The sequence below is a fragment of the Dipteris shenzhenensis genome, chromosome 21 (assembly GCF_047967505.1).
Source record: "Dipteris shenzhenensis isolate YYH24624 ecotype China chromosome 21, Dip_SZ_1.0, whole genome shotgun sequence".
Classification (NCBI taxonomy): domain Eukaryota; kingdom Viridiplantae; phylum Streptophyta; class Polypodiopsida; order Gleicheniales; family Dipteridaceae; genus Dipteris; species Dipteris shenzhenensis.
In genome coordinates this window covers 43,027,946-43,100,034 of record NC_141616.1, presented here as the reverse complement: position 1 = coordinate 43,100,034, position 72,089 = coordinate 43,027,946, and the positions used below count along the sequence as shown (strand labels likewise).

General features: G+C 39.9%; 1 protein-coding gene and 2 pseudogenes across 1 annotated transcript; 2 read left to right on the top strand and 1 right to left on the bottom strand.

Moving 5' to 3' along the window:
- Nucleotides 1–39,137: 39,137 nt before the first annotated feature.
- LOC147888886 (EID1-like F-box protein 2 pseudogene) lies at nt 39,138–40,399 on the top strand (annotated as a pseudogene).
- Nucleotides 40,400–44,246: 3,847 nt separating this feature from the next.
- On the bottom strand, nt 44,247–45,656 carry LOC147888885 (uncharacterized; annotated as a pseudogene).
- A 10,810-nt stretch (nt 45,657–56,466) lies between these two features.
- Nucleotides 56,467–57,583, top strand: LOC147888884 (StAR lipid transfer-like protein). The gene is made up of 2 exons (XM_087392911.1): nt 56,467–57,016; nt 57,191–57,583. Exons 1-2 carry the CDS (start codon nt 56,765–56,767, stop codon nt 57,257–57,259), a joined length of 321 nt encoding a protein of 106 aa, XP_087249037.1. The 5' UTR covers nt 56,467–56,764; the 3' UTR covers nt 57,260–57,583.
- The last annotated feature ends 14,506 nt before the right edge of the window (nt 57,584–72,089 follow it).

Here is a 72,089-nt window from a genome sequence, read left to right as displayed (position 1 = left end):
AGAGGCTAAGGACAAGGGAAGATGGTTATACTATAAAAATATCAAAACGTATTTGCTAAGGTAGATGGGACTTTTCTAATAAGCAAAGGAAGAACCTCAAATTGTGTTCTAGAGATTTTGGTTATCTAGATGTGGTTTAATTGGGAGTGTTAAATGGTCGTTGGATGTATAAGTTGTAAAATTGCATGTTGCATTGAGCCATTCAAGTTGTTTTTTAAATTATGCCAATGTCAAGATATGTAATTGTGATTGTGTTTGTATTATTATGCAAATGTGTGAGAATGTTGACAATGGAAATAATGAAGATTTTATAATATAATATTAATGATCTATATGTGCAGTAATTGTGTATCTTATGCTATTGTGGAAATTTGGGCAATAACTATTTCAATGCCTTAGTGTTGGTGAGTTATGCGGTATATATACTATTTTTTATTTTTGTGTACCAAGCAACACTTGAATGATTGCTAGTGAGTTATGCCTTAGTGTTGGTGAGTTATGCGGTATATATACTATTTTTTATTTTTGTGTACCAAGCAACACTTGAATGATTGCTGATAGTGACAAAATAGAATGGCCATATTGAATTTATTTGTTTTGTTTGTTTCTTGCAAGCAAATGATGTTTGATGCCATGAGATTTGCACTTGCTTTTATGTCTAAATCGTACTTTGGTAACGATCGTATATGCATGCATTTCTAGTCACAAAGTGAGACATTTTAATGTTAATTGTGCTTGATGTCATAATCTTATCATCTCTTTATGTACATCATTATTGATTGTGAAGTTTTCATTTGATAGTGGTTTTAACAAAGATAGATTTTCAGTCATTTTAAACTCTTGATAACGTCATGTATGTAAGGCCATGCATCTCTACTCCCTTTGCTCAAAATGTGAGTCTTTCCCTTATCAGTCATTATGATTTATGTATAGCTTTAGTAGTAAGTATTTGAATAATAATTGTTTTCTTGTGTGTTTGTTGTGATGTTTCAATTCATATTTCTTTGGTGGTTCAAAAGATAGATCTTCATAATAGATTTATTTTGCATGTTAAGATGTGTTTGTTTAGTATCTTTGTTTCTCTTCCTACGATTTATAAGTAAATTGAGTCCATACGATACCATAATTGTTGCAAGTCAAAATTTCTCTAAGGATTCTATCATGTCTATCTAATTGGCCTATGTTTCCATTAGCATTCCTTCTTTCACAACTTGATTAATATATGTAGACCATTAGTTATCTTTAAATTTTTTTAAAAAAAATTTGAATGGATTTGGAGTAGTTTTGAAGTGGTCTATTGAAATAATGTTATATTCTAATCTTGGTACCAATAGCAAGGAAAAGATGTTATGTTTGTTTGAAGAGGTCATGGAAAGTGTGAGCACAATTTGTTAATGTATTCTATTTCTTTCTATGTATGTGAACATACTCTAAATGCATTGAGTCCTTTTATAAAGTCATGATTTTTTGGCGAGATTAGTTACCTTGGGGTAGGTGCTAGTTAGGATTTTATAAGCCTTAGTATTGGACCTTGGCCCTATCATTTTTAACACTATCCATGCTTTCTTGTTGTGGAGTTACCCACTTACCTTGGCTACTTTTGTATTGGTCAACTATTCTTGTCTTTTTCTTCCCTTTAATTCGTTTATTAAATTTTTTTTTCAAGGCCTCTCTTTTATACCAAGTCAATTTAAAGCTACACGTAGCACTTAGCCACTTCCCCTTCTTTTGTTTTAATCAATACATGAACATGCACTAGTACCCTACCCTTTTCCTTAGCCACAAACTTCCCCTTCTTTTGTTTTAATCAATACATGAACATGCACTAGTACCCTACCCTTTTCCTTACCCACAAACTCTTTAAATGGTTGCCTTTGTTTTTATATGAATTAACCTTGAATTACGTGATTTTTGTGCCAAGGTTTGGAGCAAGGGATGTAGGTGGCGAGTTGAAGTTGTGGCTATAGTGTCCTAGTGCCCTTCACTACATGGTAGCTGCTTAAGTGCCATGTTTTCCATTCCTCCCTTGGTTCACCTCCTTCTACCCATTAGATTTCAAGGACATATGAGCCATTCCACACCACTTCTAAGAGAAAAATATTGGTGATAATTTGGCTTTTGGCCCATATCTATCATGCTTATGCTTATCCAAGCTGAGTCTCTTTGTGCTTGTATATTGGTAGTAGACCTCAAAGCTCATATCTTGCCTAGCCCCCTTAGTTGATGGTTTGCTACACCATCCATGGCTAACTAGTATCAAACACCATCTTTAATTCCTCTTCCTATTCATTGTATTCTATAGAAGAGCATGATATTATGCATAAAACTTTTGGATGTATAAACTACAAGGATTGTGTGTACAATGTATGTTGTCACTAGCTAGCTTTTGCTAAGTTCAAATGTAGACTACAAAGAAATAATTGGAATAACTCTTTTATGTGAACAAACTTTTGGACTCAATCGGTTTCTTGTCTAAATTCATTTTTAAGTTACTAACACTCCACTCATCACCCTGTTTTTACATATCTACATGCCTATTAGGGTGAACATATAGCATTCATAAACCAATTTTGATGCTTGCCTACCCTTTGGAAATGTTTAAGTACTAACGTCCTTTTCTCTTGGGAGATGGAAAGTGAGTCAATGTATTTCTCAACTTAAGGTATTTTGAAGATGAAGGTGACCCTTTCTCGAGCCCGATTTTTGAAAACTTGACTTTACTTATACACCTTTTATATTACCACAATAAAGGTTTAGCAATGTTTCTTTTTGGCTATTAAGAATAGTATCATTTATCTCCATGATTAGGAATTTTTAGCCTCTTTTTTTTGGATAAATATTCTTATAAGCTTGTCTTGTGTAGATGAAGCAATTTTAATTAATTGCAACTTATGCTTACTAAATTAATGAGATAATTTATCTATATCATGGTAGCATTTTCATTCTTTGTAAACAAAAGGAAGCTAATTACTTTATGATAAGTTTGGGTACTCATTGTGTTAATCACATTGGTTAACAAAGGTGCCATTTTGGCATCATGACATTTTTGTGGATCTAATAGGATCATGGAGTAGAATGTATAGGTGATTATGACTTGGAGGCAGATAGACCCAAGTGACTTGTAAAAAGAGAGAAGAGAAAGAGTGGAAGTAAGAGAACAGGGTTGGCCCTCCTATGTCAAGAATAGGTCTTCAAGGGTTTTGATAAGAGAGTCGATATGACTGTTGTACCTTACTAGTTTTCTTTGGGGATCCTCTGGTAAAATAGATAGTCTAGGCCCCTAGAAGCTTACAACCTCTCCAAAAAAAGTCAAAATATGTTAGAAATGTTCAGGCTCCCATTGAAAAACTGCATGGAACAGAGCTGTTACATTAGCATTAACATGATGCCCCAACTAGCATTTAATGTACATTTATTGCTGTCAGTCACATACCCTTGTTGCAATAAAAAGTCAACCCCATTTTATTAACCTTAATGTAGCATCGGTGCATTAGTGGTAATGCAGCACCCAATGCATTATCCATAACACAACTTCTAGGCATTAACATTAATGTGCGACGAACATAGCGATAATCATAACGCATTGACTTGCATGCAACCCGTAGCATTATTCACATTACAATGCCATGGGGCATTATAATGTAATGTCATTGCATTAGCCGTAGCACAACGTCCTCCATAGGCTACTTATAGTGGCTATAGTAAATTATATGTACTACTCATTGATGTGATATACATGCACTTGAGACTAGCATGATTCTTGGAATAGAACTTCAATCTAAAGATAGTGCTTTCAATAACATTTCTATCTAGTTATCTACCTAGCTTTGCTTTCGTCCATTTTGGAGCTTTAGTCCATAGCACCTATTCTGTGCACATACACCCCAAGAGGACGCTCAGTGAGAGTATACGAAGACTTGGGTGAGCCATCCAATTTGAGAGCCTTAGAGGTCCCAAACTCTAGCTCAATACCACCTCACTCCCCTACTCCCTCTGCAATAGCTTGATTAAGGGGTACCTTCACCAATATGATGGGAAGGTTTGGACTATCAGAGTCCTCAAACAAGATAAATCTATTTTCTTAGTAGAGTAGGGATTAGGAAGAGCCTCAATAACCCCTAGTTTCTAGCCTAGCTGTGGCGATAGAATTCGGATTCACAGAACCAGATCCCATCAGGTTCATGGGCAATCAACCCTTGGTGTACCTAGTTTTTGATGATAGTCAGTCATTTAGAAGTGAATTTGGTTCACGAACACCCCAAGACTTCCAAGTGCCAAATCCAAGTGAGTAGTGTATTTTCCAAGAGGCCCATCTGTGAGACCCTCTACTACCAAAGCACAAAAATTCTCAGCTTAGACCCAATACATGAGAGGTATGCACTACCCAATGACCACCCCATATAGACCTATGTTGGGGTGAATATGCCAACCTTGAAAGGATCACCAATCTAACTGACTAGGCCTACCTAGCCCCATGCCACCATCCCAATGTTCAATGGATTATGATCTTCAAATCCTACCTTGATTCCATTGAATTAGTGAGCACCTCCAACAAGGCCACCTACGTATGGTGGTAGAGCCACATTCTTGCAACCCCTTCTTGTACCACAACAAGCAGCCCTAATGGATAAGGCAAGGAGGATCCTAGTGCAAGGAAGGGATGCTACCATGCCTTCAATGTTTCTTGAAGGGATATAAATCCCTCAAGAAGAAAACTTGTTACAATCTCAAAATTAATCACCATGTTCCTATGTGAGGGAGATCTAGTCTTCCATGTGGAATGCTTTGAGTAGATTTGTGCGACATTTGGTGATGTCAAAGATTTGAAGAAGGTCAATTCTTTTGGCTCAAGTTTGTATGGTAAGGCTAGACAATGGTTTGGAGCCTTAAATCCCAAGGAGAAAATATTCTAATTTTACTGGGTTTTCTCTCTTCGTCCTTATCTCCTAAGTTTCTATTTCCTTTATTTATTTTTCTTAAATTACCTTAGTACTTTTTCTTTTCTTGTTTGTTATCCCAATTTTCCCCTTATATTTTCTTGCTTATTTCTTTTCTTCTAAATATCTTCTTTTCGTTTGTCTTGATTCTACTTAAAAATTTTCCCTACTTCCCATTAATTTTATTTTCTACTGTTATTTGCCAAATATTTCCCTTTTTATGTTTCATGCTAACCCCTCGCCCCCATCCTTTTTTCCAATTTTCCCTTGTCTTGCTAATTATTTTTTCTAAATTATTTTTCATTTTTCTACTCCCTTTAAAATATATTTCCTATTTACCCTCCCTCTTTAGAATGTGTGTGTTATAATTTAAAAGCTCTCTAACTAAAACTACAAACACTCTACTCTAACCAACCCTCTTCTTCTCTTAAGGTATTTCTTCTTCATATTTTTCTCTGTAACTTTTCCTCAATATCCCTGACTTCTCCTAATTCCTCTCTATGCTCTCTCTCTCTCTCTCTCTCCCCTAATCTTTCCTATTTTTCCCTAATCTTTCCTAATTATTCGTAATCTTTCCTATTTCCCCCTAAATTTTATTAATTCTCTCTCTAACCCCCCCTCCCTGATCCCCCACCTGACCCCTTGGTTTATATTTAAAACCATCTAAACCTATCCTTTAGTATTTAAGTTTTATCTATCCTATCGGTAAGACAGACCCCCTCCCCGCACTTTCTACCCACCCACCAACACGCATTTTTATGCTCCTAGCCGACCTACCTCCCTAAAACTATCTACATCCACCATTGATCCAAATCTACCTTGGGCCTCAACCCCCTATCCTACCCGACCCTCCTATAAAAACCCTTCTACTAAGTACTACTCTAAGCTCTCCACTCAATGCCTACTGTTGTCGCTGCTCAAGTTTGCCCCTGCTAAGTTTGTGCTACTCACCGCCATCTGTGCTGCCATCCATGGGCTTTAATGCCTTGTACTACCCCTCAAGGCCATGCCTTATTTTGGTTGCCCGTTTTATACATGGGAAAAAAAACCCAACCTTCTTGACCAGAATTGTCAAGGAGGGGTGTGTGTGTGTGTGTGTGTGTGACTTGACAAGACCCCTTTCCATAGTGAAAGGAAAACATGTAGCTAAAACGAGAGAGCAATTGTCATTAATAAAAAGTATTGAACGCTAATGTTTTGTCAAAAGGTCAATGGGAGGCGGGTGTTTTTAAAAAAAATTTGTAGAATGCAATGGATAATGTTTGTCTTGAAATTGCAAACACAAACACACACACACACACACACACACACACACACACCTCTTTCACCTCTTTTCTCTCCTCTCTTTCACTCATCTACCTAGATAAATTTCCTATGGAGGCTCAAAAGGACACAACATGACAAGATAGAAGGTGAAACACAAGCAATACCATTCCATTAGAGGGTGCCTTCTTAAATAGGCAAGTACAAGATCAACATCATCTTTTCCTAGTACACATGTCATCGCTCAATTGATGCAATCTACTCTATCAATCACATGATTTCTCTCCATATCACTCTTCTCACATCATCTAGTACTCTATGGCACCCCTTTTTATCAAGCTACTTTACACTTACACTACTTATAATGAAATTCCAAAAGGCAAGGCCTTAGTGGGATACCCTCCTTGTTTCCTCCTCTCATGAGCAACAACACTAGAATCCTCATAATCCTCTACATCACTTTCCTTCAAATCTTCTTGTTTGGCTTCCATTAGCTTCCCCATCCTATAGAGTGGATGCTTTGAACTTTTACAACTAGACAAAGGCCTCTATCTATTTAAAACCCTTTGACTCTTTCTTCACACATCCTTTGATAAATGAGAAAATCAATTGTCTGGGTATTTCATTAATTTTGGATGGTGTGCTCTCCAAATTTGATTTTATAGTTACTTTTGAATAAAAATTAAAAAAAAGAACTATCTAAAAAATATGCTATTTTGGTAAAATTTTAAAGCAAATAAAAGTAAAATTATGAAATTCAATGTAATATCTTTTAGAGACTTATCAATCAAGACAATTTGTGATAAGATAACCTCTACAAAGAAAGTTTATGAAAAAATCATGTAATTTTGCTCAATTATAAATACCGAATGATAGTGAAGGAGCTCCACTCACCTGCATCCATCCACAACAAGGATAAGTTAGAACAAGAATCCTTATTTGTGGGACTACAGGCTTCAAAGCACAGCTCCACTTATTATCGATGTCACATCATAAGCCATTTACAATGGTAAATCATATCGACCTTGGATGGTGGTGCATCATGTGGCACCTCAACATTTGAGTCACAAGTATCTAGATGCTCCATGTGTGTGGTGTATGTAGTTTACTCTCTTAAAACTGCCAATTTTCAAAAATGCCTATGTAAGGGGTCATAAGAGGCTTCACATCATATTTTATGGAGTAACCTCTCCCAAGTGAATTGGCTAACTTTCCAATATATTGAAAAAGAAAATTATGATCATCACCATATGGGATTATATTCCTACATGTAAATTGTAGTTGTCTTTCCTCACATGCCTCCTTTGCTAAGGTAGTTGGTCCCTTAACTTTATATACAACAAACTCAACACGACAAGGACTTGTCCAATTCATTCATACCTCATATCACACACATATACCATTTGACATTAAAACTATGATAGTAAAAGTTTCCTCTATCCATGGTGTTCCATAGTCCATCCTTTAATTGTGTTTCCAAGGCATTAGCGAGCTTTAGAGAGCTATGTATAGCTTCAAAATACAATGAAGAATTAGTATTTTGATTACCTCTTATGGAAACTTGTTGTGTTGACCCGCATGTATACTGTTTATCCTTGTTTGATAATATGTGGTAGGTCGTGTGCCCACTCTCACTTGATCACCTATAGTCCGTTAGGTTGAATGTCAATACGAGCACCCTGCTATGGCTATAGATATCATCCTAGTATTAATGAGTATTCTCAGTGTGGGTAGTATAGCTACGTATATCCATAAGCTACCATGAAAAATGAGCCTTGTGTATTATAGTCATGCAAAATGTGAATGCTAACGGTTCTTCTCATTTTGCTTGTGTTTTGGGGCCTAAGCCAACAGAAGACATAAAGAGTTTCATACGTAAATAAGGTACAGAATATAAACCACCAAAGGTTTTTGTTTACCTATTGCGGTTTCTCATTGCAACAACCAGCACGTATGCAGATTACCTCGGTCCTAGTAGCAACTGGCCGACTACATCTAACACCTCTTTTCATCTATTTGTAGCCCACTAAATTGATAGCCAGTATGTAAACCTGGAGTTGGTCGTGAAAAATCTTCGATCTTGATTTGATAGTCACATGAGCTGGCAACAACTCTCAATGCTTTATAGTAGATGTGGCATTCTCTTTTGAGATATTTCATAGAAGCTAATAGTTGAAAAGAAGAGATGAAGACAGTCTGACTATGATATAGTAGATCTCTTACCCGCTTGTAGTGAGCGATCCCAATGGAAGACCAATGTCTGCAAACTTTGCAAGTAGTAGTTGGCAAGGTGATCGTAGCTTGGAGGTTGATCGACAGCCGATCCTTGTCTTTCATGCCTTTTTTTAGGCTTGCTTATGTGCAATACTAGCTTGTGAAGCAAAGATAATGGCAATAGCTATGGTGCAATATCCCACGAAGGAGCGAAGGATGAGATCTAGTAGTGGTTACGAGCTTTATCCTTGGAAGAGGAAGCTGTAGTGGTGCGTAGGATAGGCTTAAATAGTTATTCAGGTGCTCAGGCCAACCTAGTTGATTAGTCTTCATACGTTGCTATGCATCTAGGTGAGCGTTATCATGCAAAGTCCATTATAGTATACATTATAAAATTTATGCATTTTGTCCATGGTTGAACCTACCCAGTCGGTTCATCTTCTAGTGCACATATAGATTCATGCGAGTATATTAGCATAAAATCATGTACACCCCATGAGTCATCCTATGACTCTCATGCAATTTTAGATGAAAATTATGTATCCCAATGAGTGTTCTCATAGCCATTATGTTTTCAAGAAATAGCATACGTACCATGAGGCTCCATCTGTTGCTGTCAGTGTTTATTATAAACACTTCATGCTATACGAGTTCGACCTTTATCACAAGTTCTTACGAGTGACCAATAGTTTGAAAACAATGTTTGACAAGGTCCAATCATAGGTTTGTCTTTGTCTATATAGTTGCAAATGCAAGTCCAATATGGTCCATAAAATTTGTTTTAATCAATATAACTTATTAGCGATATATACCCATGCTTAGCTAGGAACAGACTTGGAATCAATTCTCTATCAGATGTATATCATGAGGAAAAAGCATCGTGGTCTAGCAAAGATAAGCTTGCCAACCCAAATCATGTATACATCGGCATAAGTGTGTATGTGTGTAGAATTACCACAAAAAAAGAAAAATGTGTGTGTGTGTGTGTGTGTGTGTGGTGGATGGACCATTAAATAAAAGTGGGGACATGGATATTTTGGCAAGAGTGGCGTTATATAAGAGAGAAAGAGAGCCTCCATCTCTGGAGAGAAATACCCAACAAAAGACATAAGCATGTAGGATCTCCACAAGAGGACAAAAACTTGACCCTAACAACACATTGGGAGCACATTAGAAAGCCTTAAACAACCACTAAACCAAAACTTAAAGTGGTCAAATTGACCAAATGAACTAAAAGAAGTGGGATGGACCTGATTAGCAAAAAAGTGACATGTCCATCCCTTAGACCCTTGCAAGGCAGATTGTCACTTTTGAGTTGAGCATCAAAAGTGGGTATGTCTTGTGGGGTGATGAGAATACATACTTTCCCCTAGCTTAGGGTCTTAAAACTCATAAATTGCAAGAACAATCATACATGTTTTTGTCCAAATGTCCTCATATATATTTGCTTTGTGTAATAAAATTGGGTAAAGGAGTATAAGCATTCACAACTTCATCACATGAGGCATATACTACTTTGAGAGGTAACAATCTCTCTTCTTTATTTAAACACTACTAGTAAGACCGTATTAGGAAAAATGGGAAAATCCCAAGTCCCACTTTTTTCCGCACTAACAATTTTGGAGTCTAAAAAAGAGGAATTTTGAACCAAACATGCATGGCATGAATTTGTGAAAAACATGATTTAAAAAAAAAACATAAAAGCATGAATTCTGAAACAAACATGCATGGCCTTAATTTTGAAATAGGCATTCATGATTAAAGTTAGTATAATCATTAGGTACAACATATCACCAAAAGTCAATGGAATATTTGGCTCCAAATCTTTTTTTTAGTGTGCAAATTGCATTGTAGATATTGCCTACATGCTTGAAGATTTGTCTTCAAATCCTTTATCATTGCATTTATTTCAAATTTTTAATACTAAAATTCACTTACATTTGCATGTTTTTTGTACATGTTGCATTTTGGATATTATGCAGATGCTTTTAATGTTTTTTTTTTGGGTAACAAAAAAGGAGAAATGTTTTTTTTAATGCTCTTTCTTGCCTCTCGCTTTGCTTTACTCTCAGTAATCCAAATTATTATAATAATTATATTTTCATCACCACATTTAATATTTCTAAAGAGCCGCATCATTAGGCATCCATATAATTATATAATACACATGGAATAAATTTACATAGTGAGTAAATGTCCCTCATGCTCTAAGACATTGAACATAATTAACAAAAACAACATAATGACTCAATTCAAATTGCTTTTGTTACAATAAATTTGGACTACTTTAAAATAATGTCATTTACATTCTTCACAATGGAGACAATGGAGTTTATAGACTCTTGTGATGCTTCCTCTCAAGGCTATGATGCTTTAGATTCCTCTACAAGCTATCATTCCTTTAATAGGGACTCAATCTCTTCTTTTCCTCCAAGTTGGGATGCTTTTGGTGTAGATGCTTTGGCTGTAGACTGTATCTCCAACTCTGATGGAAGTTGTGATGCTTTTGGAGACAATTGCCTACTGCGTTGCTTTGGGTGTACACTAAATCTCGCCTACTTCAATTGCATGTTGTATCCCAATTGTCGCAATTAGATCTTGAATGGTCTCAGCCATAAATGCATGTAGATCGATCTCTGTATATGCTTCCATTGAGAGATGTGAATTCTGTTCAAAAATTTCATTGAGGATGAACATGCAGTTGTAGCCCACTCTCCATCCATAAGTGTGTGCATCCTTTTGCAACACCGCTAAGTGTTTTTTGAAATGTTTTTTGTCTACTAAGTTACCTTGGTGCTACTTGATTTTCCCAATAGCAGATACCAGCCTTTTTGCTGACCTACCCCCATCATAACATATAAAAGAAATGAGTGTATGTATTGCATAAGATACATAACATGGAAGTGATGCATATTAAGAGAACACTTACATTAACACCGAGCCATGAAAGCCTAGAATTGAATTGACAAACCAAAATTCTTCTTCTTTAAGGTCCCAAACCATCAAACTCCAATGTGAGCTACATAATTAATTAAGAATAATTATTATTTGGCACGATCTCATCAATAAAAGAGTAAACATAATTTTGGAATTTTACTTACGCCTCATGATATGCCATAAAGATGACTCACATGCCATCCAAATGTAGAGGTTCCAACCAAGTACAAACATCATCTATGGTCTTTGTCTTATCGCTAAGTATAGAAGAAAGAAGACAATGCAGCATATATACACGATTTTGTGCCGATCTAGGAAGCAGTGATATAACCATACTATACCCACAAATAAACGAAAGTTAGCTCATTAGATTCAACCAAAATACTAAAGTATGAATGTATGTTAGTAAAGCATTAGAGTTAGTACAATTCTTTGAAGCTTATAAACATTGTGCTATTTTCATTGCCACACTAATTTAAAACAAAACTTGATGCTAATTCTTTTGAGTAATAGGAAAAAAATAAAAGTAGCATCACTTATAGAGAAACTAGATATGTAATTGAGTTTTTCAAATGGGGTCATTTCGTACTTGTTCTCTTACTGCCATGTTGTCTTTTCCAATCTCCCAAAGGTCGAAGATAAATTCTCGCAATTCTGCTTGTAATATATCGACCCAAGAATCAACATTTGATGGTTTCTTCTCCTTGTCTGAGGAAGAGTAACTTTCTTCCCAAAATATTTTCGGAGGAGGAATACAACTCCATAAGTTCTGAAATTGCTTGATAACACTCTTGAAGTATCCATACAAGGGATGACCTAGTATCACTGGAGACTGACCAAAGGGATTTGCTATGATCATTGATCGGACATCTGAAACATGTCTTAATCCAAGGAGATAAGGCAATTATTTTTCTATGAGTTCAGCATTCCCTGGACTATGAAGGGTAAATGGCTTTGGAAACAAACAAGTTCCAAGAGGATTTACACAACACTTGTATGGACTATCATCGATTAAGATAGTGTTTGTTCGATCATATTGTCCTTTCCATGATTCCCACATACTATAAAGTGGCTTGAATAATGCTTCTACATTCTTCTTGTCCGTTCTAAACAATGGAGTATTTTGCCTTTTATAACAATCCTCTTGTCCCCATACCATGAAGAAAGGCAACTTTTTATTTGCTACCTGTTCTAGTAGTTCAATTCTCTGCTTCATATTCCGCCTCAAGGCACAAGACCATATGCCCACATTAAAGTATTCTAGAAGAATGTGGAGAAACTCTATGCATCCATTCTATAGCAATATCTTCTCTCTCCCAATGTTATAACATCTATTATCAGAGAAGTTCTTATCAACCTTGCATAGCAATAATCCATTTAAGTCTAGAATGATGGCTCGTTTATGAATTCTATGAGTCTCCTTTGTATGCGATGAACCCTGCATGGATTCTTGCATTGAATAATTTGTTTTGGAGGACCATTCTATATTTTCTCTTGAATCCTCTTTAGAAATGTCCATCTTAATGTCCTCTTATACTAGTAAAGTATTTGCATCATCCACATCATGGTTAAATGACTCATGTGAGCAAGCTCTAAATATATGCATAGATTCCCTTTCACTTAATGTGCAATGTCCAACCCTATGGGATTCTTCTAATGTGGAATAAGCCACAATCCTATGGGGATTGTTAATATCTAAGTTTTCATGCACACGAACACTTCTATAAGGATCTTGTATATCTTTATCTTCTTGAACATTTTTCTTGATAGTTATTATTAATTGAGAAGCGCCTGTCAAGTACCCATATGAAAAACAATATAAGTTGTGTCATTTATATATTAAACAAACTTTCAAATAAATTGTGTTAATTAAAATAAAGCAATCTAGGGGTGCAAGGATTATGTGTCTTCCTTAGTGCTCTTCATATAATTGCAAATTGCATTTGCATATATTTTGAACACATAAGAAAAGTTTAACATTTGATATAAAAAGACTATGCTAACAATAACAACTAATATCAAACTAATAAAGAGAAAATATAAATCATCAGATGTACCAAAAATAAATGTCAAATATTTCATATATCATCACTATCTTGTATCATTACCTCTAGTATGCTCTTCATCATCTGAACTCCTTGGAGATGTTGGATGAGGTTTCTTTGCTTTGTTGTATATTTGTTTTAGAAGCTCAACACTTGCTATTGGAGTTGCCTCGATGGATGCCTTGCCTTTAGGAGTGTCTATTTCCATCCACACCTTCAGAAACTCATCAACCTTAATAAGCTGTGCACACATTGCCTCCAAATCTCCAATATCACCTTCTGATTTTGTGAGGGCTAGACATTTTCTTTTCTTCAAGAGAGTTGCTTGAGTGACAACCCCACCTGTGAATACATCTACAACATGGTGTTCCTGATGACAGTATGAATCAATTAAATGATCAACATATTTCGAATTCCATCTTTCTTCTACATTCTCTGTTTCTATCCAAGAGAGATTAGGTTCACAGTCTGATGGCATGAGTTGGCCACGATTATAATCATCTCCTTTATAAAAGTAGACACGAAGCACCATGTATTGGTGTGATGTTCAACTGGCACTTGTATCATAGGAACCCCATTCTAAGACGGTTTTCCAATTTTGCTACTTTGCACATTCAATTAACTTCCCAATGACTTCTAAGTCCTTGACAAATGCAATAAGGACAAACTGATCATGCTTATTGATAGAATCCAAGAGTGTGAATAAGCGAGAAAAATCCTCTTGACTCCACCGATGTGATTCTTCTTTAGACACTGTGTTGAGGACAACAAGGCCCATAAAATTTATCACATGGAAACTTATTTAAAACATCTGTGCTTTCAAAATGTGCTCCTATTGCAAATACTATCCATGGCATTTTTTAATATAATGGTCCTTGCAATCCAATATGTGGCCTATAGCGAGAGGTGATCATACCAGTCATTAGAACAGGCAATGGTGTAGGTCTCTTTGTATTGCTTAATGCATTTTTAATCCACTCTTCAGACCATCTACTTATTTTGTTATATTCATCATCTATAATTGGACAAGCAGATACGACAACATCCCAACTTTGCTTCTTATTACCTCCAGCAAGTGTACTGAAATGTACTGTAATTGCTCCTTGGAGAACATGGTCTGATTTCATCTTCCTTGTAGCATCTTCCATATCTATCAATTGCTCTGCCTTCTTTGACTTTCTTAAGACAACAGTATGCTTCATTATCTTATCTTGTAATTCTCGAATGTTGTCCTCAGATAGTCCATCCAAACACTGAAACAAGGTTCCACAAACCGGAGCTGTATGTGGTGCTTGCCTGAGCTTTGCAAAGTCCTCTCCCTCTTTGATCACGAGAAATGAAAACATAGGGTGGTGAACAAAATGGCTAAGCTTTACAAATTGACCTAAGGTCGATTTGATGACACACACTGTTCAAATGCACCTTGCGATGATTTGATGGTCCGTTAAAGATGCATAATATATTGAAGACATGGTTGGAGTTTTTAAACCAACCTAGGGTCGATTTTGAATGTCGCTTAAAGATGCATAATATATTCAAGAGTAACACACTCTCACACACTTCAAATCAACCTTGGGTTGATTTCATGGTTACTTACAGATATATTCATAGATTCAAAACATGCTTGGAGTTTTCAAATTGAGCTAGGGTCAATTTACACTTCATGAATGTTTGTTATCATTCACATATACATGAAAATGCATTGTAACAGAAGTATCATAATCACACACTCTTCAAATGCACCTTGAGATGATTTGATGGTCCCTTAAAGATGCACAATATATTGAAGACATGCTTGGAGTTTTTAAATCGACCTAGGGCCGATTTTGAATGTCACTTAAAGATGCATAATATATTCAAGAGTAACACACTCTTACACACTTCAAATCGACCTTGGGTCGATTTGATGGTTACTTACAGATATATTCATAGATTCAAAACATGCTTGGAGTTTTCAAATTGATACACCTACACATACTTCAAATTGACCTTGGTTCGATTTGCAAAGTGTTTTCTTTGTGAGAGAGAGAGAGAGAGAGAGAGAGAGAGAGAGAGAGAGAGAGAGAGATGTGTGTGAGTGTTATGATACTTCTGTTTGCATATTTGAGTGATTCTCATCTTTCAAGTGTGTTTGAGTATGCTACTTCATTTTTCATGTGGCAGTGATCAGCAAAATCGACCCTAGGTCGATTTCAAAACTCTAAGCATGTCTCGAATATGTTGTGTATCTTTAAGCGACCATCAAGCCATTAGAAGGTGGATTTGAAGAGTGCGTGATCGTGATACTTCTGTTTGCACATGTGAGAGAACACATCAAATCAACCCAAGATTGATTTGAAAAGATCAGCTAGTTGAGTGATCATCAAGTCAAGCCAAGGTTGATTTCAAAATCTTGGCCATTTGAGTGATTATCAAATTGACCTCAAGTCAATTTGCATAGCCTAGTCATTGTGTTTAACACCCTATGCTTGCAATTCTAAAATTGATGCAAGGTCGATTTCAAGTGTGTTTTAATTTGTTGTAGAACATATCTATATGTTGATTTGGAGTGTGTATGGGAGTGTGATCATGTGGAGTGCAAATTAACCTTTGGTCGATTTACAAACCCTGTCCATTGTGTTCATCAAAGATTAGCACTTCTTAAGTAGACTTAGTGTGGAGTGATATGAAATCGACCCAAGGTCAATTTCTCAAAGCTTTCATATTCTCTTACAATATATGTATGTGTTTTTCTTGCATTCTTAAATCGACCCAAGTCGATTTGCAAGTTTTAGTTTTTGAAATTATGGAACTAGATTTCAAACATCAATTTTAAATTAAAGTTTTCATTTTTAAAATTTACTTTCATGTTTCAAACTTTACTTTTACATCCTTAAATTGACCTAAGGTCGATTTACAAGTTTTAGATTTTGAAATTTGAATTTGGATTTCAAACTTTAATTTAAATTTAAATATTTATTTTCAAATTTCATTTTCATATTTCAAACCTAACTTTCAAATTTCAAACTTCTCTTTCATATCCCATATTTCAAATTTGTGAGTGAGAGAGAGGTTCATACTTCAAACTTCACTTTCACAATTTGAATTTCAAATTTGTCTTTGACATCTCGAGAGGAACACAGAGCTTACTTGGAGGACATTGGAACACTGCTAAAACTTTAGTTTCAAGTTGTCTGCAAGGTAAGCTTGCAAACCTTCTCTTTGTTATAGATCTTGGTAGGTTCTGCAGTTCTGATATTTGAATCATAGATGTTTAATCAATGCACAGTGAGAGTTGAAGAAGAGAATGGAAAGATCGTAAAAGAAGGAGAGAGATCGCACAAGATGAACTCAAGTAATCCTTGCTTTCTAATCTATCTTCATAATGAAAGTAAAACCTTATGTAGCAATCTATTTTTTGCTTTCCGTTTGTAGATCCTTTTCGTAAACACCTTTACGTTGTCCCTGCTCATGTAGTTCCGTCTGCTGTATCATTTTTTCGTCTTCAGCTTCCCTCTTCAGCTTCTCACCAGTTGGCTTAGGATCTCGCTGATAGATATTTCTCTTGCTTTTCTTGGATATCAATGCTCCACTCTCGTGTAACTATGCGGGAACCAGCTAACTCTACTTGTAATCCCCCCATATGAGGAGAAGGCATTTGAGTAGCTCAGTTATCCGGTAGGTCCTGGTTTAGACACCAAATGGGGGCCATGTGTGGCCTGATGGTTGGAGGGCTTCAGATAGAGTTGGCACACCGCCAACTAGGCTACATGCAAGTGTGGGAAGGCATCCTTTAACTGACTGCACTGAGGGTAGATGGAGCATTTCCCGAGGTAGCCCACTCTCGAGTTGCGGGACACGTTTGGAGCCTCAAATGATCTCGGATGGCTCTGGGCCGAACGGTGACCATAGGCTAGTTGCTCTGTTTTGCGCACCGGTTCTATCGTATGCTCAGTGGCCTATTTCGAGACCGACCCCCAGTCGACCGTTTTGGGTAGACTGGGTCGGTCACCCAATTGGGCCTAACCGACTACGACTGGTGGCTATATAAGAGCGGTGAAGACAATAATGGAACCAAAGATTGCAAATCAACCTTGGGTCAATTTCAAAACTTTGACCATATGACTTCACACATACATATGTGCACGCACACATACACATATAAAACTGAGAGTACGTAGTGATGACAACAATGGGAAGCAAATCGACGGAAGAGATATAAGGAAGGCACGCAGAACTGAGAATATGTGGTGAAGACAATAATGGAACCAAAGATTGCAAATCGACCTGGGGTCCATTTCAAAACTTTGACCATGTGATCTTCACACCGCACACATACACATATAAAATTGAGAATACGTAGTGATGACAACAATGGGACTGAAGATTGCAAATCGACCTTGGGTCAATTTTGAAAATGAGAGTGTGTAATCTTCTTAGATAATGCACTGGTGCACACTCAATTTTCATTGGCTGGAGTTTGGATTGTTGTATTTATTCAAATTAACCTAAGGTCAATTTCCAATTATGTGAAGAGCAATTGGAAAGGCACATAGCCCCCACACTCCAACCTAGACACACACATAGCGAGGGATTGCAAATCAACCTTGGGTCATTTTTAAATCAAGAAGGATGTGGTAATGAGAAAGCACTTCTCAAATCGACCCAAGGTCCATTTGCAATACATCATAGAATGTAAAGCCTAGCCATTATGTTCAACGCCCTGTGCTTTCATTTCTCAAATCGACCTGAGGTCGATTTTTGGTGTGTGTGGAGGTGTCTTGGAGTGTGTTTGTGTAAAATCCATGAAGCGCAAATCAGCGCAAGGTCGATTTCAAATTAATGTGTTTGTGTGTGCATGAGTGAACACCAAACCGACCGAGGGTCAATTTGCAAAACATGACCATTGTGTTCAACACCCTACTTATCATATTGACCCCAGGTCAATTTTATAGTTAGTATGGGTGTGTCTTAGGATGCATGTGTGTGTGTCTAGGTGATGGTCAGGAATGTGTTTGTGTATGTGTGTGTGTCTGTGTGTGTGTGTACTGTGTGAGTAATCATCAAATCAAACTCAGGTTGATTTGCAAAGGTTTGCACCTGTGTGAGAGACAAAGTTCACCAACATCCATGAAGCGCAAATTGACCTAATGTCCATTTGGAAACTTAAAACATCTTCAAAAGGTGTTAGTGTGTGTGAGTGATCATCAAAATCGACCTAAGGTCAATTTGCAAAGCTTTCCAATTATGTTTGAAACCCTGCTTATCATTTTTGTGTTTGAATTAAGGTCCATTTTTGTGTTGTACTTGAGCAAGTGACACCACCTTAAGGCTTGTGGCCATGCACATACTAAGGTCCATTTTTGTATCTTAGAATGAATGTGTGTGTGTGTGTTTGAGAGAGAGAGAGAGAGAGAGAGAGAGAGAGAGAGAGAGAGAGAGAGAGAGAGAGAGAGAGAGAGAGAAAGTCTATTAACGTCCACTGGAGACCAAAAGGTCTATGGGATAGCAAGAAACCCTCTAGTACATCTGCTTTAGGGAGGGCACATGCCAGTGCCCACAGAGTGCAAAAAGCAACCCAAATTATTTAGAGTACCTACATGTTGTTATGGAAGAGTAAATAGCCATACATCAATCTAAGACTGAGAGTCTTTTGGTTTTGATTTAAACTCTCTAATTAGTGCTATGCCTTCATGGTAAACTACCCATTTTCCATCCTTTCTAGCAACCCTGACTTTAGCTAATTCAGTGTCCTTAAGCTTGAGTTGAGCTTGTGTGTGTGTGTGTGTGTGTGTGTGTGTGTGTGTGTGTGTGTGTGAGAGAGAGAGAGAGAGAGAGAGAGAGAGAGAGAGAGAGAGAGTTTTTCAGGAGCTATAACTTTTCACTGAAAAACTCAAATGACAGAGATGTAAAAACAAAAATGAAGTACTCAAAGTCTTCTACAACTTTGCTTTTGATCTTAGGTTGAGATTCACCTTCTAGAGAAGCGGCTTATCAACCACGTACTGTGAGCATCATCGTGATTCATGAGGGCTTCTTTTTGTTGCAATGCAGGTCCACCTATAGTTTATCTACCACCTATTGTGAGCATCGTCGTGAATCATGAGGGCTTCTCTTTATTGCAATGCAGGTCCACGTGTATGAGCCTTTCCCCCACTACCATATGGTAGCATTTAAAACTATTCAATACATAAATATGACTCATTTTGATACCATTTCAAAGATCTATAGGTCTTTGTAATTGCCAGTCAATGTTTAAGGCTTGATGCATACGAGACTGCCTCTGAGTGCTCTAGGACTAGAGCACAAGGGCTAGAGGGGATGAAGTGTCCAAGATAGTACTAGGCCTTATATGGCCTCCAATGTACCATGCACCATTGTATGTGGGACTAATCTCTTCTTCTTTGTCTATGTGTCAAGCCATTGTGGCTTGCATTTGTATGTTCCAATACCTCTCCTCAAGCCACAATTGCCTTTGGGTGTTTATGAGGGTAGAAGCCCACCAAGAGGTAGATACCCTTATTGATGCAATTCGGCAAATGATAGAAGATGTACTCATGAATATAATTTTGAAAAGAATATGCACAATGAAAACAGATACTAGCAAGACAAAGTGCAACAGACAATGCAAAAGATAGGGAATAGAGAAAATTTGAATTCTAACAAAACATCTAAAATGTGATGGCATTGTCCACCCGTGCACTGTAGAGCTTGGATGGCAATCTAGACAACTTCAAGATGGGGGATGAACCTAGGGCAGAAGGTATGGATGCTCACAAGCATTGGATACCTTGGCCCATGACAATGGTCTCCATATATAGTGCTGCTACTAGTGTGGTAGGCGTGTCTAAGGCATGGTTGGTTATGTTACTTGACGCCAACCACCGTCCATGTATCCACCATAATGCATCCACCATCCATGTATCCACCATAATGCACCCACCCACTAATGAAGACTCGTATATGTGGAATATGTACACATGGGAAAAATAAGGAATATAAGGAATATAGACTGGGGGGACCTACAACCCCTTATTGCACCCCCAGCCATCACCTTAACCATTAATGTGGTCAAAACAATGACCCCCTCAAGAATCTAAGCTAGGATTTCTAACAAAGATACATGCACCAATGGCTTCTCCTCATAATGGGTGCCTTACAAATGTCTACCATACATCAATGTCAGATACATGTTGAGAGGTGGGCATTGATTATACTAAGAATTTTAGACTTGATCTAGGCTTTGTCTTGGCAAAGCAAAAATAATTGACTATGACCTTATAAAAAACAAAGAAAAATACAAAGCATCAACAATCAATGCTACAAGTGGAGTAGTTTGGTTTAGAGGAAATTGCTTTTAGAGAACCAACCATGCCCTATTTTGATAATATGAGAAATATTCAATTGGCAAGGAATGTAGTCTTCCATGCTAACAACAAAGCATAATGAAGTGCATTATTACTTGATTAGAGAAAAAGTTCTTGATGAAGAAATCGACCAATGGCTTTGTATTTGCTAGCTACAACTTAACAGGGGAAGAGATGATTATAGATTTTTGCTATAAGGTTATTGTGCTCATCCACATACTCTAATTTCTTATACTTTCTTCTCTATCACCTTTGTTCCCATAATGTGACTTTCTTATTTTTTAGAAACCCAAAAGCATTTTGTAATTCACTCTCCACTTCAATGAAATTTAAGAGGGGGTGTAAATTGCACCATATACTAAGGTCTAGAGAGGACCTTAAAGGGGAAATGGGAAAATACTAATCCTAATCCTAAGGGCTAAGATGTATATATTCTCATTTCCCTCCACTTGCAATCTAGTGTATAGTTAGCCATCTTGGTTGTGCAAACTCTCTCTCTCTCTCTCTCTCTCTCTCTCTCTCTCTCTCTCTCTCTCTCTCTCTCTCTATCTCTCTCTCTCTCTCTCTCTCTCTCTCTCTCTCTCTGTGGTCAATGCACGATTGGGTGTAGCCAATCATAAAACTATTTTAGGGGCAATTTTGGGACTGCAACGCGACATGTTGGTGGGCAATATTTTGAATTTCATGTGGACTCATGCTCTCACCATAAATTTCCCAATGTAATGATGACCTTATAGCACAATAATGAGATGCAATCTGTCAAAACGTGCTATTCTGAACACTACAGAGCTCGACACATCTCACTACATGAGCAATTTTACCCTCCTTCATGCAGTCTTTGTGCATCAGACTGTCCATAGTCTGTCCTGTCATCTACTTGCAGCTCACCACTTATCATCTACCCATAGCTTGCCACCTGTCATCTATCCATAGTTTGCCATTGTCATCTACGTGCACTTGTTGATCTAGATTCACAACCACCATGTTGGTTTGGTATGACCACCACCTAGTTCTTGGAGGTGGTTGTAGCTACTCCTAATTAAACCAAAGGAAATGTATTTATGTTAATGATTGGGTCATGTGAGACCCACGTTGAAGTCCCACAATTGTTCATATATTTTGCATTGAGGGGTCCCCTTTCTTAATTTATGTTCTTTTAGCTTGCCATCAGCTAGGTTCAAAACCAGCCTCGTGGTTGGAACAACATGTTAATGAGAGCGCAACTAATAAGTGGTTAAAAGTTAATCCTTAACAAAGGAAAATGTATTTCCTTGTGCAACCATCATGCTAGTTCTATTTAGTGAGGGGTGTAATTAATGCTAAACCAAGGAAAATGTATTTCCTTGTAACCAATGCGCTAGTTCTATTTTAGTGTGGTGGTTACACAAAGTTAAACATTTTCCTTCATTTAAAGTTAATCCTAAACAAAGTAAATACATATTCCTTCATTTTAAAGTTAATCCTAATTGAAGGAAAATGTACTTGTGCAACCACCGTGCTAGTTCTATTTTAGTAGGGGTTGTAGTTAATCCTAAACCAAGGAAAATGTATTTACTTGCAAACCATGATGATGGTTCTTGGAACTATTTAGGTGCTTCTTGCAGTTAATCGTAAAACCAAGGAAAATCTATTTCCCTATGAATGCAATCGCCACACTACTTTTGTTTTAGTGCGAGTTGCAGTTAATCCTAAACCAAGGAAAATGTATTTCCTTGCAACCACCGTGCTGGTTCTTGGAGCTATTTTAGTGTTGCTTACAATTAATCCTAAAACCAAGGAAATGTTACATTTCCTTGTACATCAATTGTTTGTGCAACAACTACAACCAGTAATGATCGCTACCAGTAACGATCGCTACTAGCAACAACGACTGCTACTAACAATGACTACGATAATAGTATTATTTATATTAAAGTTGAAACTTAAAAGAGATTACACTTGGTAAGTACAAAAGTTGAGCAAAGAGATTACATGCAAAGATAATTTATAACAACTCAGCAATTGCTGAGAGCCTCATCGAGCAAAAATTGAACAAAAGAGATTACATCTACATTTAACAATAGTTTATAAAAACTACCAACTTAGCAATTACTGAGAGCCTCATGGAGAAAAAATTGAACAAAATAGATTATATTTATAACAACTCAGTATTGCCAAGAGTCTTAGATCCCAAAACATTACATCTAGTGAGGATAACCACTCACCATGACTGCTGAGTGGTTATGAGCCTCATTGAGCAAAAGTTGCAAAGAGGACATTTGTACAACTCAGTATTGTTGATTGTTGATAGACCACTATACATTACCATATTCACAGAGGCCAACCCAACTTGCTGCATCTGAATGTGTGGGGAGTTGATGGAGTTGACAATGGAGAGACCAAACAAGACTCAAAATCTAGCCCCGCTACAACATGAGAAAACACTGCCTTGAAAATCCTTAGCCCTTTGTCCACATCTCTAGGGAATTCATAGATCACAACCATAGAGAGGACAACTGTGTGCATGCCATCCAAGGTGGAGACATGGAGATGTGAGGGGAATTGATGGATATTACGAAGACATTCCACAAGAGTAGGAATTTCAAGCCTTGGGGAGTGCAACACAGTGACCTTGTATGAGAAAGCAGGCAAGATTGGGATCACATTGTATCAAGGGGGGGTAGTATTGTTGGCTATTTCTTGAGGGTCTTGCCATGGTGAAAAGAGTGGGCAAGAGGATGAGCATGGAGCAAAGTAGAAGAGAAGGGGCAGATGAGAGCTGGAGGAGGGAGCGTGGAGCAAAGTAGTAGAGCAAGGGCGGATGAGAGCAAAGTAGCCAAATAGCATTCTTCTTGTTTGGGGCCATAGTTAAATAGTAATAGTGGCACTTTAATATTAATGGGCCACCTTAAATTAATCAAAATTCAAGCCACTGCCGTGACTGGAGGCCCAATGTTGCCATCCAAATAACCATGAACCATCTTAATAAGCCACCTTAAATTAATCAAAATCCGAGCCACCACAGTGACTGGAGGCCCGGTGGTGCCATCCAAATAATCATGAGCCATATTTAATTAATCAAAATTCAAGCCACCAATTAATCACATGCCTGGCCGCCCCGCATAGTGTTTTATTTTGCAAACATTCTTTGCCATGCAAAGCTTCATTAGAAGGCCTTGAAAAATAGTAAAATTTGGCCTTCTCATTAACAGTGAGGGCACCACGGTGATTAGGACTAGATTTCCTGTTTTGCCTAAAAAATAATCACCTGCATGCAAGCCCATCCAATTATAGAATCATGAGCCACTATTTAATCTCATGCTAGTGCTATGACTGGTAATTAACTGCACTAAAAATAATCGAGAATTGTTTTGCTCCAAAAATAATCTCATGCAAGCCTGTCCAATTATAGAATCATGAGCCACCGCTATTAAATCACATGCCACCATTGTGACTGGTAATTAACTCCACTAAACATAATTGGGATCATCATGAAGAAGTCTCCATGTCGGTGATTGGTAAGTAAGTAGTGCTTAAATCACATGCATACCGATGCATCATCCACAGATCATGGACAGACAATGTTTCCTGTGAGGTGGGCAAGATTGCCCATGTCACAAATGCATTGAATGCACCCTTAGATTGCATGCAATCTTGATGGTGCCATCTAGATAATCATGAGGGAGCTGACACTGGTGGTAATTAAGTGGTAATTAAATTACATGCAAGCCAGGATCAAAATTCAAGCAACCAATAGAGCCCTCAGATGCTGAGATGGCAGACCCACCAACAGAGAAGACTAAAAGATCTTGCAGGAGTGAGTGGTCGCCCTCGGATTTTCCCATCGACTCAGGGCAAGAGGACTATTCAATCGTTCAGGACCTTGCTCATCAGTCTTTGAGCATCACGCTCCCTCAACTAATAGCATTAAGCCCTAAGGTGAGACGTGAGCTGCAGCGAGGGCTCTCAACAAGGAGGAGCAAGAAAAAGGGAAAGGTACGAGAGGTCTCTTCTATCTCTGAAGAAATTGATCGGCACCCACATACAGTAGATGTCATCATAGATAATTGTCGTGTCAAAAGTGTGTGTGTTGATGGGGGAGCTGCATGTAATATCATGGTGCCCCGAATCATGAAGAAATTGAATTTGAAATGCACAAGGCGTTCCTCCACTCAAATCAAGGTAGCAGATGGTCGACGACTTGCCACCCTGGGAGTCATTGAGGATTTGCCCATCACTGTCAATGGGTTGACTACCACCGTCAATTTCTATGTAGTGGACATCGAAGATACAGGCAGGAGTTACCCAGCCATACTTGGGAGACCATGGTTGAGAAAGAGTGATGCAGTTAGCTATTGGAAGACAGGACACATGTCTTTTGGTGCTTCTAAGGAGAAGATCCCGGTGCAACTAGGTGCCACAGAACCAGAAGAAGAAGAGGAGCAAGACAGTGATACTCTCTCATCCTCGATGTCTGAATCAATGGAAGAATCAGACGGGGGGGAGGAGTTCTCAAAGGAGGAAGTTTACATGATGGGGGTGTCTCCGACCCTGCCACTTGCAGAAAAGGTAACAGCTAGTCCTCAACAGCTTGAATCTATGCTTTCCCCAGACCTCACTCCAAGTGAGAAAGACGAGTTCCTAGAAATGTTCAAAGATTTCCCTGACCTCTTCGCAACTAGCTACCACCACCTTCGCCATGTGACTGCCATAGAGCACAAGATAGAGCTGAAGCCTGATGCGAAGCCTGTGGCTCAGAAGTATCGAAGATTAGGGCCCCTACAGACCAATGTTTTGCGCTTAGAGTTGCAGAAACTTGTAGAAGCTGGGTTTACTATTCCGGTTCACAATACTGAATGGGTTTCACCAATGGTAGTCACCCCAAAGAAAAACAACAAGTGGCGAGTCTGCATCGACTATAAGAAACTCAATGCAGCCACCAAGAGGGACCATCATCCTCTTCCCTTTCAAGACCTCGTTCTTGAGAAGGTAAGTGGTCATGAGATGTATACTTTATGTGATGGTTACTCCGGGTTTTATCAAATCAGAATTGCTGAAGAAGATGTGCTTAAAACCACATTTGCCACACCCTGGGGGACATTTGCATTCAAAGTAATGCCATTTGGCCTCACCAATGCTCCTGCTACCTTTCAAAGATTTATGCAGATAGTGTTTGCTCCTTATTTGGGGGATTTCTTGGAGGTGTTTTTAGATGATTTCTATATATTCTCGTCATGTAAGGAGCACGTCATGAAGGTTAGGTTGGCCTTCTAAAGGGTCAATGATGCGAATGGCAGTCTCAACCCTGAGAAATGCACCATTGGAGCCACTCAAGGGAGGTTACTAGGACATATTATCTCATCCGAGGGCATCAAGCCTGACCTTGAGAAGGTAGAAGCCATCCTCAAGCTCTCCCCACTAACAACCAAATGTCAAGTACGCTCATTTGTCAATCTAGCAGGATACTATCGCCGCTTCATTGATCAATATGTTGCTTTAACATGACCCACGACTATGCTATTAAAAGATGGGGTTGATTTCTCTTGGGATGAGGATTGGGATCATGGGTTTGCACAAATCAAGAATGCTCTGGCTTTAGAACCCATTCTATGCAATCCTGATTGGTCAAAGACTTTCTATATCAATCCTGGGTTTGGTGAGCACACTCTGGTGGGTATTCTTCTCCAACAAGGGGAGGATCGGTTCATGTATCCTATTCGATTTGCTTCTCAACAATTGCTCGAAACTGAATGACGCTACTCTGAGGCTGACAAGCATGCCTTGTCTTTGGTGTTCTGTAATGAGAAATTTAAGCATTATGTGGCTGGAAAGTCCATTATAATCTCTAGCAATGGTCTTGCAAAGCAAGTTCTTCAATCACCAAATCCCATGGGCCGGTTGGCCAAATGGTTGGCAGTTCTACAAGAATATGATTTTTCTTTCAAAATTGTAAAAGGGGGTTGTTCCAACTTGAAGAATGCTTTGATTGATTTAAAGGAGTGCCTCGATGTAACCCTTGTAGTAGCCATAGAAGTTAGGGATCCATGGTATGGTGGTATCTATAGGTTTTGACTGCTTTCTCCTTTCCTCCGAAAAGTACTAGCTATGAGAGAAAGAAGATCCGAAGAGATAGTAGGCGCTACACTCTCTTTGATGGGGTCTTGTACCGTCAAGGCATGGATGGGATACTACGACGGGCCATTGATGTAGATGAAGTGCCTAAGGTATTGAAGCATTATCATGATGGATTTTGTGGAAGCCACTATGCCAGTGACTATATAGCTAAGAAGATTTTACATGCTAGATACTATTGGCCGACCTTGTTCAAGGATGTCACTTTGTATTGCAAAACCTGTGAACCATGCCAATTCTTTGGTAGGAAGGATTTGCGTCCTGGGAAACATCACCCAGTGATGTCCATCCATCCATTTCAGAAGTGGGGAATAGATTTTGTCAAGCCCTTGCCCATGACTACCTTCAAAAAGAAGTATCTTTTGGTAGCCACTCAGTATGTCACTAAGTGGGCTGAAGCTATTGCCCTCCCCACTGCAAATGGTAAGGCAGTTTCAAATTTCATATTTAAACGTATCTGCACAAGGTTTGGGACACCCATGGAAATTCTGCTTCAAACCATAAAGGGCTTTTCTCAGCCAGCATACCTTGTTTTCAGAGCCAACAACCTCAAAGCCAGGAGGTTGTGTCAGATAAACTTCTTCCTGCAGATCCCCTTGAAGAAAGGCAGTCTTGATGTCAAGCTGGTGCACTTGCCAATGGTGATGGGCTGCAATGGCAATGACACATCTAATAGTAATAATCCTGGAAGTGGGAGCAAAGGTCTCCTCAGAGTCAATGCCTTGTTGTTGGGCATATCCTTTTGCAACAAGACGGGCTTTGTGTCGATCTATGCTGCCATTAGATTTCCTTTTTTAATTTGTAGACCCATCAGGTACCAATGGCATGCTTGCCAGGAGGGAGATCTACTAATTCCCATGTGTCATTTTTGGCAATAGATTGTAGCTCAGCTCTCATTGCATCCATCCACTCTTTGCTGTCAAAAGTATCCTGTCTTAAATACCCTGTCTGAGTCAATAAGCTGTGTGACACTCTCTCTAGAAAGGAAATGCTTATTGACTCTACCCCCCATCCGAGTCTTAAAGGACTCTCATGCATGAAAGACATATTCTGCTCTCTAATCTAACAATCTCTGCTGATGAGCCCTTGCTGCAACACGGCGCTTCTAAATCAAGCTTTTGTAGGCCATTTCTACTCTTCCCTCTATAGGGCTGCCAATGGCTAGCGCAGACTAAACTCTTGTTTGAGAATCTTCTGCCTTTTGGTACTCGCGCGGCCAAATGATAAAAGTCGCTAATATAAAAAAGGGTTGCTACCACATGTGAGGGGGACGACACTCCACCTGAATATGAGACAACCCAATCTGCAACATTGCCTTAGTGAGGTCCTCCTTTGCATGGAAGAGATATGGAATCTTGATATTGGCAGAGGGACCTCTCCTATGAGGCTCAGAAATCATCAAAACCATTGGAAAGTGGTTTATATGGCATAGACTTCCAATGTTTAATGCAATAGGTGGTAGTAAGTTTCTAAATTGTCTCATTTAAAAAATGAGTGCCATCCAAAACTAACTCAAGAGTATCAAGAATGGTGTAAAGTTCACCATAGGGTTATGGGATGAACCCTAACCCTAATCCTAACCCTAACCCTAACCCTAATCCTAACCTAACCCTAAGGGTTCCATATATATATATATATATATATATATATATATATATACTCTCACTTTCCATGGAATACAACTTAGTGCATAGTTAGTCAATCTTGTGTGCACTCCTCCCTCTCCCTCTCTCACTTTTGTTATCATGGTATTAGAGCCAACGGTGCTCACAAGCCCTTGCTTCTTGTCAAGGCAACAAGCCCTCCCTTGAGGAACTTGCCATCTCCATCCATATTGTGAGATATTCGTGAAGTTCCTTCATTGTGTTCATTTCGAGGTTCCATTTGAGTGAGGGAAATTTTTCATCCATTTGAGAGAGATTCAGGTTCATGCTTCTTGAGTGATTGTTAAGATTTTCATTGAGATATTTGTTTGTTGCATAGGGAGATTTCCACTATGAGAGAGAGAATTCTTGTCACTTTGTGAGAGAGTGAGAGAAACTTCAGTTCATTCCCAGCTACTAGTAAATCTGGATGTCATAGAATAGGGGTAAGCACTAAGGACGGATGGGGTGTAAATCGAAGGAGAGTTTGTTATGATATGAGTAAAAATTTGGTGGCTCCAGGGTTACGCAATGGCTAATAATCTTCCAAGGCACGCACATTAACACTGTCAAGCATAAATGACTAAGGGCATGTCCCCCATGTGTGAACATCGCATAGAGATGACATTCCTACATGTATAAACATCACACATCGGCGATAGAGCTAGGTGTGGCTACCAACCCATTTGAACTTAGCCTAAAGCTAACTTCAAGGTCTCAAAATCTAGATATGTTGTACTAGGCCATGTCAAGGGATTGTGGACAAGCTTGAAGATACCATGGATGAGATGACAAGTTTGAAGCTGACCATGGATGCAAGTGACAAAGGGTGACAAGGGAGGGAAGCTCCCCATGACTAATATGTAGAGGAGTTGTATAAGGAGGAAACAAGTCCTTGTTCAAGGGCCAACAAACATAAGAGGACTGGGGGCCAACAAATGGTTCATCAATCCCATTGTAGAGAGAGAAGGCCTTCTAGGAAGGATGGAATAAGTATAAGCAATGTGGAATGAAATTACAAAATGGCTCTATGGTAGGATATATCCACAATCCTCGGCCCCCAATCCCTTTCCTAAAAGGGTGGGTACAAGCGACACAAATTTAAAGGGGGTCTTAAGGTAGTAAATAGAGGGCAAGTAGGAGATGATATCTAAACAAGGGGAGGAGGGAGGACAAGAGGTCAAGGAACCTGTAATCTAGCCAACAATTCCTAAGCAATCCAGCTCCCCTAACATAATCAATGATCAACCAAGCACTCACACAGAGCTTGATAAAATTCAGATAGACTAGAATACAATGAGGCCTCTAGAGGGTGGTATAGAATCAACTAATCCCTTTGAAGTTCATCAAGAGCAAGAGATGGGGACGAACTCTAAAGAACACAGTACTGAGATGGTGGTCCCAAATTTCCAAGCCTTTATTTGCAACTAGATGAAGCACATAAACAGCGGGCTTCATAGCAAGAAGCAAAATTAAAGAGAATAAGGAGAAGGCTCAGACGGATAGTGTAGCTTTGCAATAATGAAATGCACAAGAGGGAAGAGATAGATTTTGTGTCTTCACCCTTTCCCTAAAAAAGTCCCTATCCATTTTAAGGAAAAAAAAACAAGGGTGCACAAAGTGCACAAAAGCACTGGCTCAAGAGCATAAGAATATTCTCTATCCACCCCTCTATCCTTGCTCTTTTTTTGTTTCCTTTTCTTGCAAATCCTAGTAAGGAATAGAATGAGTCATTGATGCTATTCGGGAGCTTGGATTGCAAAAGCATGTGGAAATTTTGACTTTGCTTTCCTTGTCCACTGCATCTTCAAGCATTAGCTATAGGGTGGGCCATCGGTGTTATCTAAGAGCTTGAGATGTATCAAAGTGTAGGAAATTTGGATTTCCTTTCTTCACTCATTGCATTTTTTGGCACCAACTGTAGTATCTGTGTCTAAAATAATCAAATTAGCCAATCTTTCTGAATGTTAGGAGCCTTTGCTATGCTCGGAGGTTGTAGCTAAAACATAAAGATGGCAACTTGCTCGCACTTGCCTCTAGAGATTTGAGAAAGCTGCTCTCTAGGTAGGAGAAATTGTTTTGAGAAGCAAAGATCAATGCAAATTGATATTAATTTGCTCTAAATGATGGAAATTTTACTAAAATCTAACAAGCAATGTAAATAGTCTTGCAATCAGTGTTGTTCCAAAGTAACTAAAGGGAACGTTTGTCCAAATATGGTCAAGTTGAGATGCATAAATTGTTGTTGGTGTTTTATTCAATAGAAGTAGTTTATTTTTCTCCATAAGTTTTTCTAATTACTCTTGCTCTAAAGATTTGGCAAGCATGTCAATGTTTAAATCTCCCAACATAAACGTTGGATAATCAAGTGCCTTTTGATTTAGTATTTGTGTCAACTGTTGCAAGAAGATGCCAACAACATATGCTTCAATTCTGTGCATTGCTATTACAAAAATTGATTGCCTTGGATTTGGCTGATTATTTTAACCCGATGCTATGATCATTGTATTTGAATTTAGCAAAAGCTTGTGCTTATACAGGAGTGATGTGCCCATCTTATTAAACATTGTAATTGCACTAACCCTCTTTGTGTTGATGTATTTTGAGGGGTTTGGTGTCTAGCTTTCATTAAGGCCTCAGTGATTGGATGATGATATGTGCTCAAGCCCAAATCTATAAGCATTCCACATCAAATTCCTAGGCTGTTGTAGTAAGGAGCCTATCCATTTTAGTTGCCACAATTGAATCTACATGAAAATGTCTATTGTTTAATATCTTCAAAAGGTAAAGGTTTTCTTTTGTTCATACTCTTGAAATCACTGTGTATGTAATGCCATGATGTGGTCAACTAGTAGAGTCAAAACATAGTGCTTCTAACATAAAGCCTTGAGCATGGTGTACTATTCTTGTTGATCTAGCTAGATTGGGGAATGTGTTTGAGAGATAATTACTGTTACTTCTTATTTGCATTCCCTTAGTAATTGAAAGTATTGAATTCTAGTGCTATTCGATATGACTTTCATGCAGATTCTTTGTTTGTTGATGTGTGCGGGTCTCTGTGCAGTGGTTCAAAAATTGCACCCACAAATTGTGAGTATTGAAATGGTTAGAAGTATTGAAGTCCAGTGCTATTCGATATGACTTTCATATAGATTCTTTGTTCATTGATGAAATGGTTCAAAAGTATTGAAGTCCACTGCTATTCAACATGACTTTATACATATTCGTTGTTTGTTGAGTGTGCGGGTCCGTGTGTAGCGGTTCAAAGATTGTACCCACATAATCGTGAGTGAATCATACCTTCTTGTACCTTTGAAGTGACCATCTGCTCCATTCACAAGACCATTCATTGTATCATAGTTTCTTGCACACAACTAAATGACCATGCCATATTTTAATTTTCTCTCTTTATAAAGCCCTACAGTTTTATTAGGGTCATTTAACAAGTGTGTCAAACAAATCATGCTCTCTCTTGTTAATAGTGTGGAAAAATGTAAGTCTTACCTTTTGTTTGTTGGAATATAGCCTCATTATGTGCACAAACCAATTCATTTGTGAAGAACAAGTGAGGCAATGTCAAGTCCGATGGTAGGTTATGACAACAGATATAGAGTTGATTGTGTCAATGTCTTATGACAACAGATAGAGTTGATTGTGTCAATGTCTTGTCAATCCTATTCATTTGCTCTGAATTTGTTTAAGACATTAGCAAATAGCAAATCATCCTGCCACATTACAGTTACAAGCTAGTAGTATTTTATTTGCTCTTTCCAAAAGCTTTGATTCAACACATTTTCTTGCTGGGAAACCCACTTGTCATGCATAGGAGGTAGCTGATACAATCCTCCTTTTATTATAATATCTAGTCCTCCAAATGGAATGCCATGGATATCTTCAATAGCACACAATTGCCTATCAACAAAACTAAATATCCTTTTTCTAATAAGAAAAATTTCATCTAAAAAACTGGTTTGGACATCTACATATTTTTTTGTGAGCTTGTTTAATCTATCTACTATCAACTTAGGCATGTTCTTGCAATTTATGGATATGGCTAATGTAGAATGGAGGGTAATGATGTTGATATGTATGTAGCTTTTCACGTCTATGCCATTTTTAGTACTTTAATCCTTAAAGGATCAAAGTTGGGACCCTTGTTATACAGATGCATTAGATGTAAACAAGAGCACTTATAATTGTTGTCTTACCAATTCCAACTCCCCCCATAAGAAATATGCAGACTGGCTACGTGGGCTTGTTTTTCTTTATCCGAATCATGTCATCAAATATGTGCCTTTTTTTAGCATTTAGCATTTTTATTTGCAAGTAGTGTTCACTCAACAAAACAACAGCTCTTCCACTACCTCAAAAGCCAAAAAGCCCCCACCATGTTTTTTCTTGGTCATTTCTTGTTCAAGGGAATGGAATATATATGGATGATCCTCCGAGAAATCGTAATATGTCACATAGATTATATTAATTGGTCTATTAATTTGAATGCCTCAGCCCAAACATTATTTTTTGCATCCACAACTAGATATCTCATTACCCTTTTGCTAAAAATTTCAACTAGCTCCTCCAGCATTTTGGTTATCTAAACTTTATCCGCACTCCAATAATTTGATACAAATTATTAAGGTAGGTTGATTGCCATGTGTTAGTTGCTTGTTTCAAGCTCTCTTATATCTCTCAAAAAAGGACACAAAGCATTAGCTACTCTTTGTAATAGTTTTCTGGGTTGCAATGCTGATCAAAGTACGAGAATTAGATTACTATGTTTAAAAAATAATAATTAAGTCTTCTTGTTATATAGAGATACAATACCTCTACAAAATATTTTAGGTCAAGAATTTTTGTCCTTACCATGTAACGGTTAGTACTTAAAGCACATATAATATCAGTTGAGTCATCCGACAACATTTGCAATATCTTGTTAGGCTTCAGTACTGCTTTTTGTTGCTATAGGGTTGATGTATTTATAAATTATGTTGAACCCATGATCATAGGTGTAACTATGGTGGATGCAGTACATGGTGTTGATGGGATGACATGGAATGCATCAAATTTTAAAGAATGGTGTACCAAGATATTGAATGACTTGAGCTTTCAGCATCAATTTCTTATAAATGGAAAAACCAATCAAAAAATGTGTCTATATGGTAAGAAAATTTGCCTCTTCTCTAGACTAGACATCCATGGATGGCCTAGAATTTTTGTAGACCAATCAAAAACATATCTATATAGTAATCAATTCGTCTCTCTAGATTGGGCACACATGGATGACCTACAATTTTTGTCATTTGTTCTAGTCCATGAAATTCATGCTTTAGTGCAAGAACCTTTGGTGATCAATAGTGAGGTCAAGCAGGCACAAGCTCAAGGAAGGGACGTTGGTTATGAAAGATGCATGTCGAAGAAGAGAAGTCTCATTGAGAAGAAAAAAAATACTCTAGAATTGGAGATAGTGGATTTTGGTGGAATATTTCCATTGAGGACCAAACCCTTATCCTTGATTAGTTCAAGAATAACACTACTACTTTGTGCAATCCTTTTGTATGGCCAACATCTTCTCCATTGAAGCAGCCTATACAACATGAGAGTCATCCACTTGAAGTAGAAGCTTTAGTCAATAGACCTACATGAGAGATGTACCTTGGTGCATGAAGATCTCATCAAATATGAGAAGGGAGCACTGAAATCTGGGTAGTTTCCATACAATATTTGTAGGTTGGATCCATGATTGAAACTCTTGCTCAAGCGGACCCTCTCAGACATCCATCTAGATTGCAAAGTGGAAGAAATTAAAAATTCTAGGCAAGGGCAAGTGACTTCCATTGGTGTGCAATAGTTTAGGACTATGCATACTAGTCCATTGAAAGAGTAATATGTTCTTGAATTAGTTGCATGTCCAAAAAATAAAAGGGAAAGAATGGGAACCAAAATTGACCAAGATCTAATGTTCTTGTTGATAGTACTTCTCGAGTGAAGAGTACATGTACAATTTTCCGTTGTGTAGCTATACCAAATTTTCATCTTTTGGGAATATCATTGTACCAAAAAATTACCCAAGTTTTATAATTATGTAATATCAACAATTTTCAAAAAATTTAATGAAGAATGTTGGGGGGGTCTGGGGTGTCACTAAGCAATATGTAAGTAGCACGTGCCATCAACAAAAGGGGTTTTATATTTTTATAATTACATAGAACATACATACATATGGGGTTTTTTAATTCAAAAAGTGGAAATTTCAATACGTAAGGGATACTTTTATCATCTCAGATTTTACAAAAGGGTTTTATATAGGCTATAAAAATCCACAGGTAGCAATTTTTTAAATATGCCTTGATCACACATGCTATATGGGGTTTTTACATAGTGATCATTCCCCCCTCCCTCCCCCCCTACCCCTTGAGAAAGAATACTCTTAAATTTAGGCCCTTTTTTTGCATGGTTTTTTTTCCATAATGATACTGTGCAATAGTATTTTTTAATTATGATTTAAAAAGTCTCATATTTTCTTTCTAGAAAAAAATATTCAATTTAGTTCTTGTTTATGCACAATGTTACCCACTTTATTCAAAATAGAGTTGTTCATGTTGCAGATAGCTTGAAAGTCAAATGCTAGAAACTAGCACTTAACTTAACCATTAGTGCACCCTACTCTTATTTGGTGTATTCATGACGTGTGTAACCTTTTACCACATAGGGTAGTCAAATGCACATTGTATCTTACTCTCACCCACTTGCATGAAATGTTTGAATAGTCACCACATGCAATTAGAAAGTTGTATATACATCAGTTTAGATTATATATTATTTAGTTCTATAAGTCTCAAGCTTCTTAACTCAAATCCGAGTTGGGCATGAAACTCCCAGCCTTATATAAGCATTCCTTTTTTAGGTCAACTTAATCTTCATAAAAATGATGCAAATCATAATGGGATGGGTTTACACATCTAAAGGTGCCAACCCTTTATCATTTGTTCCTTCTAAGAATAGATGCATATACCTTTTTGAGATGAGTACTTTACTTTTCACATCATTGCGATCCGAATTGTAGATCAAAAGATAGAACCACATGAATGTCTCTAGCTCATTATTAAGCTAACCCCAATCGAAGCGGGTCTAATAGAAGGATTAAGCTCAAAGATATGTCCTATATTGAAAATCTGTTTATGGGTATGTGTATGTGATTGTGCAAATTTGTGTCCATGCATGGATGCATACATCCAGACTTAATGCTTGTGGAGAAGAATACAAGATTCAATTCATGTTACATTATTATGTATTATGTATGCTAACATAGGGACATTTGAGGAGTCCTTTTCTATAAATAGAGAGCCTATTTATTTGCTTTGATATTCCTAACTTTTGAAATAAAGTTGTAGGCGCCTACAATATGTCCTTCCATTTGACAAGGACAAAGTACACGAATTCCTCACAATTACATATTCAAATATGACATTTTCCCTTTTTGGTCCATGATTTATACATAGATAACTGTTGGTTTTGGGTATACATAGATAACTGTTGGTTTTGGGCATTTGAGGGATAGGGTTCAAATTGAGAATGAATGAGATACTTAGTGAGTGGTTTTTTTGGAACTTACTCAAGAAGGAAGATACACTCATTGATAAATAAACTTCTTACATAATGTTTGATATATTCCTAATGCTATGTATGCCACAATGAGGTACTTTTAAAGCCTAAAATTTCCCCCCAAAATTTCCAATTATACTCTTGGGTATGTGATTGGTGTAATGCCAACATGAACATGAATCACGGCATGTGGCTGTCTATTTTAAAATACAAATATTTAATTATTTGAAGTAATGATACACTCAATCTGATGTATCATGAGAAATCATAGACATTAGAAAGAGCAATTCTAAATAATATTTGTTATTTGAAAATGCTAACTTCTAGGATTTAGCATGGTCTAGAACATTTCAAGGAAGTCTTATGGATACTTTATATGTCCCATCCATCTAGCCTAAGCAATCACATTATATGAGGTAAAGCACCTTCTATTTTATATGCAACATGCATGGAATCTCAAATTTGTGAAGATATTTAGCATTTTTCATTTTAGATAATCACTCCTTTTTGTTTTATAGTAAGGCATCTACTATCCATTTGTAATAGGTTGTGCCTCACATGTAATTGATCAATTGAATTTACTTGGTTTGATAGATACTGAAGGGAAGATTGATTTGAAGGGATGCATAGGGCTATATGCTATAGTTAAACTTAGGCAAATTTGGGATTCAAGAAGATGGAGAAAACATTGCTTATCAAATTTGCACATTAAGAGGTGTTTTGGAAGAGAATTGGTTAACTCTTATAAATTCTGGTTGTTTGAGGGTTGTCAGATACCAAGGTTTATTAGCCATGGACATTGGTGTCCATAGTTGGGAAGCTTGTGTCTATAGCTAGCTATGCATCATTATATGAAACTTGTTCATATATGGGAGTAATTGGTCCCTCAATCACATCATTTTTTTGCATGCCTTTACATTTAGAAGGAGAAAATGACATACCCAATTATGCACTAGTTAATGAATCAAGGAAATAGAGGGTAAAATTTAGCCCTTTGTTTATAGCTAAAAAGAGGAAACACTTAGAGGTGGACGGTGGCAACCCTTATAGTTTGTTGATGCATGTGGCTTCACGACCAGCCTATTGATTTGGTCATTAGCCTAAGATTTCCAACTTATGGAGTAGAGGGTTCTTGAGTTTAATCACAACTTCATGTGAAAATATTCAATTTTAGTTATATAGCATTGGATCATTCAATGTGAATATAGTATGGCGAGTGCCCAATATGGAAGATGTAAGCATGATGTTAGTGGTTAAAATGTTGGTTCAAATTTATAGTTGCAAATAAAGATTGACCATTTTGCTCTCAGCTAAATGCTCCTAATGTACTGTTACTTTAAAAATATGTAAAAAGGATGTATTGTAATGAAATACGAAAGTAAGATGCCAACCATTGGTTGTACTACAGTCCTTGTTAGTGTTAGGCAAGGCATATGTTTACTTGCTCTTTGACTGGGGTTACAGATGATTAAATTGGGAAAGCAAGGTGTTGAGTAGTCCTAGGCCAACTTTTTAGTGGCCAAAGCTAGATGTTGTCTTTAAAAAACTTTGAGCTATAATTGTGTCATCTCTATTTATGCATCTCATCAAAAAATTGCTTAGAAGGGACGATAGGGAAGCCAACCACACCTTTTCTTTTGTGGATTTTTGAGGACTTCGAGGATATAGGGAGACTTTGATTGCCAAAGTGGGGTGATGGAGAAAATGTAGAAAAGCATTGGGTGAGTCTACCAATGTGTTCATGTGCAGCCCTTCCATGAGATAAACTAGCCCATGGATGTGGCCTTTCATAGCTAAAATACCCCCTACTCTCAAAAGCAGGGGCAAAGGAGGGGCAAAGTTAGGTTTGTGAAAAGCTTTTTAGCCTGAGCATGCTCAAAATGAAGGCCCACCAGTATTCCAAGAATGGGCTTTATCATTGTGGGCAATATGTGAATGTGCTCTAATGTATGGAATAGAGTTGTACAGGTGGAAAGGGTGCTATAAGTTGGGCAAGGATGGTCAAAATGTATAATTAAGCATAAGTGGAAGGTTTGTTCATATGAAGCTAAACTGGTTCGAGGGATTTGCCCGCTTGTGTGTCTGGGTGAGTCGTGTATGTGAACTGAAGAAGAAGAAGAAGAAGAAGAGAACATGATGCTCCTTGGAGGGCTACTGAAAATAGGGTCCAAGGTTAAAGAAGTGTAGGGGAATGAGCCATGGGAGAACTCTCCTAGGAGGAAAGTCTGACCATGGTTCATTCCCTCACGTGAGAGGTCCTCGGGAGGGTAACCCAAGGTAAAATTGTTCTCTAAATGAACTAAGAGGCTAATAGTGGGTTGGTTTGTCATTGGGAGAATTCCTAATATGCCAAGATCTAACGGCTGCTATTAGATCTACCCCAATCGAGGACTTTTACGGATGGAGAAAATGTAAGAAAAAGCATCGTGGAGAACATGATGATCCTAAAGTGTGAGTGGGCTAGAAAGGAAAGAAAGAAGTAAGACTGCTCTAAAACGGGATGTCCGACTTTGTTTTTAAAAAAAAGCTATAAAGGCATTGGGCAAGAAAAAGCATAGTGGGGTCACTCTTCAAAACAGGGAAGAAATGGCGGCCACGTGGGTGAGGGACTAAATCGGGATATTAGGGTACAAGATTCGTTTGAGGCCAAAAAATCTTAACTTCTAAATTATTTGTTTAACGAAAAAAGAAAAAAGAAAAATCTGTTGAAGGATTGCGGTTGGGCGGGCGGGCCCTATCATCGCCAGAAAAGTGTCAGCCTTTTTCAAGTTTATGTTTATTTGTGCAACACGTGGCAGGTCCGCTAGAAGATACTTTGAGCGGCGGACGGGAAGGGGATCCGCTCCTGGGAGAATCAAGGGATAGGCTGGCCCTTCTTCTCCACTGACCTCACAGTGCCCTCCACGCTGCGTCGAACTAAATAAGAGATTGCATTTGCGCGATAGTTCTGCTTCTGCTTCTTTCTTGACACGTTTCGCATCGTTTTCACAACAGAAGTGAGACAGGAAAGGAACCCGTAGCTCACAGAAAGTTGCGCCTATGTACCAGTACTTGAAATCGCTGACATTGAAGGTGCACTCGGGATGAACTGGCTTTGCATTCTTGATGTCTTACAGCAGTTGTGTTAGAATTCGCCAATGGTTTAGAAAATGCGTATTTCAGCGGAACGTGAAGGTCTTTTCTTTTTGGCAGGTCGTCGCAATCCGTGTGCTTGTTAAGTTGACTCGTTAGGGTCGATTTCTGGGCGTTATTTTGGGTAATTGTTATTGCTGATCCGCAAGCCCGACTCCGCTCGTTGGGCAGACCGCTACTGGAATTGAAACGTCTTGTCGATTTACGTTTTGCCAGAAATTGAAAATCAGGTCAACTACATGTTTCGTGTCTCTCCTCCCACCTTCCAGATGTATGATAACGCGTCTCCCCCGATTGTTTCGCCAAGACAGTTCCAATGCGTTATTAGTCCTGAACCGGAACGTCCGTTTACTTCCAAATCAAATAATTTGCCCGACTGTTGTGCTGCATGTTCACGTACCGTGGCTAGGCAGCGGCGGCGGCAGCGTCTTTGCCCAAATTCTTTCAATTGCTCAAATTGTTTTTTGGATGAAAGAGTGGTAACTGCAGTGTCCAAAGCTGCGGATTGGAATCCTTTCCTTCTGTGCTTTCTCTCGCGTGTGTGCAAAAAACTGGAGGCCATTGTCAAGAGGGCTCTATGGAGAGAGTTTTGTTTCTCCCGGGTTCCGAAGATGGCATCCGGTCTGCTTGCAGGTTCGAGACATGGGTATATCGACGGCGGATGGCCTGCGCTAGGAAAGCTCCTACTGTACTGTGCCGGCTGCCATTCTACGTCCAATTTTGATGTCCCGGCAGATGTGGCAGGACACTTTGTGCAGAAGACAAGGTTCTCAAAAACTTCTGGGAAAAGCTTTTTGATCCCTTGCTGCAGATCCGACGTGTTGTATGTGACCGATCTCTGCGAGCATGGGGGCGGCGCAGAAGACGTGGGTTTGTTCCGGGGAGTATTCAGAGGCTTTGAGAACTCGAAAACAAGGAGAGGGAAAGTATGGAGCATGACCACAGCCAACATGATTCCCAAAGCTGCGAGCAGACGGTTGGCCGCTTTCGATGAAAACGTTGAATATTTCATCTGTCTCAACGGTTATATTAATGGAAAATGTTCTCTTATCGGATTCAGAGGATTGACTACTTCACTTATACAAGTACAAGTAGTCGATTCTTTCAAAGAAGAACTCACACTCTCTAGGCTTCTGTGTGTGGATCATAATTTTGACGACTTGTTTTAATATAAGAATAAGAAAGAATGTTTTGACAAAATACTGATGCTTTTATTGCTAAGCACTATAATAAAATCAAATTGGATTCAATTTAAGTAGAATATTGCAAATCCCCTTGTATTTATTCATCCTATATAAGAAGTTTCCTCACTCTACCCTTGTGTAAGAATGGCCTAAAGAGCAAGCATTGACGTAATACATCTTTACGATTCATGGATATTTTGTTTTTTCTGTTAATACACCTTTATGAATTATGGTTATACAAGTATAGGTAGTCAATGTTCTAAAACTTCACATTGTAGCCCACTTAAGTGAGAAATGATCACAATTCAACACAAATCAACAAATAAAAAAATATGAGATGGAACCTATTCATATGGATTGGGGACCATTTTTTTAAATGTCAGAGGCTACCATTTTTCAACTACAATGTCCATTCCAATGGTGGACCTTTTCTTGAATCCTATGTACTTCTAAGCTATTGAAACATGATCAACGATGCTTGTTTTAATCCAAAGCTATCTTTAACCTATTAGCCACGGACAAGGGGAAGGAAAAGCAAAGACACATGGCAGCATGGAGAAGAGAGGAGTTGCCACGTGTTAGCGAGAAGGACGCTCAAGGATGGTTTTGAGGGGAGGAGATGGAACATCAAGCGTTGGCTTTGAGAGGGGAGGAGATCCAAGTTCAAGCATTTCAGAGAGGGGAGGAGATGAAAAAGAGAGAGCTCGGACTCAACTTCACCCCAAGCCATCTCTCCAATCAGTTTCCCAATTTCCACGGGGAGTGCTTCGTCGACCCAATACATACTCAGCTGGGTCGAAATGGACCTTCCTTCATTGTCGTTGTCCACTACCCACACCCAATCACCTTCAATATCAAAATGTTGAAAGGAAGACAAAAGTAAGCAGGAAGAAGAGGAAGAAGGAAGGGACTTATCGTCCGGCACGCCTTGAGTTTAGGGAGACGATCGTGTGGGTTTGCACAGGGAAACTGTAGGCAATATATCATGGGTTGATGCTAGGTTTTTTGTATAATTGTTTTGTGTCATGGTGTTGTAGATAGCCTTTGCTCTAGAATGCGAGATGTCTCTGGGCTACACATAATATACAACTAGGAAATTATGAATCCAATCATCTAAGCTACTAAAAAGTAGATCACTAGTAACTACTACTTAGCTGCGGCATTTTTAATGCTTCATTCTCGGTCCCTCTGCACCATTTCTTTGCGCCTACAAACTCAACGAGAGTTTTTCATGATGCAATTCATTAGATGTAGCATTAGAAGACTCCAATGGTACTGCAGTCCTAATCTTGTGCTCCAGTCCCTTCCCGTGTCCATCAAATAGGCTTATGCACAATCTTCTTTCAGACGTGTAATTATATCCATTTAGTAGGGGCATTTGTGTTGGACTACTTCAGGTGGGCTTTGGGGGGTTCCTGTGATGAAAGAATCTATTGGGTAGCATGGGAGGTGTAGATGGATACAAGCTTGGGAGCAAGAGGTAGCTTCAGATCCTTATTTCAAACCCTCTTTTGCACTTCATGTGTGATCGCTACAGTGCATGCTATTGATTTGGATTGAGAATTGCCAAATAATTATTTAGCATGAACACGCCATAGCTTGCCAACTGAAGCACGATCAATCCACCTCTTTTATTTGCAACATCGAGAATATTTCTACGTTAGTAGGATGCCATAGCTAGGTTTGAATTGAGAGGCTACTCATGAGGGAAATGGGTAGAGAGCTTCCAATGGAAATGAGATGATCTTGCACCACAAAGGAGGACCTATGGGAGAGACCACAACTCGTCAAAAGCTAAAAGCAGATGTGATCGATCCTCCAAAAGATGCTATTGGAAGACTAGAATAACTTCCTAGTAAGCTTTGTGTGCTTTGATGAGAGGCTGCTACACAACTTATGACGTATTGGGATTTATAGTTAAACCTACGGCTGTTACCATTGGCATTCTGAGTATTCAGGTAGAACTGTGGAAGGGCTAATTCTTGGAAAGAGGATGAGGAAGAGGATCTATACTCAAGAAACTCCAGTAGGATGCAATGTGGCCAGGGAAAATTCCTAGAAAGAGGATGAGGATCCCATATAGTAACTCAAGAAACTCCCGGTTGGATGCAATGTTCATTGAGGACTAAACTTCCCCTTTGTGTCACAATCTGATTGTGAATTGGCCTTCGATTAATGGGCAAATATTCTAAGGGATAAAAGCATACCAGAAGTGTGAATACTGATAAGACGTGGCATTCAAAAGAAACAGTGCCTTTTGAGCTAGGGAGGCCATAGATTAATGTTATTTTTCAAGTTGAAACTATGCTCAAGTGGTGCCATTCATCCATGAGGGTCCTTTTCTTATCTCATGGGATTTTTGTCCTTTCAAATCTTTTTCTCCCTCCTTCTTGGTTTGACATATATGGAGAGAGAGAGAGAGAGAGAGAGAGAGAGAGAGAGAGAGAGAGAGAGAGAGAGAGAGAGAGAGAGAGAGAGAGAGAGAGAGAGAGAGAGAGAGAGAGAGAGAGAGAGAGAGAGAGAGAGAGAGAGAGAGAGAGAGAGAGAGAGAAGGGATAAAATCTTGCAACATTGCGCAGGTTCCCTACTAAAGACCGTATTAGGAAAAATGGAAAATTCCCATGAAATTGGAACACTCCAATTTGGTTTTCAAAGATGAAAATGTGCTCTTTTTGTTCAAGTTTTGTTTTTAATTTAGTGGCTTCTTGCATGTTTTCTCATGATTTGTGGAATATTTACAATTGAATTGGACTGAAGGATTTTGTGGCCAATATATGAGCCAAGGTCGATTTGTTTTGCATGCTTTCCATGTTTATGATGTGCTATATGTTCAATGTGTTTATGATGGGTACTTCCATTACAAAACATTGCACATGCATGCAATTATTTCCATGTGATGACTACAATGACTCGTAGCTTTTTAAATCTCTAAGCAACTTCATTAATGTAGTTGACTACAAAGTTGTTAATATATATTGATTTTGTTAATCAAGATAATTAAGAATAATCAGTATTAATTATTATTATTTGACTTTTTTATTATTAATTAACATAATAAATAATATTTTTAAATTAAATAAGATTCTTACTCAAAAATAGCTTTATAAAACAAGACTAAGTTTGAATGAATATAGAAACATGGAATATAAAGATTGAGTCTAATTAACATTCATAACACAAGAATGAGTTTCAATGAGAAAGTACAAAAATGAGGCTAAATTTATAATTTGCTTCATAAAATACAACCAAGTACAAAGAAGTAGATTGGAATGGCTGAGTACAATTAAAATTCATGTCAGAAGATCATCCTATCTTTACAATTTTTCTTTGCCATGCATACATTGGTATTTTGCTCAAACGGACTTTATCTTTCTCTAATCATCCAAGAAATCGTCAACACACAGACCGTCCTTTCCACTATTGTTCTCAAACATTTGAAGATTCTCTTGTGCTTTCAAGATTGCATTTTGTGGTATTTTGACCTTACTTCTTTTATTTGGAACTTTTTTTGTGCTCCAACTCCATACTATCGAATCCACATGCTCCCAACGGTCCTCATCCCCCATATATCACCACTCTTTGTTCCAGCAATTAGCATATTGTACTGCCTCACTACATCTTCCTCTATGGATAGGACTCCACTATTGCACAAATATCTTCATATAATTTGTAGATGCCTTTTCTTTGTCCACATCTGACAATGCAACGCCTAGCCAAATGGGGTATATATCGTCACTCGGCCTAACCAAAATGAAATCATTTTGTTTCACATCCACCTCTGGTTTAAATTCTTCTCTTGGCTTATTACATGCAGGGCCATTGTAATGGTCCTCTAGGTCTTCCAAACCCATAGTCTCAGCATCTTCCTAACCAAAATGAAATCATTTTGTTTCACATCCACCTCTGGTTTAAATTCTTCTCTTGGCTTATTACATGCAGGGCCACAGTAATGGTCCTCTAGGTCTTCCAAACCCATAGTCTCAGCATCTTCTATGTCCACTCCATCATTAACCAAGCTATCTTTCCATTGGCTCTTTGGCCAAAAGTCATGACTAAGTTTCTCATGTTGTATAGTGGGCTTCTCCATGCAAGAAATCAATGTCTCCCAATATTGAATGACAGGTGATATCCACTTCGAGTATGAATCCCCTCCTATGTTGTTACCAAGATGAGATCTCCAATATTCCACATGCTTCTTGATTCCCAAAATTATAACATCTTTATCATTTAAGTATGTTCGTATAGGAACAGCATTGGGAATTCCTGATGGTAGCATTGCTCTACCTTTTGCATCACATTTCCATAATTGAATACCTTCTAGTGGCTTCCATTGACCTGATTTTGGATGCATCATATATTGAAACACTGGATCACCATCACGCATGAAAAATTGAAACTGCAATGGTTTTGAATGTCCCACCAAAGCCTCTTTTCCTTCACACAAGTACCCCTTGACAAATGTTTTGAAATCAGGAACCTCTTGAATTACAAATGGAGATGGACGAGAATTTTGGCATTCATTGAAGGATCGCATCAGATGAGGAAATGTGAAAGTACAACTCGTTCTTAGTTTCTCTGAGAATCTACTAAACAATGCATCAATGTCCTCATGTGTATGTCCCACCATCAAGAACCCTAGTTGGATCATTTGAAAGACTCCACGTGCAACAAGCAAGGATAAGAATGCAAACAAGTATCTATTTTTATTCTCAGAACCATAGTTTTCTACCTGTAAGAGTAGTACTCGTGGAAGTTGCTTGTAGTCTCTACTGGATGAAGTTATCCTTGAACTTGTTGCAGCCTCAATGTCATATTTATTTAGTTCTCCTTTCAAAAGTCCATCTTCATGCATGTGGCAATCTAATGTATCTCTTGACATCAATGCAAAGAATAAATCTTGCCTTCTGCTACCATGCTTGTTTGAAAGATCACCATACATGTGCTTGTCCAACCTCTCAAGGTTTTGCAAACATAGTGACAATGAACCGATGGTGAAATTAGGGTCACTCTTCCAATACTGTAAAGAGAAGTTTCCATATGCCAATTGCCCATGTCCATGAGTGAGCATCCCTATTAAGGCTACATGAAGTTGCATGATACGATTCAATGATTTTGGTATATGTTGTAGCCTTGGTATGCAAGTCTTCATTTGATCCATCTTGTCATGAATGATGTAAAGATTCTACTTCGGGTCCAACTCTGAAGACAACCTCCATGCATAATATAGGCTTCTGCAAGACATTTGCTGCAAATTGTGTGCTCATCTCTTTAGTAGCAACCGTTCCCTCTCACTTTCTATCTTCATTATAAGTTTAGAGCAAATGTCGCACTTGGAGAATGTACTTGTCTTTGATAGACTAACTTGTTTGAATACAATTTTCCATAATCTTCATGTTTCCTATGAAGAACTCAGTCCACTCATATGTCCCTCAACCATCTTGGATGTTTGTAGGTTGTTGTAAATGTGATTCACACGATCAGCAAAACATTGATCCCAATAATCTTGTCGCACATTCAAAACCATTTCTCTATCAGCAACTTGACAACAACGTTCCTTACAACAATCAATACTTGCAACCCTTTGGATAGCCTGTTGTGTCATCTTCATGGCCAACCTTGTTCCACTTTCATTATTTTCCTTCATTTTCCTATTATCATCCTATATGGTCGTTTCTTTTTTAGACATTTGATGTCATCAGTAGAATGGAAAGACTGTGCAATATCGTCCTCATTTTTAGAAGGTTCTCTTAGCAACAACCTACTACCATCCTCCAATGTAGGTTGTTCAATTGGCCATTTTAGCAACTTCACCTAAAGACCATCCTCTATAGACTGATTACTAGCACCATCTTGCATAAACACTTGAAAAGTGGCTATCCCCAGGTGATCATCCCCTAAATCTTTAAAATTGATTGCTTCATATGGATGGGCAAGAAGTATGTGACCCTCCCCTAACTTTGTTTCCAAATGCTGTGACCACAACAATACTTTTCTCCCCACCCAGTCATCTCTACTTTGCATATTCCCTTCCTCTAGTATCATGTTACAAGCATATCCTTGCATAGGCCCTTAAACAAGAGAAATGTGAAAAAAATCAGCCATTGAAGCTTACGGATGCACCCAGGTTAGGGTACGGAAGCTCAACATCAAATGTTGTACAACAAACATCAATAAAAACTGATATCACTCCATTCCCTAACGGTTGAAAGTGGCAAGAACCGTTTGGATCAACTGAAATAATTGTCCCTTCTGCTACCTTCAATCCATCCTTTAGTAGAGCAACTTTGCAATCTGGTTTAAATTGCGCCATGCCTATAAATGACAATACCCAAATTCAATATAATGGTTATTTTTTTTAAATCTCTCTCTCTCTCTCTCTCTCTCTCAAATTTTTAGGGGGGAACCACTCACTAGAACATGCTAACACATATGATGTAAACATTGCACTTCATGGATGCTATTGATCTCTCTCTCTCTCTCTCTCTCACACACACACACACACACACACACACACACACACACACACACACACACACACACACACACACACACACACACACACACACACACACACACACACACACATTCTAAGATACAAAAATGGACCTTAATATGTGTATGTCCACAAACCTGAAGGTGGTGTCACTTGCTCAAGTACAACCTTTGGTATATGTGTGCTATTGCCCGAGGTTGCCTCTAATAAGGGTTGCATGGCATTAGAGTGCCAACACACAATACTACCAAGCGCCTCTTTAACATGGGATGCACCCATGTTAGGGTACAGAAGCTCAACATCAAAAGTTGTACAGCAGACATCAATAGAAACTGATATCACCCCATTCCCTAATAAATGAAAGTGGCAAGTACCCTTTGGATCAACTGAAATAATTTTCCCTTCTACCATCTTCAATCCATCCTTTAGTAGACCAACTTTGCAATCTGGTTCATATTGTGCCATGCCTATAAATGACAATACCCAAATCCATAGAATGCTTATTTTTTTAAAACACCTCTCTCTCTCTCTCTCAATGACAAAATTTGTTTCTGTGCAAATTTTGTGTGTCGGATCTCCATATCCAAGACACCATTTGCAATTTTGACACTCCTGTGGTGGATCTAGAGCGGTCCAAAACTTCTAACTGTTAAGCTACTTCCAATTTTGTGAACTTCTGAAGCTGTGGTAAAGCTTTGTCTACTTCGACGTCTTCATTTTGTCATTTCTTGTGTGAGTGGGATCTCAACATCTGGGCCTCCATCTGCAGAGCTATCTATCTCGTTGGATCCAAGACTGTGCCTGAAACATCTGTTTGCAAAGCTGCTTGCCATTCCGTAAAGAATCGTGAGAGTTTTGATTCTCTATGTTTTTTTGTCGTCTCTTTGCAAGAAATTTCTCAAAGCTTCCAAGACCTTCTCATTGTTTGCCACGTGGTAGATAAGGGTACCCCTTGTGTTTTAATTTGCCTAAGGTTCATTTTTGCAAGTAAATGCAACCGTTGACTAGCTCTTACTCCATCCTTAGATGAGATTTCGGAGTTGCCGACAGAAGAGAGATATTTGCAGATTGCCTTGCTGAGTTCAGATATGCAGAGACATTCGTATTTTGAAGCATCTTAGATTTGCTTTGTAGTATCGGCCATTGCCTTGAGGCTATGATTTTTTGGGCATACTCTTTGCAGATTACTCTTGTTGCAGTTTGAGCCATGTGCGCTCATTCATGGTTTGCATTGGGTTACAGTGGATGCTTTATTGGCCATTTGGATGCATTATGATCCTTGTTGGATGCACTGATAGGCCCACATTGCCTCGTGGAATGCCCTATTGATGGATGTTTAGCACACAGATGCTATTTTATGTTGATAGTAGACAACTGTGACATATTGCAGTGGATGCACGGGTTGTGCTATGCTCTCTTGGATGAGATATTGTTGATGCATATGCCCATGGATGGTGTTTATGCTTGAGGCTTTTGGATCTTATTGGCATTGGGTTTGCCACTATTTTGTCATTGCAGATTGACATTTTCTTTTGGGTTAGATTTGCTCATATGGATGCATAGTATATGCACATGAGTCAGTTGCATTTTGACGCTTTGAGGTTTGGTATTATTACCTTCCATTGTGGCATACATATTTGGGTGCACCTGTTATTTGGTGTGATTCTCTCTTATAGACACTAGCATTTGGGATTTTGCTTCATTTGCATCATGGCATCCTCTTCCATGTCTAAAAAGGAGTTTTTTAGCATTAAAAAGTTTGATGGGACATACTTTTCTTTGTGGAAAGAACAGATAAGGAATGTGCTTATTCAAAAGAAGCAGATTAAACCCTTGGAAGGGATTGTAGCTAAGCTTGCAGCTATGTCTGAGGATGAATTTCACAGTAGTAAATGAGTAGACTACGAAAGATTTATGGCAGAAATTATGTGCCAGTTATGAGATGGAAACTACCTCTTATAAAGTTTACCTCATGAAGAGGTTGTTTGAGCTGCAGATGAAGAAAGGGATCTCCATTGCTTCTCACTTGAATGAATTCAATATTATTTTCAACCAGCTTCAAGCTCAAAAGCTGAATTTTGATGCGGAGACTAAGGCAATATTCCTCTTGTTTTGATTGTTGCCATGATCCTCATGGGATACCTTCCGTACAGCTGTCAGTAACTCTGCACCTAGTGGAGTACTGAAGCTTGATGATGTTGTGGGTAGCTTGCTGGCCTAGGAGAGTAAATGGAAATATATGGATGGCAACAAGCAGGATGCAGCCTCAAATGTGCAAAGGGGCAGATCACAGTTTAGGGGGAAGTCTTGTAGCAAGATCACAGTTTAGGAGGAAGTCTGAAGAAAGAGGGAAGTCTCGTAGCAAATACCCCTCAAGACATTAAGTGTTACCACAATGGCAAGAAGGGCCACATGAAAAAGAATTGCTACAAGCTTAAAACAGAGCAAAAGGGTCAAAAAAAGAATGCAAATTGGGGTGCACATAAGCAGGAAGAGAGTCCAAGGGAGGACAAAGGAAAGGTGAAGATAGAGGAGATCAATGCAGTCATCACTAATAATAGTGACAATGATATTCTCTTCATGTCTAGTCTACCTACATAGTTGCTTACCACTTCATATGATGCATATTCCCAAGATTGGATTTTGGATTTTGGTGCTTCATTCCATGTTACTCCCCATAGGGAATGGTTCTCCACTTATAACGGTGGAAAGACAGGTTGTGTGCATCTTGGAAGTAACTATGCATGTGACATAGTGGGAGCAGGTGACATAAAGTTTTCTTTTGCAAATGGGCCTGCATTTGTTTTCAAAAATGTGAGACATGTGCCTAAGTTGAACAAGAGTCTCTTTTCAGTGGGTCAACTAGATGATGCTAGTTTTTAGACCACCTTTGGCTTTCAGAGTTGGAAAATTCAGAAGGGCTCTATGATTTTGGTAAGAGGTGCCAAGTGTGGGGCATTGTATCCCTTACATGTATCAGGGGTGTCTGATCATTTTGTTACAATAACTAAGAAACCAAGAACTTCTTTGTGGCATTGCTAGTTGGGGCACATGAGCCAGAATGGAATGAAACTCTTATGCTATTTGGGTTATGTCCCATGTTTGAGTTTTTTTATTTTGAATTTTGTGAGCAATGTCTCTATGGGAAGTAGACTAAATCAATCCATAAAAGAAGGTGAAAGAAAGAGCTTGAAAGGCTTGATTTAGTGCATTTAGACACATGTGGTCCCATGCCTACATGGTCATTAAGCGGGGCTGTGAATACTATGTGACATTCATTGATGATGTAACTAGGAAAATATGGGCTTATGCTACAGCTCGGAAGAGCGATGTGTTCCAAGTATTTCAGAAATGGCTGGCTTTTGGTTATAAATCAGTTAGGTAGAACACTTAAATGCCTAGGGACTGACAATGGTGGAGAATAAATCTTTCATGACTTTTAGCATTTCTGTTATACACGTGGGATCAAGAGGGAGCTCATGTCCCCTCGTGCTCCAAAGCAAAATCCAGTTGTAGAATAGATGAACGACACCATTCAAGATAGGTTGCAATGTATGCTTTCCAATGCAAGTCTTGCTAGTGATTTTTGGGCTGAGGCAATGAAGACTACAGTGCATGTGATCAATATATCACCTAGTAAGAGCTTGGATTGTGGTATTCATATAGAGGCATGGAGTGGCAAGAAGCCCTCTTACTCTCATTTGCATATTTGGGTGTGAGGCATATGCACATGTGCCAAAAGAGCTTCGGAAGAAGCTAGATTCTAACTCTAGGAAATGCATCTTTTTGGGTTATGGTGAAAGTGGAGAGATGGGCTATTGTCTCTAAGATCCAGAAGCAAAGAAGATCATACAAAGCCATGATGTGGTCTTCAATGAGAAGAAGATGTAGAAGACACCCACATATGTTGATAGATAGGAACTTGTGAATCCACCCACATATGTTGATAGACAAGAAGTTGTCCATGCACTGAATGTGCAAGAAACGGTGCCACCAGGTACTTCCACAGGTACAAAATCAAGGGCAGATGATGGATTATCTATTGGTGGAAATGATGAGCCAAATGTGGCTGATATGTAGGCGGGACAACAAGTTGAAATGCCCTTGGGAAGATCAACTAGAGTGTGTAGACTGCCTAATAGGTTTGTTGCAGGGGTAGTCTATGTGATGCTTACTGATTGCGGGGAGCCTTCTTGCTATAGAGAGGCTATGATGCAATAGGATCAGTGCAAGTGGGAGTATGCTATGCAATTAGAGATGAGTTCACTCATGAAGAATAAGACTGGCACTTGGTTTCCTTACCACATGGAAAGAAAGCATTGCCATGTAAATGGGTCTACAAGATGAAGGTTACAGTGATGATGTGCCTAAGTACAAGGCCCGTTTGGTTGCTAAAGGGTTCAAGCAAGAGAAGGGTGTGGATTTTGATGAGATTTTCTCTGAATGTGAAGATGACCACACTTAGATACATACTTGGACTTGTGGAAGCAGAGGATATGGAGCTTATGCAGATGGATGTTAAGACAACTTTCTTGCATGGGGATCTACATGAGGAAATTCACATGGTACAGCTGGAAGGCTTTGAAGAAAAGGGCAAAGAGCATTTGGTTTGCAAGCTAAAAAAGAGTCTCTATGGCCTTAAGCAATCACCTAGAGAATGGTATCAAAAGTTTGATGCTTTCATTTGGTCCTAGGGTAAGAAGTGAGATTGATCACTACCTCTACACTAAAAGGGCTAAGGATAATAGCCTGATACTCCTTGCACTTTATGTGGATGATATGCTATTGGCTAGCAAGAACACTTATGAGCTGGATGCATTGAAGGCCAAGTTGCATGAGGCCTTTAACATGAAGTTTGGGACCTGCAAGACATATTCATGGTATGTGCATCACACGTGACAGGAATATTCCTCCTTTGGCTTTCATAAAAGAAGTATGTTACAAAAGTATTGCAGCATTTCAATATGGAGGGGGAGAAGGAAATAAGTACTCCATTGCCTCCATATGTGAAACTAAGGCCAGATAGTCCCAAATCAGATGAGAGGGCCATGATGGCCAAGGCTCCTTATTCATCAACAATGGTTGGGAGTCTTATGGATGCTATGATAGCTACTAGACTGGACATTGTATATGCAGTGGGAGTAGTTATCCAGTATATGGCTAATCCAAGAAAGAGGCATTGGGAGGAAGTTAAGTGCATCATGATGTGGCCAAGGTTCCTTTTGCATCAGTGGTTGGGAGTCTTATGTATGCTATGATAGCTACTAGACCGGACATAATTGCATTTGCAGCAGTGGCTAATCCAAGAAAGAGGCATTGGGAGGCAATTAAGTGCATCATGAGCTCCATGAAGGGGTCAACCTAGTTAGCGGTTTGAGTATTATCGTGTATTGATGGGCATTGGATAGTATGCTCACTGGTTATTCTCCCTTAAAAGCACCTTGGCCTTTAAGTGGGAGGTTGTGGGGTTAAAGGCCCCTGTGCCTAACCCCGGTTATGTATACTCAAACTATATATATATATATTGAAGATAAGGGCATCTCTCGAGCTCCCTCTCCCTCTTAGCTTCCGTTGTATCCTCACATCTACTTGGTCTCAACCTTTAAAAATATGTAACAAAATCCTTGATTAAAGTAGCATTCCCACCGTCCACCTGTAAGTTAAACCCTTATTTTCTATATTTCAACATGTTCACCTTCAGAAGAGGTCCTTAAAGTAACTATTCTAGGTGGTAAATTTATAGGCATCTTTATCATGCTGTTATGAGATTTCACATAACTATAACCCTTGGATCTAGTTCTATTCAAATCCTCAATTAATAGTGTGAATAGTGAGTTGAGTAGCCACTCAAAGTTAATCGTTGAAGCAACTACACATGGTGACATAGTGGTGGTGGCAACTCTTACATGTATAAGTATGCAGGAATGGGACTAGATCTTGAAATAGAATCTTGTGTGTGCTAGTTGGTAATGGTGGGGAAAGCAAAAAACATTGAGCACCCACTCAAAGCCGATGGTTGAAGCAACTACACGTGAAAACATATGGTGGTGGCTCTTGCATAGTTGTGACATAGTGGTAGTGGTGGCTCTTGCATGCACAGGTACACAAGAGGGTTTAGCATGATGCAAGGAGTGTCACGTGCACATGGTGATGGGGCAACATTGATCAATGAGGTGCACCTACCCATTGGTGGGAACATACAAAATGCAAGCCACAATAGCTTGATACATGGACAAAGGAGAAGCAAACTAGTCCTACATATAATGATGGATGCAACATTGGAGGGCATCCATATAAGGCCTAGTACTATCATGATCACTTCGTGCCATGGGGCTCTTTTGAGGAAGTGACCCCAAGCATTCATCATGGAATGTGTAGGCAAACTCATAGGCACATGGTGCTACATGTTGACATGTGCTAATCAAAGAGATCTATAGGTCTTCTACTCATGCAATCCTTCGATCTTGAGGAGAGACTCAAAGGAAGTTTGCTAACCTCTTGCAAGTGCAATAGTGAGATCACTTGAGCATAGAATGCTTGAGCTATGCTGGTAAATGGGGTTCTCATTGGTACATGAGAAGCCACATGCTATAATAATCTATAGTGTTCACATGATAGGAGAATGTTAGCTAGGGATTGAGATATGTGTAGTACATTTCTAACAAAAACATACTTAGGAAATGTCTCTTGGAAATGTGCTATGGCAGGGAGAGTAGTCTAACTGAGCATGGATGGTGAGACCCTAGGAAAGGGACTCATTGAGACAAGCTTAACTTCGTTGAGAAGTGTGCATTGGCATATGCTTGCACAAGACCACATATAGCTAATAAACCTAAAGTGGGTTAGCACTATCATGATCCGAAAAGGGATCATGTAGGGTCTATTGGAGGAGCACTTTTACATTGTGGACACATGCATGGAGATTTGGAGGGCTAATCAACAGATGGAAGCTCCTCATTGTGTGGATATCACCTTTGTTCATCACCAACCTACCTTCCATTCTAGCCACCAAGAACATAATTTTTTGGCATGTATTTAAGACTTGGACCAAGTTGTAGGTTCGTGAGGTAGGGGTGCACTTAGCTCTACTGCTATTTGTTATTTGTATACTGCCCCAGTTGCATCTCATTAAGAAGGTTCTATTTGAGGGTGAATGGGAAAAGGAATGGAGTTGGAGTTTAAATACAAATGTTGTGATATGATTGCCTATGTTCGTGTTCGTGGCTTCCTATTAAAGTTAGTGGTTTAGAACTCATTCGTGGGGTGGTGGATGCCTGGAAGCCTTGAAATGGTTTAATGAAATGGAAAAGAAATTATGGGCTTTGTAGGGATGCTAGCCTTCATGAAGGCCTCGGTAGAGTTGGACTACTACCTTGCAGGAGAAGGCCTTCGCATGGATCAACTTTTAGGCGTAGATCGGTGTCTAAGAAGGAGGGTTAGAAAATGGGTGGACTTGTGGGATAGTCCGAGGGCTTGTTGGAAGTATGTGTGGGTGGTGCGAAATCAGTTTGGATTGTCAAAGAGAGATGAATCTGATTAATGGTGTCTTAGTGAATGAGCGTAAAGAGTGGCCGACTAAGTGCATTGCCTCGACTGGGTGGAGGATTAATAAGCAATGGATGCTGGTTTCTTAAGGGCTGAGGAAGATTACTGCAAGGGTTGTTTATAAAAGTATGATGGAAGGAGAATCTTTATTTGACAAACTAAATGAATGGCAATTGAGGAGGTCACCCACGTGATGGAAGTAGAGAATTGTGAGCCTGTGGAAGGGGTGCCAGGTGTGGAAGGCTAGTTTGTTTTTATGGAAGGTGATGCACAAATGGTTGCCTTTGAGAGGGAGGATGGTGAAATAGTTGAGGCTACTGCTCTCTATGTGGGAGATGTATTTGAATACCGAATGCATTTGTTGTGGGTGTCTGCAATGACAAGAAGGGTTTGGTGTGTAGTTGCAGGGGCGAATAGCACCCCCCAGTTGGTAAAAACCACCTATTACTTCATATGTGGGGGGAGGCATGATTAAACCTAAGTGATTAGACCTAACGATTAACCGTTTGAGAAGGTTAGTGAAAATCAGCGCAGGCACTAGAATCTTCATTCCAGAAGCTTCTAGGCTACATCAGGGGAGCCTATATAGAAGGGGGGAGGGGATATGGGGAAAGTGGGAGAGGGGAGTGGCTTAGCTAGCGAGAGGAGAGTCAGGGAGGAAGAGAAGTGAGAGAAGAGAGGGGGGCTCAGGGAGAAGAGTGGGAGCACAGTAAGAGAGGTGAGGGGGAGGAGGGAGAAGAGGCTGGAGGGGGAGGGAGTGGAGGAGGGAGGGAGACGTTGAGAGGCGAGGACGAAGAGGAGATGCAAGTGAGGCAAACTTAGGTTAATCAACGATTAATCAAAAATTGAGGGGTGCAGACTTAGGTTAATCTGTGAATGTAAAACATGTTGATAAATTTATTTATTGATAAGTGTGTAGGAGCGATTACGCTCTCTGTGTGGGAGATGTATTGAATACCAAATGCATTTGTTGTGGGTGTGTGCAGTGACAAGAAGGGGTTGGTGTGCGCAGTTGTAGGGGCGATTAGGAAGGAGGGGTTGATGAATAGATTTTCTATCAGGACTAATTGGAAACTTGTGCTACTGGGGATACACAGGGGCTTTCATCCATGTTGACTGCGTGCTGGCAACACATTAGGACAGCAGTGGTGTTGTCTATTTGGAGCCTATAGAATGATCAGTTGTTAATCAAGGTGTGGGGTTGGGGTATTACTTGGGCTCCTTAAGTCTATGTTGGCTAATCTTGGGTTGGTGGTTGGCAAAAAGGATTCCTTGGTTGGTTCCCATCTGGGAGTTGAGCATTTTGGGTTTTCGAAGTTTTTACTCCTTTGCCAATAGCGTGTAGGCCATGGGTAGTCTGGCTAGATTTTGTATCTATTTTTCTTTTTGTATATAATAGAACCCGGCATATTTATGTTAAAAAACAAAACCCTCTCTCTTGTAGCCATCCTCCCCCAACCACCCTGCTATTCCACTATCCAATTGTAGATTTGAACTTGAACTTGTGTGTTACGGCCTCACACTTAGGTTTGAGGTTTTAGATCTAGTCCCTTTACTAGCACTGCCTTGCAAGGGCAGTGCTCTATTGAGAGTTTTGCAAAAAAGTGTCCTCCCGATAGTTTTTGGGCACCTCATGCCTTGGTTAATTACTTTCTATTCTAGTCTGTCTCTCTCTCTCCTCCCCTCTCTCTGTGCCTCTCTCCACTTCCCCAATCAACTCTCTCTCTCTCTCTCTCCCCCGCCCCCCTCCCCCCCTCAAATCAACTCATCAACATTATCCTCCTCTATCAATATACTCCAATGCTCCATAAAAGCTTAAAAATTCAAAATAATGAAGACAGTCACACACATATGCACGGGCACACACACACACACACACACACAGTTTGCACATCACTTTGCATTTGCAAGCGCGCGTGCACACACACACACATTTTGCACATCACTTTGCATTTGCAAGCGGTTGCATTATACCACTCTCAAACTTTCCAATGTTTCTAGAGAGAGGCTTCTTTCACAAGTGCTACAAAGTAATCATCCATTCATCTTGAGGATCATTTGCATTTTGCAGAACATAAGGCAGTGCTCACGAGGCTTGTTGGTTTAGCAAGAAAGAATTTCGTATGTGTCTGAAGAGACCGTGAATTTCCAATGTTGAGAATGCCCCCAATTGCCTCTCCTTTGGTGTAAACTCTTTTTGAGGATGACCCCTGTACGAAGCGTAGGTTCGAACCGAGTTCTTTTGGAGAACAGAGAAACTGCCTGAGATTCGCCGGTGCCATTCCCTCACATGCGAAAGCTAAGGCTTGGAAATGAAGAATTCAAGTCAGACGGCCGAAATGGAGCAAGAAATTGATCAGAGCCTTAGAGCTCGGAGGAGTTCGGACGATTCGGTTCTTTGGGCCTCTTGTGCCGTTGGGCAGGTCATTGGAGCTTGGGCATTCTACCAGCGAGGCCATGGTGGTTCATCTATGCCCTTCCGGGCTTTCTGCATTGCATCTTTGATGATCGGGGCTGGAGCCTGTGCTGTAGGAGCGGCTCTCCGTGTAGCTGGTGTTCGACAAGTAAGGGCTTTTGGCGCTGTGATTTCCTTTAGGTATCCTTTACGTATACTGTGTTGTCTAGGGGTTTTGAAAGCTAGGAGTATAGTTTCTTCCGGGTTCCTGAATTCTTTAGTGTTTCATAAGCTTACTGGCTGAGGTTTCTTTGTCTCATCGATTTGGTTTGTGCGTTTTCAGCTTGAAGATCTGAAATACATCGGCGAATCTGCTAGACACGCTCTTGGCGCCCCTCCAAGGGAGAATTGAGTGAATTTTCCTACTGGCAGACTGAGTTTATCTACTTCACACCTGCTATTGTGAGTTTGTTTGGACACATCCGCTCTAACAGTTTGACCTTTGCATTGAGGAGAAACTGCTTTAAATGGCCCAAAGTCCCATCGGGCTGCTTCATATTCTTTAGACCAAAGGCAAAACGTGAGGCCACTATGCATATGCCCTACGGCTCCTAAACTTGTACGATTTTATATTTGAAAATCTGAATAGGAAGTCGCATATCTTAAAACTGTCATGTGAACCTTTTTGTTGTGTACCGTGGCTAGGGTGGGGTGGGAATTTTTCTTTTACTTACTTTGGATACATGCCAAGCCCTGATTGTTAGATTGCTCTTCCTAAACTAGCTTTACAGAAGTCAATGTATGCCATGCTTATACCAAACAGACTGGACATTTTCACGAGCTTTGTAGCCAAAGAGTACTTGTAATCTATGACAAGGACTTTCTTTTTTGTTAACGCTGCAATACATGTGCCTAAGAATTTCGAGGAGTTTTGTCAGTTGGAGTCTTAGTCAACAGGATTGCTTCGGACACTTGCGAAGGATGCACTTTGAGCCTTCCTAATGAGGTAACAACTGCTTCGAACTGAAACTTTGCGTAACAAGATGGAGGGAGAGAGAGAGCTGCTTGATTAAGACTGTACCACAACATTGTGGGTGGGAGTTCCTCCCATGAGGCATGATGTGCTTGTCTTCTCTGATATGTGCTCCAGGAGTGGCTGCAACATTGTGCTACCTTTCTGCTGCACTTAGTGCTGTCACATTGTTGCTGCCGGAAGCTGGTTCTGAGGGCTGCTTGAACTACTGTTTTGCTTAGCTTTTGGCTCTGACAAGTGCCCTTTTTTAGTTTTGGCAGCCCATTACAAGCCAACTGTAGTAAGTTTTACAATTAGATGACTGGCGGGTCAATACCAGCTTTTTGGACATGGCCAGCTGGTTATGAAGGATAGCAAATGCCTTTATTAGGTGCGAATTTAGCATTCAAATGGTCCCAAGACTTTCTAAGGGACAAGCCGCGTGAGCAAGGCATGTGCCAACATGCCCAGCCGTTGCACGGGTGGAATGCGCTCCTGCCTGCTGCTTTTTCAAGGGGGACCACTTGGGTGGGAGAAAATGCTTCCTGAACTCCACTTTTACTTGAATCAAGGTGGCACAAAGTTTTCTGCTCAATGGGAAGAGTTGCCAGCCAAATGCCCATAAATTTGTCATGCGATCTGGCTTTAAGAGCTACTCCACTCACACCAAGGAATGCCACCTACAGGGATTCCCACTGGAAGCTGACAATTGAAGCCACATGTTAATTGAGGATTGCAATTACGAGCAAGGATAGGTGGGGAGAGCTGGTAGTTGGTTGTAATTGTCAAGTGGCATCCCACTGCAGCTTGCAGGTGCACAGGACGGGCAACAGTTAGTCTCGGCCTTAAAAAACTATAGGTTTGACACCAGGACATGGTGAAATTCTGCTGCCCTGCTTGGCAACAATTTGCGTGACTGTTTGGCAGAGCTCTCCCCATTTTTGCGCATGACCCAAAAGGCTGATTGGGCATTGGATGCTTGCAGGATGCAGCTCTAATAAATTGGGCATTTTAGAAACATTTAAAGCCTAGCTTGCCAATGGTCACATTTGAAAAGAGGATCCTACAGGAGCCTCCAACGATTGAAAGATGACAGAATAGCATATTGAGATTTGGAGAGACGGACTTGGGGTTAGGTGCAATACCTCGAGCATAGGTGCAGTCTATGACTAGAAATTCTCGGAATCAAAAGCTGTTCAAGTTTACCAAGGGAACCCTAAACCTTAGTTGGGAAGACTACCATGTCCCACACCACAATACCATGTCCCATAGTACTGTGCTTTGAGTGTCAAGAATGGGGACCTCAGTTGGAGCCGGTCGGCGTTGGGTGAGCCAATGAAGTGATTGAAACAAATAGTGCGAACCTGTCATGACAAGATAAATCACTAATCCACATTAAAACATTATTATATATTATACGCCAATGGTGTGACATGTATATGTATTTATGATGGACACCGATCGATTTGTTATGGCGGTGGATCATCTCAATAGATAGGACTAGTTGAGTTGGAGCCACTCCTTCAGACGGCATCGAATTGGGACATGTGATACTTATTCTATTAATAAAAATGTGCACACAAGTGTCTAGGTCCTAGGGGCAATAGGAAGGGAAGGGTGCATTAAGGTGCATTGAATGGTAGATGCATGGGTCATAGGCTAAGGGTAGGTGTAAATGGGAAGATGGAACTTGAGTGATCTCGAGGGACATTAATGAAAGGGTATCACCCTTTCATTGTGAATCTCACGTAGCATTCTTCATTCACCTTGCATTCATCCGCCTTCTCTCTAGACTCTCCCACCTTGCATGTAGGTCGAAAATAGAAACAAGTATTGTCACGAGGGCGCTCTTTCCCATTGGAGGGCCAATTGGCATTTGAATTCTGCATGCATTACACACATTTGCATTCTCGGAAAGATTGGTTCTTCATCTTTGTTCGACGATCCACCACCGGGACGACGAAGGAGCGAGCACCAAGTAAGACGCAAGCGTGCGGGATAGAGACACGAGAAGCTAATGCAGCGTAGGGCAAGATTGCTCGAGGGAATTGCACGGGTAGGCCACATGCGAGAAGGTCTGCATGGGAGAAGGCGGGTGCACATGATAGACTTTCGGACGGGTAGCGACGTAAAGCGCTAAAGGTTTCTCACGGAAGTGCACGGTTTGACGAGGCCTGTGAAAGCATGCACGAGATCTAGGGGCGGGGTTGTCTGTAAACTTAGACAGAAGGCCGGCTACAAATTGTGATCACAACGGAGGGATGCCTGCAAATCCTTATTTCGTTGCTTTGTGGAGCAAGGAGTTATTGTTGGAACCCTGCAATCTTTGAATTCTGGAGTCTATGAGCCCAAACGGAGTGTACCAGTTTACAGCATAAAAATAAGGAAGAAGGCTAAAAGAGAAGGAAGAAGAGGTCATTTGAAGTGGTTTTTCGACACAAGCGAAGCGGGAGTCAGATAAGTATCACCAACTCTACAACACTTGACTTTTGCTGTAAAATAAACTCCTTTTCTGAAATTATAGCAAGTCATTTTGTCTCTTGTATTACTAAAAGGAAAGAATGAAAGGAGAAGGGATATTTAACAATGAAACTTGTCCTTTTTCTAACGAGAGTAATGCTGAATTTACAGCTAGGTTCTAGAAACTCTCTTTAGAGTTACTTGAGAAGAGCGAGGATGATAGAAGGAAGAAGTATTTAGCATCCTAACCCCGAAAGTGAGGTATGAGGTTGAAATGTTCAACCCAACCAATTTGAAAGACCTCACTAAATTGGTTGAGATTGTTGAGAGGAAATTGAATCCTCCTAAACCCTTCAACAAAGGAAAGGAGAAAGCTATTGTACAAAATGTTAACAGCCAATCACGTCCTGGATGGATATCCTTTCCTTCCATGAAAGACGATGAGAAGAAAAAGCTAATTAAGGAGGGTAAATGTTTCGGATGTAAGAAACATAAGCCAAGGCATCCATGGCATAAATGTCCTCTATTAGCCAAAATTGCCAATACGAATTTTGTAAAAGGGAAAGGCAAAGCATCCAAGCAGGAGGGTGAGGCTTCTACCTCCTCATCCCAAGACTCTACGGTGAACATAGAACCAAGAGTAAATGCTATCCATTCAGCCAACAATGGTGTATGGATGTGCGAACTAAATAGAGAGTAGGAATATTCATTGTAGAGTATGGACAGAGAATAAATATTTTTCTCCTTTGTGTAGAGAATGTGATAGGATGAATAGGGCTGAAATAGAAGAGTTGGAAAAAGAGATTGAAGGTCTATAGTTCCTATAGACTAAGTAGTTCTCCATCGCAAAGTCAACTATGGCCAAGGTCTAACTAGTTCAATAATACATTTTGGTGAGAGAACATCTTTTAAATACTGACCAATTTGTTGTGAATATGTTTCACTTATTGAGCAGGTTACTATAGAGAGATTTCAGCAGCTTGGTATTCAGAAGAAAGTTTTGAGTATGAAGAGAGATTGAAGAGGCACTGCAGTGGTACTTTTGCATTTTGAATATTCAGTATCAAGAGGAATCAGAACTTGAAGATGGGATTTAAGTTTTGATTCAGAAGAGATCATGTACTACCAAGAGAAGACTATTTGCAGATTATGAAGAGGAAATGCAAATGCAGAAGTAAAAGAGAAGTGTATGCAAGAGAAAGAGACAAAAAGGGATCCCATTCAAGCAGGAGGGAGTGTCGTGACAAGAGAAATAACTAATTCGTGATTAGTAGACATTAAAACATTAATATATATTATACGCCAATGGTGTAACATGTATATGTGTTTATGATGGACACCGATAGATAGGACTAGTCGAGCTAGAGCCATTGCTTCAGATGGCATCGAATTTGGACATGTGATACTTATTCTATTAATAAAAATGTGCACACACGTGTCTAGGTCCTAGGGGCAATAGGAAGGGAAGGGTGCATTAAGGTGCATTGAATGGTAGATGCATGGGTCATAGGCTAAGGGTAGGTGTAAATGGGAAGATGAAACTTGAGTGATCTCGAGGGACATTAATGAAAGGGTATCACCCTTTCATTGTGAATCTCACGTAGCATTCTTCATTCACCTTGCATTCATCTGCCTTCTCTCTCCCACCGAAACTTGAGTGATCTCGAGGGACATTAATGAAAGGGTATCACCCTTTCATTGTGAATCTCACGTAGCATTCTTCATTCACCTTGCATTCATCCGCCTTCTCTCTCCCACCTTGCATGTAGGTCGAAAATAGAAACAAGTACTGTCACGAGGGCGCTCTTCCCCATTGGAGGGCCAATTGGCATTCGAATTCTGCATGCATTGCACACATTTGCATTCTCGAAAAGACTGGTTCTTCACAGAACCAACTCGCCATGACTGTCAAGGCTCAAGGATGCAAGAGCTCGTTGATGACAAAGATATTAGCAACAGAGAGAAGAATGAATAGCAGGATTGGAGGCTTAAGTTAGTGGACAATGGACTGGGAACGAAGAGGAGACTCAAGTTAGCGGACAATGGATTGGCAACCAAGGGGAGACTTAAACCGAAGAGAAAAATGGGTAAACTGAGCAGTTCGAGACCAGATACGACGTTAGAAAGGAAGAAGACCAAAAGAGTCAAGACTTCGTCTCAAGGAAAATTAGACTAATTCTTGGCAAGAATTAAGCTAGAGCCCCCTTGACCTCACGAAGGCAAGGGAGAAGTTTAAGTTTAGTAGCGCAATCCACAATTGATTTACTTATTGGCATTACATTGGTCACTGCCAAGAATATATCAATAATTCTAACACCCCCCTGCAGTGCCAATGTCATGTACAAGGAAAAGATCAATCACCAAAAGGAGATCACGTGGAAGTGCTTTGGTGAAGATGTTTGCAACATTATCATATGTTGACACATAGATCATACGGATCTCCTCGGCATGTAACTTCTCTTTGACATAGTGATAGTGAACCTCAATGTGCTTCGTGCGAGCACGAAACACATGATTCTTTGCCACTGCAATAGCACTCTGACTATCTGTGAGAATAAGACAAGGACCCTCCAATGAGAGATGAAGATGAGTAAACAAACGACGCAGCCAAACACATTCAACTATCAGTGTGAAAGCTGCCCTGCTTCACATGAGGAAGTAGCCACAATGGATTGTTTCTTGCTTAGCCAAGAAATGCAAGCTTTGCCCAAAAAGAAACAATTGCTACTTGTGGACTGCCTGGTGTCATAGTCTCCAGCCCAATCTGAGTCACTGTAAGCATGCATCTGCAAGTCACCCCCCTGGGAAATATCAAGGCAAAAGACTTTGTGCCTTGCAAGTAACGAAAGATGCATTTTACAGCCTACCAATGTGTTCTCTTTGGGCTGTGCATGTACCTGCTCACCTGAGATACTGCAAATAGAATATGCCATGTATTACACAGATAAATGAGGCATCCAATAGCCTGGCTATAGAGTGTGGCATCCACTGATTCACTTGCATCATACTGAGTAAGCTTCAACCCTGGCTCATAGGAGTGGCTGCAGGCTTGCAATCCTACATGTTGAATCTATCCAAGAGCTTTTGCACATACTTGGATTGAGACAGAACGATGCCATGTCTCTCTTGTGTGAGCTGGATCCCCAAGTAGAAATGTAACATGCCAAAATCTGTCATGTCAAATGTGGCCTTCAATTCAACTTTGAAATCTACAATTTGATCTTCATTTGAGCCTGTGAGCAGTAAGTCATCTACATAAAGAATGATGACTAATATATCCCCCCCATCCTTCTTGATGTAGAGGGTGCTTTCCATTCGATTGTTTTACAGCCCCTTGCTGGTTAGAAAGGCATGAATCTTGGCATACCATGCACGTGGGGCTTGTTTCAGCCCATATAATGCTTTATTCAGCTTGCAAACTTTGTGTGCATTACCCGAAAGTTCAAAGCCTGGAGGTTGTTTGACATAAACCTCTTCCTACAAGTCCCCATTAAGGAAAGCTGTTTTTATGTCCAACTGATGGACATTCCAAACAAAATTTGCAGCCATGGCAATAACGGACCTTATGGTGGTCATCCGGGATGTAGGAGCAAAAGTCTCCTCATAATCTGTGCCCTTCTTCTGTGCATAGCCTTTGGCAACCAGCCTTGCCTTGTACCTATCAATGGGCCCATCTGGCTTCCTTTTCACTTTAAAAACCCACTTGGTACCAATGCTATGCTTACTTGGTGGCAAATCCACAACATCCCAAGTCTGATTTTCTCAATGGACTGCAATTCATTGTGCATGGCATGCATCCAATGCACATTATCCTTTGCTTCTTCAAAAGAATCAGGTTCTTCTTCATCAAGAAGAGTACCTGCATAAGCTGTCTCGACTGAAAGAGCCCCCCCTGCATGCTTTATTGCACTAGGAGTCCTACCAAGCAACGGGGCCTCAAGCCTACTCTCCTTGAGAGTCTGTTGCAACCAATTTGGGACTGTTTTGGCTGTGTGTATCTCTTGAATCTCTTGCTTGACAACTTCATCCACACCCTGTGAAGGTACAAAATCAGCCTGTGGCCGAATTGGGGTATGTGGATGAGGAGGTTGCTGTAAATTCTGATTTTCAGCAGGAGCCTCAGGTGGGGAACCAAATGCTATAGGAAGCATTCCCTCAAAAACATCATTTGAAGAAGCGGGAATTGTAAATTCAGCATGTGTATGTGCTGAATTTTCTGGAAATATAACATCTCTACTCACAAAAATCTTGCGAGAAGCAGGATTGTAGAGACGATGGCCTTTGCTTTGTGAACTGTACCCAACAAAAATGCATTAAAGTCCCTTATCTGACAACTTATGTCGAAACTCCACAGGCATGTGGGCATATGCAACACAACCAAAAACCTTGAAGTGATCCACTGAAGGCTTTCTTCCATGCCATGCCTCATAGAGAGTGATTGTCTTCAAAGCCTTTGTGGGAGCACGATTCAAAACATAGTTTGCACACATGAGGCCTTCGAGCCAAAACCTATGAGGCAACTTTTTACTGGTAAGCATGCATCTATCCATCTCCATAAGAGTGCGATTCTTGCGCTCAGCTTTACCATTTTGCTGAGGTGTAAGCCTCACTATAAGCTGATGCGTGATGCCTTTCTTCTTCAAAAATGCCTCAAACTCATGAGACATATACTCCCCCCCTCTATCTATGCAAAGTGTCTACACCTTGAGTCTTGTCTTATTCTCAACCATAGCCACAAAGTGTTTTAAATGTATAAACACTTCTGATTTTACCTTAAGACCATAGACCCAAGAGTAATTGGTGAAGTCATCTATGAATGTAAGATAATAGAGATAACCACCAAAAGCAGGTGTCCTCATGGGACCACAGACATCACTGTGTATGAGCTGTAATTTTCGTGTAGCTCTCACTGCACCATCCTTCTTAAAAAGAAATCTATGCATCTTGCCAAGGATGCAACCCTCACAGGCATGAGGAGGAGGTGCCTCCAAAGGAGGCAATGCATCAACCATAGTATGCTTTTGAAGTGTCATTAAGCTACCATAACTCATGTGCCCATACCTAACATGCCATAACTCCGCATTTTGCATCGCAGCAGTGGGAGTGCTCACTGAAAGTGCAAGATGCCATGACCAAGTATTGACATTACCTTTTGGATGGTAGGTTTATTATCATCACAAATCATGAAGCTCTTCAAATCGTTGATGATCGGCTCTTTTTTCATATATGTCAAGCTGAAAAAGACTCCGATACAAAGTGCAAGATGCCATGACCAAGTATTGACATTACCTTTTGGATGGTAGGTTTATTATCATCACAAATCATGAAGCTCTTCAAATCGTTGATGATCGGCTCTTTTTTCATATATGTCAAGCTGAAAAAGACTCCGATACAAAGTGCCAGACAACGTCAAAGCATAGTCATTCTCTTTGACTTTGACTGCACACTTAGCATCATCGAATATAACTTGAAATCCTCCTCTATTGAGAGAGGACACTGAAAGCAAATTCTTGTTTATACCTAGCACATACAGAACCTCTGATATTCTGAAATCTGTGCCATCAGTGGATGTGAGGATGATGTCCATCACTCCACATACTGAATAAGAAGAATTATTTGCACAAGTCACCACCTTTTTAGCAAGTGGAGGATGTAGAGATGCAAAAAGGCTCTTCTTAGAAGTGATGTGCTTAGAAGCACCACTATCAAAATACGAAGTATTCAGTGTCTCATTGACACTGAGAGAGCATGCATCCTTTGAAGGATCATAAATGCAAGCCAGGAAAGCATACGGATCATCCTTAGTAGTGGTTGTAGTATCTGAACTACCCACTGAAAAATCTGAAATGCAAGACAAAAAGGCATAGTGCTCTTCCACAAAGTTGGATGTAACCTCTCCCCCATCATGTGCATGAGGAGCTGATGCATCTGACAGCCATACCTGAATTCCTTTTCTTTCCTTTAGCTATGTGCTTCTTGCATTCACTAATATAATGACCTGGCTTCTTGCAGTAGTGACAAATGCCCTTCTTTTTAGGCTTATTTGCATCACCCTTAGCCTTTTAAGAGGGCTATCTTGAATCAGCTTTATGCTTATGTGCGGGCTAATTGGCATGTTGCTTTTGCTGCCCTTTTCCCTTGGGCTTAAACTTAGAAAGCATGGCATGCTCGCCAGCCCATGTTGCCATATTTCTTTGTGTCTGCTCTTCCTGCAACAGAAGTCCTACCAACTCGTGAAAAGAGAGAGGATTGTTGCCCCCCCTCAATGACAAATTTAGCGAGGTGTGGAAACCAAGATAGGACTCAGGAAGAGAATTCAGAGTGGTGGTAATCATCTTTGAATCCGGAATAACTTCATCAATATTTAGCAACTGCTCCCTCAAATCTTGAAGCTTTGTGAGGTGAATATTCATGGAATCTCCCTCATCCATATGCGTATGAGATAGCTCTTTGTTCAAGAAGGAAACTCTGGCATCATTTCTTGCTGCAAACATACTCTCTAATATCTCCCAAGCTGCCTTTGAGGTCTTGCATGACCGAATGTGAGCAATAATGAACCTCTTGACAGAAAGAGAAATCACTGATAGAGCTTGTGCATCCCTAGAATCCCATCTTTTCTACTCTGTTGTGGGAGCCACTGGAGCAGCAACTCCAATTACTTGTGCTGCATTTTGACCTCTATCCCTGCCTCCAACTGTAGGAGTGACAGGTGTAGCCACAGAATCTGGCCTTGCTTCATCTCCATTGAAATAGTCCTAAAGATGTCTGTTGATGAAGATGTTGCTCCACAAGGAGTAGTTGGTACCATCCAACTTGTCCTCTTGCGAGAGGACACCAAAGACATAGTCATTCTTATTGTTTTGGGCTATGTCTGCTAAAAAATTACAGCAAATGCACAAAATGGAATTCATTTGCTGCAAAACGGAAGTCCCTTTCTGGGAATGAAGGTGCACACTAAAATCCCTACTGGGATATCAATGCAAGTTGTTAACTTCCAAAAAACACAACAGATCAATGGCTCTGAATGCAACAAGACAGAAGCATAAACCCACTGGTATCTCTACCAAGTGTTCCTGCAAAATACCTTCATAATGTCCAAAAGCCCCAAATATAGGAGATTGGGTGTTGAAAAACAAAGACAGCTTGTTGTCTTAGCCTAGCAAAGGCTCTGAATGCACCCAAAAATCCTGCAAATGCCCAAAACTGCCAAAATAACACTGCAAAACTTGCCAATGTCTGCAATGTCACTTAAAATGAGTCCAAAATTGCCTGCAAAAATCCCAAATTGCATTTTCACTGCAAAATTGCAACCCAAATGCAAAAGCCCAAATTTCTTGTGGGAAATTGCATACAAAAGAGGGCAAATAGATTGAAAGCCCCAAATTTTGCAAAATTTGCACTCTGCCTACAAAAGCCCCAAATTTTGGCCAGTCTTGGCAATTTGCTTGCAATGTTTGCCAAAAAATTGCACAAAAACCGTAGAAATCTGCAATTTCTACTCCAAATTGCAATGTGCTTGTAAAGGATCTGACAGCCCCCAAAAAATCTAGCAATCCCAAAATCTATCTGCAAAATTTGCAAAGGACAATCGACGTAGGATTGCATGGGAAGATGGCGTTGTACGGCTAGAGTGTACGACTGGGTGGCGCAACACTGTACTGAAGCCTACGTAGAGGTGTACGGACGCCTAACGGGGGCTGTACGGAAGCAGTACTTGTACAAACAACTGAGCTTGCAGATTTGTATGGATGTTGCTGACGCTGGTAGTGTACGGCTATATGAACGACTAAAGCCTACAGATCTGTACGATGCGTACGTACGAATGGGATGTAGGCTGTACGATGCCTTATGCTTGTACGGATGGAGTGCGCAGTACGAAACGTGCAGCTCGGGCTACGAGCAGACTCTAAATGTGGTGTACGGAATGTGCTGCTTGTACGGATTGCATGCATGGGAGCTGTAATAGCAGGTTGTCACACTTGCAAGGAAGCTAGTCCAAGTTCTGAAAGCTTGCAGGAGTTGGCTGAGAGCAGGGAGCTGGCAGCAGGTCTGGAAAGGAGCACCACTCTGATACCAAATGAAGGAGAAAAGCAGAGGATAGACTGGGAACAAGTGAGTTGAAAGCTGAAGTATGCAATAGAAGAGATGAATGAAGTACAAGAGGAAGAAGGTCTTGTCTAAGTGACAAAACCTTATCCTATTCACTAGGGGCAAAAACCTCTAAATAAGGGAAAAGCGCCCCTAACCCACTTATTGGCATTACATTGATCACTCCCTAGAATATATCAATAATTCTTACAAAATATCTCCTGCATTCATCCACATATTTCTTCTGCTTGGCTTGGGCATCCTGCATATTCCTTTTTGCCAACTACAAAAGGGCATCCATCCTCTCCAAGTCATTCCGTCCTTGCTGATTTTTCACTGCCATGTCACCAATTGAAAAAGGCATCCCGACCTTGCACCCGTACATTGCCTCAAACGGCTCATGCCAATGGAGAGATGCTTGGTACTATTGTAGCAAAATTCAGCAAGTGACAACCATTTATCCCAAGACTTCTGAGTATCATGACAAAAATGCCTCAAATATTCCTTCACCCATTTGTTCACTCTTTTCAACTGTCCATCAGTGGTAAGCAATACTAGGTGTGAGTAAAGTACCCACTGTTGTAAATATCTCCTGCTAAAAGTGACCCATAAACTTTGCATTTCTGTCACTGACAATTTCTTGAGGGAAACCATGATGCTTAAAGACATGTTCAATGAATTGCCAAGCAACCTTCGATGATGTTGAATATCGGCTCTTAGTGTTGGGTATGAAATGGGCCTATTTTGTCATTTCTATCCACCACAACAAAGATGTTGTCTCATCCCCTCTCTATAGAAGGCAATCCTATGATGAAATCCATTGCTATGTGCATCCATTTGCCCTCTGGAATGGGTAATGGCTACGAGAGGCCTGCGGGTAACTTGGTGTCCACTTTATTTTGTTAGCAAGGCAAGCATTCAGCCACTATTTAACCACATCTCTCCACATGCCTTCCCAAGTAAAGCTCTGCTTGATTCTTTTTTAGTGATACATGAATGTCCAACCATGGGAGAGGAGTGCATTTCTTGCAAAACCACCTGGCAGTATTTTGAGTCTGGCACTAAATAAATCCTGTCTTGGCACCACAACAGCCCATTATGCAATTTGAAATCCAGATGACTCTGACTAGAAGGCTTCTACAAATCTGAAAATATGAGAGCTGCTTTAGAATTCTACATATACTCTTCCTGAATGCCATGAATCCACTCCTGATATATGGTAGAGATAGCAGACAAATTTCAAGCCCACATCTTGGACAAGGCATCTGCAAAAACCACATTTTTTTCCCATTTCTATACTTAATGTCAAATCATAGGATTGGACTGCAGCCAACCACCTCTTCTGCTTATATGACAAATTTGGCTGGGTGAGGAATCTGAGTGTCCTATGATCTGTTTTCACCTTAATCTTACTTCTGTATAGATAGTGGTGCCATTTCTTGAAAGCATGCAAGATAGCCAGCATCTCTTGATCATAAACATGGAAATTGAGTTCTTTGGCATCAAACTTCCTGCTTTCAAAAGCTATTATCCCATGTTCCTGCCTCAGAACAACCCCAATCCTTTGCCACTGGCATCTGCCTCCACAATGAAAGGACGCAAAAAATAAGGGCATACCAAGATAGGTGCATGAGTGAGAGTAAATTTGAGGTCTTCAAAGCTACATTGTGCTTCCCTTGACCACCCAAAAGCATCGTTCTTCAAGAGGTCAGTAAGAGGAGCTGCTCTCTTGGAAAATTTGCGAATAAAGCACTTGTAGAAGGAAGCAAGACCTAAAAATCCTCTCAATTGGGTGGGATTTTGTGGTTGTGGCCAATCTTTGATGCATTTCACCTTTGCAGGATCCACCTGAAGCCACATCTACTCACAATATGCCCCAAGTACTCAACCTCTTTGCCATTGCATAAACCTGATGCATCCTCAAAATTTCCAGCACTTGCTTCACATGCTTAATGTGCTCTTGTCTATCCTTGCTATAAATGAGGATATCATCAAAGAAAACCAATACAAAGTGGCTGTAATGTCTTATTCATCAATGGCTAGAAGGTGGTTGGTGCATTAGTCAATCCAAAAGGCATCACCTTGAATTCATACAAGCCCCGTTCTGTGCAAAAGACTTGTGCTCATCTCCTTCTTTCACCCCGATTTGATGGTAACCAGACCTCAAATCTATCTTCATGAAAAATTGAGCACCCTTGAGTTCATCCAATAGGTCATCTATCTTAGGGATTGGAAACCTAATCTTGATAGTGGCCTTATTTACCTGACTGTTTGAATGGTCCCCTTGCTGGGGTGCGGGCTGCTTATCCTTATCTTGCATAGCAATTGTAGATGTGATCTGCTGACCAATCTATTGTCCCATCTGGGCAAGAGTGGTATCCCACATAGCCATGGCTGTGGTAAGCTGCTGGCTGAACTCCTATCCTATCTGGTGGAAAGCACCTTGGAGCATAGAGGAAAGGGCATCCAAAAACTATGTATGTGCTGCCTGCACTTCCCGTGATGCAGGATAGAGAGGCTGAGTGGAAGGAACCTTTGTACCACTAGTGGATGCAGCCACTGTGGCAAGCACTTGCTCATACTGAGCAGCCTCATCACTGTCATGCAATATATCACGAGGGGCACGCTTCGGTGGCATGGCGACTGGCCCCAGAGAGAAAACCCTACGTAATGAGTACCTGAGATAGTGCATGGAAACAAGAAAATGCCAATGGAGAGGCTCGAAAGAAAGGTCATCGAAGAAGCTTTGAAACAGAGCCAAAAGGGCTTCAAACGGGCTGTGAAAGGCCCCTAAAAAGAGGTTGAAAAGTAAACTTTTTACCCTCTTTTTTTTGGGGGGGGGTCCCTAAGTCACCTAAGACACTTAGGACTCCTAATCTAAGGACTAGTAAGACAGTTAGGACAGTGACTTAGTCTAACCTAACCCTCCTTGTAACCCTAGTTAGTCCTAACCTAACCTAGGTCCAAACTAACCAAACCTAAACCTAACCCCTAACTAAACTAGCCCTAGTTAAAGTCTAACCTAAGGCTAGGACCTTGTAGACTAAGGTTTGCAGGGCGACAGAGGCGATGCGCGGAGCAAAAGGCGACGGGGCGGAGATGACATCTAGAGGCAATGCGGTGTCAGTGTGGGCATGGGCGTGGGAGGCTACGGGGTGTTAACGGACGGAAAAGGTGAGTAGATGCCACGAACAGAGACGGGAGGTGCAAGGCTCCGACAACTCACGGAACCGGGATGGGACTGGCTACTCCTTAGAAGGGCTTTTGGTTCGGTCGACGGATGAAGGTGTGTGGATGGCTAGCTCGAGGGTGTGGCAATGGGCAGCTAGAGGGCAAGACTACCGTCGATGGTAGCCGTGTGGAGCTTTGGATTAGTTCTGGTTGAAGGGCTCTCATGGGATGCTATGGACAAGTTGCACGGATTTTGGGTCGTGGATAGATTGAGGGGATTTGCAAGTGGCATTGCTTTAGCGCGCTTGATTTGGATGCTCACTAGCAGCTTCAAAACACTGATGTAGCTTTCCTGCATTGTAGGTTATGGCAACCCTTCTGGCTATGGCGATTCACCGGCACACTGTCTCATTCAGTAAGATGTCCACTATCAAATCATTCGTAGCAGCCACATTTTTTTGTAATACAATATGGTGAAGCAGTGGTGCTAGCGTCGAAGCTCTGATACCAA

What these genes read in the sequence shown, in the direction of transcription:
- LOC147888884 (XM_087392911.1), top strand. Translation starts at nt 56,765, where the DNA reads ATGAAGAATTCAAGTCAGACGGCCGAAATGGAGCAAGAAATTGATCAG. An exon ending in GTGTAGCTGGTGTTCGACAA is followed by an intron (nt 57,017 to 57,190) that starts GTAAGGGCTTTT and finishes GTGCGTTTTCAG; the next exon opens with CTTGAAGATCTGAAATACAT.